Source organism: Muscardinus avellanarius (assembly GCF_963383645.1).
Source record: "Muscardinus avellanarius genome assembly, chromosome: X".
Lineage (NCBI taxonomy): Eukaryota > Metazoa > Chordata > Mammalia > Rodentia > Gliridae > Muscardinus > Muscardinus avellanarius.
In genome coordinates, this window is record NC_137792.1 from 130,192,814 (window position 1) to 130,264,902 (window position 72,089).

Genomic DNA, 72,089 nt, shown 5'->3' on the forward strand with positions numbered 1-72,089 from the left:
GCAGAGCATTTTCATCATCCTAGAAAGGTTAATTTTTCCACTTTCCAATTAACTCCTATTATACTTATTATATTACTAGATAATAACTTTCTGATTTGGATCTCCATAGATTTTTTTTGTGTGCTCTCGAGTTTCATGAAAATAGAATCCTGCGATATTCCTAGACTCTGCTGTGTCTGGCTTCTTTCATTCAGCACATGGTATTTAAGATTTATCTGTTGTTTCATGTATCAGTACTTCGTTGCTTTTTATTGTTGAGTAGTATTTGATTTTATGTATGACAATTTGTCTACATATTTGTCTGTTAGTTTTGGATTTAGGCCATTATGGTTTTTTTTTTTTTTTTTTTTTTTTTTTGGTCCTGGTGAATTGAACCCAGAGACATTCTACCTCTAAGCTATACCCCCACACTAATTTTTTGTGTGTAATTAACAGTATAGCTGAGCTGAGACCAGGGGATCGCAGTTTGAGGATAGCCTCAACAATATGAGACTCATAGCAATCTAGGGAGACCCTACTTAAAAAACAAAACAAAACATAAAACGGGCTGGAAGTGTATCTCAAAGGTAGAATGCCCCTGGGTTCAACCCCTAGTACCACCTAAAAACATACATTTACATATAATTTAAGATATATGTATATATTAAAGATAGGTGATACAAAATATGATATAAAATCATCCCTTAGTATCCTCAGAAGACTCTATGAAGATACCAAAATCCACAAATGCTCAAGTCTCTTATAGAAAACGGCATGGTATTTGCACATAAGCTATACACATTTCAGTACACTTTAAATCATCTCTAGATCACTATATAATTGAAAGGATTAATATATTTGCAATCCGTGGGCCGGTCATGGTGGCACACGCTTGTAATCCCCGCGCTTGGGAGGTGGAGACAGGAGGATTGCGCAGGTTCGAAGCCAGCCGCGCTGGCTTAAGAGACCCTGTTTCCAAATAAAACTATAGGTCTGGGAGTGTAGTCCAGAGGTAGAAGGGCTTCTAGGAACTCCGGTACCATGAAAAATAAAACACATAAAAATATATATATTAGAGACTTCCGGGAAGATGGCGACCGAGAAAAGCGGGGCTTAAGAGCCCCGCTAACAACAAATCTCCATTACCACAAAATCAGCGCCTTTCAAAGCCAGAAAACAACATCACCAGAGAAACAAAAAAAATCACCAGGCTCCAGAGAGAAAGCGAACTGAGAACAGAGCCACAGAGGAGATCCTCACGCCCGAGGACGCGGCTTCACGCCCGAGGACGCGGCAGCAGCGCCATACTGCCGGCGGCACCGGCGAATTCACGGGACGGCCACAGCAAGCCAAGGGGAGCCGCTGCGGAACAGCCAGGCGGGATTTCTCGGCGCAGAGGGCATCTAAAGCTCCCAGTGGCTGAGCTCAGCACACGCTGCAGGGATTCAGAGTGGAAATCAAAACCAAGAAAAAAAAAAAAAACGCCAGCCCCACAGCCGAGGGCGTAGCAGCGGCGCCATATTGCCACCGGCGGCAACAGCACCGAATTCACCAAATTCAGTACAGCTACATCTGCGTACTCAAGAACAGTGAGTCAAATTGTGGGCCACAGTGGAGAAATCCCAGTACTGTACTCACTGGGACTTGACCCAGTGGGAGAGGGGCGGTGGCAGTGATATCACACCATAGGAGAACGTGCAACCTGGCACCCCCCACAGTCTAAAGCAGCCTCTATCGACTCTCTGGGTCTGAGACTCTGTGATACAACCCAGTAAAGGAGTAGTGGGGTCTGAGATACTACTGACTCGAGATCCAGAACACCTTAAGTGAAGTCATAGTGACCCAAGGGAAGAAACCAGAGAAGGCACATACTTCCGAAATCATGGGAAAGAGGAATAATACTGGAGCAATGAATGCCCACAACCCCACAACATCAGAACCCGGTAAAACAGAAAATCAGAGATTTCTGGAAGATCAAATCAGGAAAATAACTGTAGAAATAATAGAGGTGCTTCGAAAAGAACTCAGAGCCAAAAAGAGATAAAGGATGCAATTAATGAAGTAAAGGCCTCAATTCAAAGCACAAACAACCGATTAGACCACATGGAGAACAGAATCTCGCTCTTAGAAGATGATCATTCAAAAAATGAACGCATAGTTTCTAATCTAGAAAAAAATATCCGACAGCAGGAATCTGACATTGAAGAAATATGGGCCCATTTTAAGAGAGCTAACCTAAGAATAATTGGAATAGAGGAGGGAAAAGAAAGTGAAACCAAAGGGATCAACAATCTCTTCAAGGAAGTAATAGCAGAAAATTTTCCAGACATAGAGCAAGAGGTCGATACGCAGGTCCAGGAAACTTATAGAACTCCCTTTAGACAGGATCGGAGAAGAGGATCCCCACGCCACATAATTGTCAAAATGACCAATGTGGAAGCCAAGCAGAGAATCTTAAAGGCAACAAAAGCAAAGGGCCAAGTGACATTCAGAGGCAAACCAATTAGAATCACTCCAGACTTCCCAAACCAAGTTATGAGAGCCAGAAGGGCTTGGAGTAACATATTCCCAATTTTGAAAGAAAACAACTTCCAGCCAAAAATTTCCTACCCAGCAAAACTTTCTATCAAATTAGATGGAGAAATAAGAAGCTTCCATGACAAACAGAAACTGAAGGAATTTATGTCTTCAAAACCAGCACTAGAGAAAATACTCAAAGAGATTAACTACAAAGAAGAAATAGGTAACACACATCAGAACTAGAGAAACAAGATTTTCCATCCAACAGACAACTAAGACTGGTTATCTATGGAGATTCATTATTTATGTTAGTCTTTTACCTATCTGTAAAGGGTATTGTTTGCCTTTATTGTTGTTAATTTTTAGGATTTCTAGTTGGAATATTAATATACCTTCAGATATAGCACTTGGAAATATTTTATCCCATTCTATTAGTAATTGTTAACTCTGTTTACATTGTCTTTGGATATACAATATTTTTTTTATTTTTTAGGGAGTTTGTGTACTCTTCTGTTGCCTGTGCCATTGAAATCATAACCAAGAAATCACCGCCAATTTCAATGTTGTGAGGTTTTATGACCCAGATTTTCTTCTAAAAGTTTATAGTCTTAAGATTTATACTTAGGTCTTTTATCTATTTTGAGTTGATACTTGTATATGGGATTAGGTAAGGGTCCAATTTTATTCTTTTCCATGTAATTATTATGTTTCAACAATATTTAGTTAAAAGATTATTATTTCCACCACCAAATGTTCGTGGAAACCTTGTCAAAAATAACTTGACAATATAGGGAAGAATTTAGCTCTAGGCTTTTATTTAACTCCAATGGTTTATATATCTGCCTTTAGAATAGTACTACACTGTTTCAATTATTGTAGCTTTATATGGTTTGAAATCAGAAACTATACATCTTCTAGCTTTGTTCTTTTTCAAGATTGTTGTGGGTACCTAGAGTCCATATTCCATATTAGGATAGATTTTTTTCTGAAAAATAAATATATAAATATATGATAGTTTCACCTAAAAAAATAGAAAAAAATAGATTCTCTGGTAAGAAAGAAAGCAAAAAGAAATATTGAAATGTTATCTTTAAGTCATCAAAAGCTTGGTATCAGACAAATGAAACTGTTATGTGAGATTATCATTTTTAATTTTGGATAAAGTGCTATTATACTAGATGTCAATCACTAAGCCAAGCATGGGAGGGAGGGATAGGGAGAGAATGGGGTGGAGATCGGGTGGGGACTGACTGGGCAATGTATGCATGTATGTCTACAAAAGTATGTATCCCACTATGATGTATGAATACAGTGCACCAATTAAAAATAAAAAAAGAAATTAAAAAAAAGAAATCACCAAGAGAACTATATATATATATATATATATATATATATATATATATATATATATATTAGCAATCCATAAGTTAGCAAGTACATAGATTACTAGACTGCTCTAATTTAAACAACTATGTACACAGCAGAGAATAACATTCTTTTCAAGTGCACTTGGTTTAAAGACCTTGCCTATTAGTGGACCTGGTGGTAAAAGTCTGTAATCCTAGGACTTGGAAGGCTGAGACAGGAAGATTACAGGTTTGAAGCCAGCTTCAGCAACTTAGCAAGGCCCTCGGCAACCTAGCAAAGCCTTATTTCTAAACAAAAAATAAAATCAAGCTGGGGGTGTAGCTGAGAGGTAGAATGCCTCTGGGTTCAGTTCCCAGCAATACACACACACACACACACACACACACACACACACATGTAAAATAAGTAAGCGATAAATCTTGTAATAGAAATAAAACCAAGTAACACCATAGAGACTGGAGGGATATTTTAAGTTGCATGATTAAGAAAGGCCTTGAAGAGACACTGACATAATATGACGTATAAAATTAGATGCTAATGTAAAAAAAATCCCACTCAATCCAAAATGGAAAAAAATGACCCTGCTAAATGACACTTGGGTTAAAGAGGAAATAAAAATGATCATTTTTATATCATGTAGACAAGAATGAGAAATGCGAACGTCAGATGTAGGACCTGTGAAACGAGGTTAGAATTCTCAAGAGGGTAATGTATACACTTGTATATTTGAAAACAAGCAAGATTTGTAAATACAAATGATCTAAGCACTCACAATAAATTGAATCCCAAGAAAAAAGACAGAAGGAAAAATAAAGAGAAAGAGAATTTAAAAAATCAAATGAGATAAGAAACAAAAAAGATCACAGTACAATTGACTGATACAAATTAAACTTGTTATTTGAGAAGAAGGTTTGGAAACTTTGGTCAAGAAAAAAAAAATTAAAAAAGAAAAAAGAAAAGATAATAATACTAGAGTTATAATTAGAACTGTAGAAGGCAGTTGGAAAGGCAAGAAAATATGAATCACAATTGTGATTTCAACTGGAAATTCCAAAGTGAATAATATACTAAGAAATATATGTGATTGAAATCAGCTCAAGAAGTAGAAAACCTAAAAAACTATAACCAATAAAGAATCTCAAAAATAAAGATCTCGAGCAGCAGCGAATTCAACGAGTCCAGTACAGCTACACCTGCGAACTCAAGAACAGTGAGTCAAATTGCAGGCCCCAGAGGAGAAATCCCAGTACTGTACTCCCTGGGACTTGACCCAGTGGAGGAGGGGCGGTGGCAGAGATATCACACCATAGGAAAATGCCCAACCTGGCACCCCCCATAGTCTAAAGCAGCCTCTATCAACTCCTTGGGTCTGAGACTCTGTGATACAACCCAGTAAAGGAGTAGTGGGGTCTGAGATACTACTGACTCGAGATCCAGAACACCTTAAGTGAAGTCATAGTGACCCAAGGGAAGAACCCAGAGAAGGCACAAACTTCTGAAATCATGGGAAAGAGGAATAACACTGGAGCAATGAATGCCCACAACCCCACAACATCAGAACCCGATAAAACAGAAATTCAGAGATTTCTGGAAGATCAAATCAGGAAAATAACTGTAGAAATAATAGAGGTGCTTCGAAAAGAACTCAGAGAGAGCCAAAAAGAGATAAAGGATGCAATTAATGAAGTAAAGGCCTCAATTCAAAGCACAAACAACCGATTAGACCACATGGAGAACAGAATCTCGCTCTTAGAAGATGATCATTCAAAAAATGAACGCATAGTTTCTAATCTAGAAAAAAATATCCGACAGCAGGAATCTGACATTGAAGAAATATGGGCCCATTTTAAGAGAGCTAACCTAAGAATAATTGGAATAGAGGAGGGAAAAGAAAGTGAAACCAAAGGGATCAACAATCTCTTCAAGGAAGTAATAGCAGAAAATTTTCCAGACATAGAGCAAGAGGTCGATACGCAGGTCCAGGAAACTTATAGAACCCCCTTTAGACAGGATTGGAGAAGAGGATCCCCACACCACATAACTGTCAAAATGACCAATGTGGAAGCCAAGCAGAGAATCTTAAAGGCAACAAAAAGAAAGGGCCAAGTGACCTTCAGAGGCAAACCAATTAGATCACTCCAGACTTCCCAAACCAAGTTATGAGAGCCAGAAGGGCTTGGAGTAATATATTCCAAACTCTGAAAGAAAACAACTTCCAGCCAAAAATTTCCTACCCAGCAAAACTTTCTATCAAATTAGATGGAGAAATAAGAAGCTTCCATGACAAACAGAAACTGAAGGAATTTATGTCTTCAAAACCAGCGCTAGAGAAAACACTCAAAGAGATTAACTACAAAGAAGGAATAGGTAACACACACCAGAACCAGAGAAACAAGATTTTCTATCCAACAGACAACTAAGATTGGTTATCTGTGGAGATTCATTATTTATGTTAGTCTTTTACCTATCTGTAAAGGGTATTGTTTGCCTTTATTGTTGTTAATTTTTAGGATTTCTAGTTGGAATATTAATATACCTTCAGATATAGCACTTGGAAATATTTTATCCCATTCTATTAGTAATTGTTAACTCTGTTTACATTGTCTTTGGATATACAATATTTTTTTTTATTTTTTAGGGAGTTTGTATACTCTTCTGTTGCCTGTGCCACTGAAATCATATCCAAGAAATCACTGCCAATTTCAATGTTGTGAGGTTTTATGACCTTGATTTTCTTCTAAAAGTTTATAGTCTTAAGATTTATATTTAGGTCTTTTATCTATTTTGAGTTAATACTTGTATATGGGATTAGGTAAGGGTCCAATTTTATTTTTTTCCATGTAATTATTATGTTTCAACAATATTTAGTTAAAAGATTATTATTTCCCCCACCAAATGTTCGTGGAAACCTTGTCAAAAATAACTTGATAATATAGGGAAGAATTTAGCTCTAGGCTTGTATTTAACTCCAATGGTTTATATATCTGCCTTTAGAACAGTACTACACTGTTTCAATTATTGTAGCTTTATATGGTTTGAAATCAGAAAATATATATCTTCTAGCTTAGTTTTTTTTCAAGATCGTTTTGGGTATCTAAAATCCATATTCCATATTAGGGTAGATTTTTTTCTGAAAAATAAATACATAAATATATGATATTTTCACCTAAAAATAGAAAAAAAATATTCTCTGGTAAGAAAGAAAGCAAAAAGAAATATTGAAATGTTATCTTTAAGTCATCAAAAGCTTGGTATCAGACAAATGAAACTGTTATGTGAGATTATCATTTTTAATTTTGGATAAATTGCTATAATACTAGATGTCAACCACTAAGCCAAGCATGGGAAGGAGGGATGCGGAGGGAATGGGGTGGGGATCTGGTGGGGGGCTGACTGGGAAAAGTGTGCATGTATGTCTACAAAAGTTTTTTGTATCCCTCTATGATATATGAATACAGTGCACCAATAAAAATAAGATTAAAAAAAAATAAAGATCTCGTACTTAAAGACCAATGAAAATGAAAGATACAATTACCTTGCTCGTGAGTTTTTTTTTAAAGAAAAGATCTTCTAGATTTCAAGGCTATGAAATTCTCGTTTCATGAAATATTTCCAGAACACAGCAATTTTCCATTTTAATTATGGAATAGGGCTAATAAAAAATTTTCAATACTGGGAATTGAGCCAGGAGCATTCTACCTCCAAGCAACAACACCCCCAGCCCTGTTTTATGTTTTCTTTTGAAATAGGGTCTCACTAAGTTACGGAGGGCCTTGGTAAGTTGCTGAGGATGTCTTCAAACCTGCAGTCTTCCTGTCTCAGCCTCCCAAGTACTGGGATTACAAGTGTCTGCCACCATGCCCGGCTGCTAATATAATTCTAATACCCCAAATGAGAAAATAATAATCATGCACAATAAAGAAAACTAAAATCTGATTTTTATCAATGAACACCTGAGAAAATATGAAATCAACTATTAGCACACTAAAATAGTGTTTTAAAATAGTCATTACTATCTGAATTTATCCCAATAATTCAAACATTTCAAGATTTGAACACTTACAATGCACAATGTTAAAGCTATATTGAAAATATGACCGTCTCTCTGGGAGTGGCGGTGCATGCCTGCAATTCCAGTATTATTTTGGGGGCTGAGAAGGAGGATCTCAGGTTCCAGATCAGCCTCAGCCACTTCGTGGGGCCCTGTTCCAAAATCGAAAAGTAAAAAGGGCTGGGCATGTAGCTAGGAGTTAGAATGCCTCTGAGCTCAATCCCCAGTACCACACAAAGCAATGACCAGCTCAATAAGTATAAGATTATTTGTTGAAATTAAATATCTGTTCCTGATAACAGCTTATAGCATTCTAAGAATAGAAGAAGTTTCCTTAACTAGGTAAGGGGTTCATGTAGGAGATGTCTAGAGACATTGTCCTTAATGATGAGCCATGAAAAGTATTCCCTATTTGGTCAGGAGCTGGGCTGACTACAGGAATACTTGGAGGCACCTTTACTGCTCACCATTATTCTGGAGTTCTCGTTCTGCGTAATAAGATGGAACGCAGAAGTGAAGAGTAAAGATACCGAAAAGGCTGAGCTCAGTCCTAAGCACTATTAAATAAGGAAACAAACAAACATACCAAGAAGGAGAACATACCGAGCAGTCAGTCCTTTATAGACAACACAGTTGCCTCTCTAGAAAATCAAAGAGAATCAGATCACATGATAAACATTTGTTAGGGTGGTTTGATGCAAGACCAATATTCACAAATGAAAGCTTTATCTTATTTCAGCAATAAGCAACTAGAAAACAGATTCAAATAAACGCCTGCCTTAGAATAGAGGAGAGACTCCACCCCACAGAATTTCTCCTTACTATTGAGCAAAAGGGAGGGGAAAAATGCAGGCGAAAACCCCAGTGGGAGTGGAGAGGAGATTAGTAACAGCAACCAAACCTGGACAGAAGCACATTCTGAGAACATAAACTCTGAGCAGTGACAGCTACGAATCTTAACAGCAGAGTCCTGAGCTGAAAATAGCAAAGATCAGCAGCTCTATTAGATTCAACATATGAAAGACAAAAAGCGCAATGTTTTTCCAAACTTTATCTGAGTTTGGTTGAAGCCAATATGCTAAACCAGTGCATACAGAGGTCTGACTGTATATCTACATTTGTGTGATCTGTGTGTGTGTGTGTGTGTGTGTGTGTGTGTGTGTGTGTGCACGTGCGCACTACTGGAGATAAACCCAGGGGCATTCTACTTCTGAACTGCACCTTGATCCCTCTTCATTTATTATTATTTATTTATTTATTTGTGTACTTATTTTGTGTGTTACTGGGATTGAAACCAAGGGCCATTCTGCCTCTGAGCTCCACTCTCAGCCTGAATTTCTTATTTTTTATGCTGAAAGATGGTCTCACTAGGTTGCAGAGGGTCTCACAAGTTGCTGAGGCCAGCTGTGAACCTGTGATCCTCCTGTCTCAGCCTCTCACTTACTGGAATTACAGGCGTGCACCACCACGCTCTTCAGGTTTTAGTTTGAAATAGGTTCTGACTGAGTCCAGACTTGTCTATCTACGTTCAAAAGAAAGAATGAAGTATTTCCATTTAAAAATATCATGCATGCTCCAGGGAGGGTGTGTGTGTGTGTGTGTGTGTGTGTGTGTGTGTGTGTGTGTGTTTTACTCTCCAGTAAACCTAAAAACCTAGGGGCATTCTACCTCCAAGCTACATCCCCAGTCCTATTTTTTAAATTTTGAAACAGGGTCTTGCTAGGTTGATGAGGGTCTCACTACTCGTGTAGGCAATCCTTGAACCTCTGCTCCTGCTGTCTCAGCCTCCCAAGTACTGGGATTACAGGCACGTGCCACCATGCCTGGTCGAGGAGATTGAATGTTGTTTGAAGTTTGGTTATTTCATGGTGTTGGAATCTGAGTTAATATTTGAACTTTCATCTTGGCACATTATTGCATTGCTTTTTCATAAGTGAGCATACAGAATTTTTATAAAACTAGTGAGATTATTTTCCTATACAAGGAAGAGGGACTATATTGAACAAAATAGCATAATTCACAAATACTATGATATATCTGGAAATCGAGCTAGTAAAATGTGTCAAATCCATATGAAGAAAACTATATCATTTTCCTAAAGGACACAAAAGAGGATATGAATACATTTTAGAAATACTTCATGACTAGGAATGAAAATAATTTATTACTAAGATTGAATTATTCTCTGACTTAATGCATAATTCATTGAAATAGAGCAGCCCAACAGGATTTTTAAATCATATTTTTGTTATTGAGTTCCTTATAGATGTCAATCCTTTGTCAGATATATAATTCACAAATATCTTCTCTCATTCTGTAGGTTGTCTCTTTTGTGGGGGGTTTAGTTTGATGTAATCATATTTATTTTTGCTTTTGTTGCTCGTGATTTTAAGGTCTTGTCTAAACAATCCTGTTCAGACTGATGTTATGTGGCATTCCCCTATGTTTTCTTCTAGTAGTTTCATATTTTCAGGTTTTATACTTAGTTAAGTCCCTAATTCATTTTGTGTTGATGTTGATATATGGTGAGAGATGAATCTAATTTTATTCCCCTTCATGTGGATATTTAGCTTCCCCAATAATATTTATTAAAGAGACTGTCTTTTCCCTGTTGAGTGTCCGTAAAACCTTTGTAGGGAATTGATTCACTGTAAACACTTGCATAGATTTATTTGGGGGCTCTCTAGTCTGTTCCATTGGGCTCTGTTTTTGTATGCCAGTATCATGATATTTTGGTTACTATAGCTACCTAGAATGTTATGAACAGTAGAAGTATAATGTCTACAGCTTTGTGCTTTTTTTGCTCATGATTGCTTTGGCCATTCAGGGATTTTGTGGTTCCAGTGGGTAAAAGACCTGAATAGACACTTTTCCAGAGAAGAATACAAGTGGGCAATCGGGATATGAAAATATGCTTAACATCACTAACCATTAGGGAAATGCAAATCAAAGCCACAATGATCACCCCACCCCAGTTAGAATGGCTGTTATAAGAAGACAAAAAATAACAAATGCTGGAGAGGATGCAGAGAAAAGGGAATTCTTATACTTACACTATTGGTGGCAATGTGAATTGGTCCATCCATTATGGAAAACACTGTACAGACTCCTGAAAAAATTAGAAATAGAACTACCATACGATCCAGCAGTTTTACTATTGGGTATATGTCCAAAGGAAATAAAATTGATATGTCAAGTGATGTTGACCCTCTCGTGTTTATTGTTCCACTATTCATAATAACCAAGATATGGAATCAACCTACATACCGTCAGTGGGCAAATGAATAAAGTGTGGCATATACACACAGTGGACTATTATTCAGCAAAAAAGGATTAAGTGCTGTCCTTTGGGACAGTATGGATAAGACTGGCAGACGTGATGTTAAGTGAAATAAGGCAGGCACAGAAAAACCAAATACGGTATGATCTTGCCCATATGTGAAATTTTAAAACGTTAATCTTTCGAAGTTGAGAATAAAATAGTGTTTACATGAGGCTGTGGAGAACAGAGGGGAGGGAGATATAGGGAAAGGTTGATCAAGGGCTACAGTGCTACAGAGAGACAGAAGAAGTCAATTCTGGTGCTCTTTTGCACAGGTAACAATAATGCATTGCATATTTCAAGTAACTAGAAGAAAGGATTTTGAAAGTTCTAATGATAGATATTTAAGATGATAAAATGCTAATTACTCTGATTTGATTGTAAACTAATGTGTACTTGCATCAAAACATAAAGTGTAGCTCATAAATATATATAATTATATGTACAATAAATACTTAGATAAAAATAAAATTATGCTTTTTATTAAAATCTACTAAATAAAGAAAAGAATGAAAATCAGAAGTTCACTTGAAAGGCCCAAGCATATAAACTTTTTTTTGTGGTGCTAAAGCTTGAACCCAGAGGGATTCTATCTCCAAGCTATATTCCCGGCCCTATTTTTTAAAAAATTATTTTGAAACAGAATCTTGCTAAATTGCCGAAGCTGGTCTTGAACCTGTGATCCTCCTGTCTCAGGCTTTCAAGTACCAAAATTACAGGCATGTCCACCATGCCCATCCCAAAATATTTTGAAAAAGCAAAGCAATGAATAGTTTCTTCCAGATACAAAAACTTGCTAAAAAGCTACACTAATTTAGAGTGTGATATTAAGGTAATAATATATACATACATCAATGGAAGAAAAACGTCTATGAAATATATCTGAGTATAAACAAGAATTTAACTTATGGCAAGCCAGCTTTTTAAGATAACTGGGGAGTAATGAACTGTTATATGAATGGTGCTGAGACTTGGCTATCCAGTTGAGATTGATAAATAGGTAGAGATAGAAGAACCATATATAAATTGATCTTTTTGGTCATCAAACTGCAAAATTCTGAATACTAAAGAATATCATAAAATTAAGATGGTATTGACAGACTGGGAGAATATATGTGCAACCTATTTAGCAGAAAAATAACCAACATACAGAGATACATAATGAACTATACATCAGTGAGAGAAACACCGCTGAATCGGACAATGCTGAAAGGATATGAGTAATTCTCGGAGAGTACCATAGTGAGACATGAACACTATGTTTATTGGAGCACAATTCACAATAGCCAAATTGTAGAACAAACCTAGGTGTCCATCAATAAGCGAATGGATAAAGAAAATGTGGTTTATACACACAATGGAGTTTTACTCAGCCATAAAGAGGAACAGAATTATGTCATTTGCAGGAAAATGGATGGAACTAGAGAAGATTATGCTAAGTGAGATCAGCCAGAGACAGAAAGTCAAGGGTCAGATGTCAGCTCTTCTATGAGAGAGCAAGACAGAAAAATAGGAAACAGAAGGGGCTTCAGATACATGAGAGAACAGGTATGATAGAGCCAAGTAAAACAGTGGAAGGACACTGGAGGAGGGAGGGAGGGAAGGGGCAAAGGAGTCTTGAGGACGGAAACAGAGAAAATAATTTTATGTCATTCTATGGTGTATCACTACCAATCTCACTACAATGGTGAGGAATGGAAGGAAATACACCAAATAATGTGTGCATATAGGTTTCTATAACTTTGAACATCACTATGACGTATAATTGTAGAGCATCAATAAACATTAAAAACAAATGCAAGTTGACAATAAACATGAAATTATGGTTAAGATAATATACTTAGGAAATGTAAGTTAACAAAGCGTCATATGATACTCTTTTGCTTTTTCTTTCTTTTTTTTTGTGGTACTGGGAGTGGAATCCAGAGGCTTTTCTACCCCTGGGCTACACTCCCAGACCTATTTTATACTTTATTTGGAAACAAGGTCTCACTAAGTTGCTGAGAGCCTCACTAAGTAGCTGAGGCTGGCTTCGAACCTGCCCGATCCTCCTGTCTCAGCCTCCCAAGCGCGGGGATTACAAGTGTGCGCCATCACGCCCGGCTCCTCTTTTGCTTTTTCTATAGGCACAAATTACCAATATGCAGTGTGCACAAGAATCTGGGGAACAGGTCCTGGCATACACTTGATGGGGGTGTAACTTGGCTACTTTTTGGAGGAGAGTTTGGCACTGTACTCATTAACCGTGTAAAATCCCGTATCCTTCTTTTTTCCAATAAATCTTCCTGAGTAAATGATGTATTATAATCAACAACATAGTGTGCCATATCCTTCTTTTGACAGTATCAAATGTATAAATTCTCATTCCTTTAACCAAACAAGTTTATTTATAGTAGGACATCCCTAAAAATTCTCCCAAAGTTGTATGCACCAGATTGTTCATTGAATCCTTGTTTTTTATTAGACCTAGACCCAGACAATCTTATGCTCATTGTCAGGGACATGTATTTAAATAATCAGTAGCATAATCCAACCACCTAATACCACATGCAAGAGCTAAAAATAATGAGGCATCTTTAAGTATACTGACATATCAAACTCATTGCTGCCTAATTTTAGGTGGAAAGTAAACCAGATTTCAAAACCCAATACTAAATATCATTGTATTCATGTGCTTTAGTAAGACATGCATGTGTATATAATGTGTAGAGAAGAATTTAACGCTCCGAACTTATAACAATGGTAGATAACTGTGATTTGGATGAGGGCTGTGGAGTTAAAAGGGTGCTACTGCTTTTTTCTGAATTTGAATCTTATAGTAAAATATATTCTCAGAAGATCCTAAAAGCCCCAAAAGAAAATTTCTAGAGCTGATAAATTCAGCAAAGCATCAGAATCCAAAATCAATAGCTTTTCTGTATGTTAATAATGAATACACTGAAAAAATCAGGAGAACAATTCCATTCACAATAGTCTCAACATTAAAATACTTAGTAATAAATATAAGACCTCTCTAACAAAAATTAAAGGACACTGAAAAAAGAAATAGAATAAGGCATTAGAAGATGCAAATAACTACTATGTTCATGGATGGGCAGAATTAACATTTTTAAATGGTCATATTACAAAAAAGCTACAAATTTAGTGCAATCCTCACCAAAATACCAATGACAAATGCGCTAAGGTTAGAAAGAATACCAATGACATTCTTCACAGAACTAGAAAAAACAGTCCTAAAATTCATGTGAAGAATAAAAGACTCAGAATAGCTCAAACAATCCTGGGCAAAAAGAGCAATGTTGGAGACATGACAATCTCAACTTCAAATTATACTACAGAGCTCTAGTACTGGCATAAAAACAGATATGTAGACCAATGAAATAGAACAGAAGACACAGAGACAAACCCACACAGATAAAGTCATCTGGTCTTTGACATAGGTGCCAAAATCATTTTGGAGAAAAAACAGCTGTTTTAACAAATGGTGCTGGGAAAACTGAATATCCCTATATAGGAGAATGAAGTTAGGTCCCTCTTTCTCACCCTACACAAAAGTCAACTTAACTGTACCTACACCTAGGAATTAGACCAGAATCTTGGAACTGCTAGAAGAGAACCTAAAGGCAGCACTCCAACATACAGATACAGAAAACGACTTCCTCAATAGGACTGTTAAAACTCAGGAAATAATACTAAGAATTACAAACTAGGAATAGCATCAAATTTAAAATTTTCCTTCTGCACCACAAAGGAAACAAGATCAGGAAGAGAGAGCTTACGGAATGGGAGATCTTTGTCAGCTACTCTTCCAACAGAGGATTAATTTCCAGAATATATAAAGAACTTACAATATGTAGCACCTGTGAAATAACCCAATCGATAAATGGGCAAATGAATGAAACAGATACTCATCAAAAAAGGTGTACAAATGGCCAATACATTTATGAAAAGTTCAGTATTTTTAGCACAGGAGAATGCAAATCAAAACTGAGATTACATTTCTACTGAGATTTCATTTCAGTCAAATTAGATTGGCAATCATCAATAATGCAACTGATAAGCCACGCGTGGTGGTGCAGGCTTGTAATCCCAGCGCTTGTGAGGATGGGGAGAATTCTTACACACTGTTGGTAGGAAGGTAAATGAATACGATCACTACGAAAATCAGCATGGGCGTTTCCCAAAGACTAAGAATGGAACCGCTCTATGATCAGCTATGCCGCTCCTTGGCTACCCATGTAGAATTCGGTACAATTCCTAATAGCCGAGCTATGGAACCAGTCTAGGTGTCTGTCAAGAGATTAATGCACAAGGAAAATGTGGTATATATACACAGTGGAGTCTTATTCTGCCATAAAGATACAAATTATGTCATCTGCTAGCAAATGGATGGAAGTGGAGAGCACCATAAGTAAAATAAGGTAGAACTTCGAGTCCGGGGTCATATGTACCCTTGCATGAAGTCAGAGGGAAACACGGCCGTCCAAGGGGTTCCATCAAATAGCAGGGCAGAGGGAGGAGATCGGATGGAGAAAGTGGTGAGGGAAAAGATCTTGAGGAATCAAACTGAACAAATTATGTTATGGGAATCTATAAGTGTCCCAATGAATCCTACTGTTATGTATGACAATTTTTAATGTATTATGGAATTTGTAGGTAATTACTGAAAATAAAAAGAATGAAATACCTCAATTGTACTCCAGTCAGGGCTTAACTCTTTTTATCTGCCACATTGTATAAATATAACAGAATTTAATCTCTCCCCTATTTTTATGGTGGCAGGGAGGAAACCCAGAGGTATTCTACCTTCAAGCAACACCCCTATCTTTCCCTAAGTTGCCGAGAGCCTCACTAAGTTATTGAGGCTGGCTTCGAACCTGTGATTCTCTTGTCTCAGCTGCCCGAGCACTGGGCATGCACCAATATACCTGGCTAATCTCTGCCTTACTGATGGTTGTTGCATGTTGTTTCAAGTTTTTTGTTTGACTTTACTAGCACTACAATAAACATCCTTATATATATAAAAGCTTTGTGAAACTGTGTAAGTATACAAGTTAGCCAAATACCAGGGAATGGAGTTGCTGGGTCAAAGAATTTTGGTAGGTTATTATGTTTATCATTAAATAATTTTGGTAAATTGCCCTCCACAAAAGGTTGAATCAACAGAGTATGGAAGTGTCCAGTTCTCCACAAATCAATCAATATTATTAAATTTCTAATATTGACAAACTTGTAGCTGAAACAGAGTGAGGCATTGTGAGTTGTTTTGATTTGCATATCTTCGAAGCTGAGCATCTTCTCATGTGTTTATCAGCCATTTGTATTTTTCTATGTGTACAAATCTGTTTGTGACTTTGGCATATTTTTCTATTGGGTTATCAATTTATTAATGATTTTAACAGTTTTTCAATAAAAACGGAGCCCTTTGACATTCAATGCCTATGTGTTTTTTAACTACCAAAGTTTTCAGATGCTATGCAGTCAATTTACTAATGTTTTCCCTTGGCAGAGAAAGTAAATTTGAGTTCTGAAAAGCCCTTTGGTCCTTTGTCATTATGGGTTCCCAGGCTAACCTCCGGAAAGGGCCTCCTGCACAGGGGGCCCTCACCAGGAGGGCCTCTGCTAGCCCGGGTGTCATATTTCAACATTCTAAGAGAGAAGGCTGCCCGCAGGGTCTATATTTAGAGTGTGACTCCCCAGCGACAGGTGGGTGCCTGGGGAGCAACCTCTGCATATTTGGTCCCGAGTCCTGGGATTATCCCGAGGGGCTGGTGCAGGGCGATTGCAAGAAGTGAAAAGGCGCCTTTCTCCAGGTGACTGTTGGAGCTCCGGTTCCTTGTCCTTCAGATTTTGAGGGGAAGAGGCCGGGGCATCGTGGCCGTTCCAGACCCTGGCCGCCACTGCCACTTGGGACATGCAGAACAGCCATCGCTATGGTGACACGCCCTGCACGGGGGTTGGGGGGCAGACGCCAGAGAGCTCTGGCCAGAGTCATGATGAATGTCAATCCCACCTGTCGAGCCCTCTTTCCATCCACGGGATAGCAGTTGGTCCTTTAATGGGTGCAGTAAGACAGATTTGATTACAAGCTTATGTAAAATCCAAATAAAAGCCCTTGAATAGAAAACCGATTATAGTTATAATGCACAAGTAAATAATTTTAAAAGAAGAAGAAAGAAAGCTGGTTAATCTGTGATGCCACTGGCTTGTAAGGCATTGAGTTCATCAGGATTTGGGTCTTCATTAAATCAGACAGGAGTCACCTTTTAAGCCTGTCCTCCCTGACAGGACAGCATCCATTCTGCCAGAGCTTCAAAATGTTAGAGTTTTTTAATTGCCAAGATTAGAAATCAAATGTCTGTCCAAATAGTGTTTAATAGATCACGCCGAAAACCGTGTTGGTTTTGTTTAGAAAAATTTTGTATTCAAATGTGAATAATTACTAGTGTGTTGTGAAAGCTGTGGAATAGTTTACAGCAACTAGAAAACATTTTTTTAAATCGCAGGTTCAAGGCCAGCCTCAACGAGTCAGTGGGACCCTTGGCAAGCTAGGAGACCCTGTTTCGCAACAAAAAATCAAAAGGGCTGGGGGTGGAGCTTGGAGGTAGAGTGCCCTGGGTTCCAACCCCTGTACCCAGTGAAACAAAGCCAAGCGAAACAAAGCCAACCCCACATCTTAAAAGCAGCACACGAGAGTAAAAAGCAACGATTTCGGCTTTTGTAATTTTCACAACCTGAACATCTAATGCGGAATGCGAATGGCTTTAGTGCGTTTCCCATGACGAAGTGCTGCTGAAGGCACGATGAGCGTGGCGAGGGGAGTTGAGGCTGCTCTCCTTCCACACCTCCTCCTCCGCAGCCAACCTGGTGCTGGCGCTGTGGGCGCCGCGGGAAGGCGGGTGCGTGGAAGGCGTGGGGCGCGGGGATCCGGCAGCTCCCGAGGCAAAGAAAGGATTCCTCGCGGCGCGGCGGCGGCGCCCTCGAGCCCCGAGAGTGGAGCGCGGCGGGGGCGCGGGGGGGGAGGGCGCTGACGCGGCCCACGTGACCCGGAGCTGCAGAGCGACGCAGCCCTCCGCGCCGTCGTCACTCGCGTCTGGCCGGCGGCGGGCGAGGCCGGTGAGGGCCGGCGGGCAGGGCGGCGGCGGCCGGGGAGGCGGCCGGGGAGGCGGCCGCGGACGCCCATCCTCCCTCCGTCCGCACGACCGCGCGGCTTCCTGCTCCTTGCCGAGGACGGGACGCGCCACGGTGGCGCCGGCCGAGAAAATGGTGGGCCTGTCGTGACTGGCCGGCGAGGTGGGTAGGGGTGGTGTCTCCGCACAGGGGAGGGGCGTCTGGCCACCGGGTTCCCGCATCCGGAGAGGCGGCCGGCCCCGGGCCTGGGCGCCCGAGCGCTCCTTCTTTCTCTCGCCTCTCCCTGACAATAGTCCGGCGTGGCAGTGCGTGTGGCGAGGCGAGGCAGGAAGGCGAGGACAGAAGCGCACACGTCCATGGAGGTTAGTGGAGCGCGGCCACCGGGCGCGCCGCGCCGGAGCGCCCCGTGAGCTCCTGACAGGCGTGCGGACGTGCTGTCTGACTCGGACGTGGGGTGGGCTAGCTAGGGAACTTTCCCTAAACTGAGTTGCTTACCGACGCTCCGGGCTTCCAGCCTCGACTGGATGTTGAAAACCGATAAAGATAGCAACCTTTGTGCCGGATGCTTTGATTCGTATCGCAGAGAATACCGAGAAAATCCCAATTGTTTTAGCCAACGATATTACTGTGTGCGAGAGAGCCTCGCAATAGGGTAGGGGATAATGCTTTCGCAGAAGCAAAAGCCCTCCCCCACAACTTGTATTTTCTGCTGGAGACCAGGAGATGGGTTTCAGGGGCAGCAGATGGCAGCAGGCCATGATTCTAGAATCACTGGAGCCGGAGGCCTCTGGCTCTTCTACCACATTCTCCTTTCCCAGATACCCCTGCCTACCAGACCATCTTGATGAGGAAAATGGTGGACTTTGGGGAGAAGCCATAGAACCCTACAGGTGGTTTTAAAATAATTTGCCTTGCCAGGCGTGGCGGCCCATGCCTGTAATGCCAGTCCCTGGGAGGCTGAGACAAGAGGATAGCTGTTTTGAGACCCACTTCAGCAATTGAGTGAGCTCCTCGGCAACTTAGCGAGACCCTGTTTCAGGATACAAATAATAGAAGCCGGGCGTGGTGGCGCACGCTTGGAATCCCCGCGCTTGGGAGGCGGAGACAGGAGGATGGCGCAGGTTCGAAGCCAGCCTCGGCTACTCAGTGAGGCTCTCGGCAACTTAGTGAGGCCCTGTTTCCAAATTTAAAAAAATACAAATAATAGAACATAGGGCGGGGATGTAACTCTGAGGTAGACGCCCCTGGATTCAATTCCTGGGACCAAAATAAATAAATTACATTCAATAATTTGCCTCATCAGGCATGATACTCCATGCCTCTAATCCTAGTGCTTGAGAGGCTAAGATAGGACTGCTGTTTCAAAGCCAGTCTCAGCAATTTAGTGAGACCATCTAAAACTAACCAAGACCCTATTTCCAAAATAATAATAATAATGATGGCTGGGACTGTAGTTCAGAGGTAGAATGAATGACCCTGAGTTCAATCTGCAGTCTATAATAATAATAATAATATGAATTTTAACAGTAATACTAGTTCGTGTTTAGCCCTCCCCTTTTACTTTCCCTGTTTCCCGTTTCCACACTGCCTACCCATTTCAGCACTTGGAAACCCTGGGTCCTCCTTCTAGGGAATGATTCTGAACACACAAAGGCACCAACTCTGTGTTAGATCCCGAGATGTCACAGTGCTCAATGGTTACTCTCCCTCTTTTCTCTGTCTGTTCCTAGATCTTCTCATAGACTTGCAGTAGGGCTGTGTACCACCAGAAACAGGGGAAAGAGGGGCAGACTGGCCCGGACTATGGAGGTTGGTGTGAAGGTGGACAGTGCTGGGGATGACCAGAGCGGGTGGGCCAAGCGGGCAGCCGAGCCCCGAGAGGGTCTCCTTGGAAAGCAGTTCTGCCTCTTCTACCGTCTGCTGCTCTACTCCTATTGGTTTCAGAGCAGAAAAGTGCAGGAATATCAGGGTTCGGTGTGACTGAGAAGTCTTGAGCAGGGGTGGGGAGACGTCACAAGTGAGACGCATTATTAAGTCGGACCTGGGCCCTGGCAAGGCGGGCATTGGGGTCAAGAGTGAAAGGTGCTTGTGTGTTGCACTAGGTCTCCATTACCTCCTGTGTGTTCACTTGCCTGTAGATCTGCCTGCATGTCTGCTACAGGGCTTGAGATCGCTGGAAGCAAAGAAACAAGGAGAAAAAATATCTCTGAGCAGTCTAGACCGGTAAGAGGGCGGGCACTGCTGGGGTAGACTTCCAGGGTGGGTTATTGGAGACCAGTGTGCATCCAGTAAGGGCCTGCCCCTTTGCCAGCATCCCTGCTGCTTACGTGACATGCTCACCTTAACTCTGGGCCAGAGAAAAGGGTGAGGCAACACCTGGGAGAGTGGAGTGACCTGAGGGAGGGGTCAAGAGGTAGTTTGCTAATCAGATGCCTGTCCATGAAGATCACACTCTCCAGCCGGGCGTGGTGGCGCACACTTGTAATGCCAGTACTTGGGAGGCTGAGACAGGAGGATCATGGTTTACGGACAGCCTCAGCTACTTAGTGAAGCCCTTTACAACTCAGTGACACCCTGTTTCAAAATGAAGAATAAAAACTAGGGTGGGGAGTGTAGCTCAGAGGTCGAATGCCCCTGGGTTCCATCCCCAGTACCGAAAGAAAAAAAAAGATCATACTCTGCTCCCATCCGTCCCTCCCTTTGTCTGTCTGTCTTTAGGTCCGAAGTTCTCGTGAATTTCTATGTCTACCTTAGAGTGTGTCAGCAAGCAAGAGAAGGAAAGGCGGGAACTCCTGGGCTCATTACAGGTTGGTACGCGAGTGGAAGACCAGTGGCCATGGTGACAGAGGAGGACTAGTAAGACATCAAGGTCTGGGGCTTCTCGGTTGGGTTTCTCCTGCTCATCATCAGCCCTCCCACCATCCTTGAACCATAGACTGGCACATGGAAGTGCCTTGGGGAAGAAAGTGGGGAGAGAGTGAAATACAGGGGATGACAAGTTTGCTCACCGTCTTCTTCCACTAAGCACATCACTTCTTCCATTACTTCTTCCTCTGTGTATCCGGCAATATGATGCCACGGAATCTGGAGAGACATTTTAGTTCATTTCCTTCCTCCGCTTCTAGGTCCATCTCCAGTGTCAGCTGCGGTGGCCTTTGGCTGGCCGAAGACCAGCACCCTCCCAAGCCTCCATCCAGACCTGTCACCCTCTTGCCTCAGCCCCAGTGAGCCCCCCTCTACCTTGTCCGTGCCTTCAGCGGGGGTGATTACATGGGCCGCGTTCAGGAAGTAGGCTGGGCAACTGCAGGACTGGTGATCTGGGCTGGCACTTGCTATTACATTTATAGGTTAACCAAGGGAAGAGCTCAGAGTGTGAGGAGTCTCACTAGAAATGGGGCCAGTGTCAAGACAGAGACTGTGGTTGGGGTGCAGAACCAGACCTTGGCCACAAGTGGAGCCATGGCCGGGACAGAGACCGAGGCTAGACGCAAGAGCAAGACCCGCAAAGACACTGGAGCAGGAGGTGGGTCTGGGGATGGAGCTGAGACCGAGGCCACTGCCGTAGCCAGAGCCAAAGCCGACTCTCCGTCGGACACCATGCCTGGGGCGGATCTGGACACTCAGGCTGAGGCCACAGTGGGGCTTGGAGCCGAGGCCCTGACTGAGGCCGAAGCCAGGGAAGTGGCCATGAGAGAGGCAGTGACCCAGACTGAGGTGGAAGCTGAAGCAGTGGGCAGGAGAGAGGCAGTGACCCAGACCAAGGCTAAAGCGTGGGCACTGGCCGCCAGGCCAGAGGCCAGGAAGGATGGCACAACCCACACCAAAGCAGAAGCTCGGGCATTGGCTGCCAAAGAGACAGAGATTAACAGAGTGACGGTGACACAGAGCGAGGTCCTGGCGGTGACCAAGGAAGTGGTCAAGATCGGGACGGTGAGCCATACTGGAATTGTGGCAGAAACCAAGGCCGGAACCCTAGAAGAGGCTGTGAGTGTGGCTAGGACTCAGTCCGAGGCTGAGGAACATCCCAATGGCATGTCCAGGGCAGTGGCCGGAGTGGACATGAAGTCCTGTGTGCAGGCTCAGGCTGCGGCCAAGATCCTGGATGACAAGATGCCTGGTGCTGGGGATGCGGACAAGGGGGCTCTCACAACCATGTCAGGGGGCTGGGTAGACACAAGGGCTTTTGCTCAGCCTCAGATTGTGGCCATGACCCAGGCTGAGTCCGTTCCGGGGACGAGGGCTGATGCCTGGGCTCATACCAATGCCACGTGGCAGCCAGTGGCGGGGGCAGATATGAGATCGTATGTAATACACCCCCAGATCGTGGCCAGGAAGCAGGCTGAGGCAACATCTGGTGCCAGGGTCGATGGCTGGGGAAATCCCCACATGGTGCCTATGGCGATGGCTGGGGTTGACGTACAGGCTGCTGCTCAGGCTCACGCTGCAGCCAGTACTCAGGTTGAGGCCGTGCCCGATGCCAAGGTGAAGGGCAGAGGGAATTCCCATGCCGTGCCTAAAGCAGGAGCCAAGACCAATGCGAGGAGCAATTGTCAGGCCGAGGCCTTGCCTGATGTCATCGCTAAGGCAGGAGCTGGGACCGACATTCTGCCTTGTCCCCAGTCTCAGCCTGCGACCAATGTCCAAGGCGATGCCTTGCTGAACGGCAGAATGAAGGCGAAGGGCCATACCAGCACCGTGCCCAAGGATGAAGCTGAGGCTCCAGCCCCGAGCCAGGGAGAGGCCTTACCTAATGCTAAAGGAAAGGCTAGGGGCAAAGCCAGAGCCAAATGCAAGGCGGGGATGGGGTTGGATGTGAAACCCTGTGCACAGGCTCCGGCCGGGACCAGGACCCAAGCCGAGGCTCTGCCTGATGTCAAGGCTGATGGCAGGGGTGATCCGAATGCCGTTTCTAAAGCAGGGGCTAAGACTGACCAGAGGACCTGTGCTCAACCCCCGACTGCGACCAGTCCCCAGGGCGAGACCCTGCCTGGTGCCAAGACTAAGGTCAAGGGCAGTGCCAATTCTGTGCCCAAGGCTGGAGCTGCAGAAGGTACCGTGGGCTGTGCCCAGCCCCAGGTTGTGGCCAGTTTTCAGAATGAGGCATTGCCTGGTAGCAGGAACAAGGTCAAGGGCAATGCCAGCACCATGCCCAAGGCAGAGGCTGTGGCAGGTACACCAGGCTGTACCCAGCCCCAGGCTGTGGCCAGCTCCCAGGGCGAGAACTTGCCTGGCACCAAGAGTAAGGCCAGAGGCAATCGCAGTGCTGTGTCTAAGACAGGGGCTGGGCCAGATGCCGCAGGCTCTGCTCAGCCCCCTTCTCTAGCCAGTTCCCTGGGGGAGGCCTTGTCCGGTGCCAAGAATAAGGTTAAGTGTCATCCCAGTGCTCCGCTGAAAGTGGAAACTGGGGTGGATACAACAGGCTCTTCCTATTCCCAGGCTGTGGCTGGTCCCCAGGGTGAGGCCTCGACTGGTACCAAGACCAAGGTGAAGGGCAATGCCAATGCTGCATCGAAAGCAGAGGCCGGGGCAGGTACGGTGGGCTCTGGCCATCCCAAAGCTGTTGCCAGTCCCCAGGGTGAGAGCTTGCCTGGCACCAAGAGTAAGACCAGGGGCAGTTCTGGTGCTGTGCCTAAGTCAGGGGCTGGGGCACATACAACAGACTCTGCCCAGCCCCAGGCTGCAGTCAGTTCCCAGACTGAGAACTTGCTTGGTGCCAGGAATAAGGTCAGGGGCAATGCCAGTGCTGTGCCTAAGGCAGAGGTGGGGGCGGGTAGCACGGGCTCGGCCCAGCCCCAGGCTTTGGCCCACTCCCAGAATGAGGCCTTGCTTGGGGCCAGGAATAAAGTAAGGGGCAACTCCAGTGCTGCGTCGAAGGCAGGGTCCAGGTCAGGTACAAAGGGCTCTGCTCAGTCCCAGGCTGTGGCTGCTTCTCAGGCTGTGGCCTTGCTGGGGGCAAGGGACAAGGCCCTGTCCAGTTCTGGGGCACAGGCTGCAGCAGAAGATGGGGTCTATGTCATGCCCGAGGCTGGAACTGTGCCCACTTCTGAGACCCAGGGTGGGACAGATGCTCAGACAGGCAGAAGAACTCAGCCAAACGTTCATGACTACTACTGGAATGGGATTGGTGTTGAGGACTGGATTGCCGCTGAGCGGTGGATCAAATTTAGGTTTCAGGCCATGGATGGAGACTGGGAAAATAGTGTGTCCTGGGCTGATGATGAGAACGGAGCCAGCCTCGCGTCCTGGAGTGGGGCTAGTGATAAGGCTGGTGCTGTTAGTTCTTGGGCCGTGGCTTGTGATGAGACCAGTGCTAAGTCCTGGGCTGGTGCTAGGGTTGAGAATGAGGTTGCTGTTGGGTCCTGGGTGGGAGCCGGGGACCAGGCCAGTGGAGCGGTCTGGGCTGGGGCTCAGGCTAGCCAGGCATCATGGACTGGGGACAAGGCCACTGGGGCTTCCTGGGCAGTGGCCGAAAACAAGGCCATTGGAGCAACGTGGATTGGGGCTGAGAACCAGGCCAGTGCAGGATCGTGGGTGGTCTCTGCGAACCAGGCCATTGCAGGGCCCTGGGTGGTGAGTCAGGTCAGCGATGGGTCTTGGCCTGCGGCCCAGGCGAGTGGAGTGTCCTGGGTTGTGGACCAGGCTACTGGAGGCTCCTGGGCTGTGGCTGAGAACCAGGCTAGTGCAGTGTCTTGGGCTGGAGCCGGGAACATTGTCAGTATTGGGTACTGGACCGGTGCTGTGGACCAGGCCAGTGGAGGCTCCTGGGCTGTGACTAGCAGTCAGCCTGCTCAGGAGCAGGCTAGTGAGAAAGGGGCCTGGGCCGGAGCTGTTGGCCAGCCCAGTGGAGCGTCCAGGTTGGGGCCTGAGGACCAGTCTAGTGCAAGGTCTTGGGCTGATGCTGCAGACCCAGCCAGTGAGGGGTCCAGGCTTGGCACTGTAGACCAGTCTGCTGGCGGGCCTTGGACTGGCACTGGGGACCAGGCTGGTGGGACTTCGACACCAGGCCCTGCAGACCAGTCGGCTGGTGGCTCCTGGGCTGTCACTAGGAACCTGGCCATTGGAGGGTCCTGGTCTGGGACTGGTGATCAGGCCGGAGGTGGATCCAAGCCTACTTTTGAGAACCAGGCCAGCGATGAAGGCGCCTGGGCTGGGACTGTTGGCCAAGCTGCTGGAGAGTCCAAGTCAGGGCCCGAGGATCAGTCCAGCGGACGATCGTGGGCAGATTCGGGGAGTCAAATGAGTGGAGGTTATTTGGTTGGGTCTGTGGACCAGGCCAATGGGCAGTCCCAGGCCGGGGCTGGTGACCTGGCTAGTAGTGGGACCAAGCCTGTATTTGAGGCTCAGGCCAGTGGAGGAGGATGCTGGGCCAATGCTGGGGACCAGTCTGGAGGATCGAGGCTGGTGCCTACCATCCAGTCCAGTGGAGGTGTCTGGCCTGGTACTGGGGATCAGAGTGGTGGATGGTTCTGTGCTTACCCTGGGAGTCAGGCCAGTGGAGGAGGGTCTTGGATTGGAACCATTGGTCAGGAGGTTGGAGGGTCTAGGCCAGGGCCCATGAGCCAGCCGAGTGGTGGGTCCTGGGCTGTCACTGGGAGCCAAGTGAGTAGAGTGTCCTGGGCCATGGCTGGGGATCAATCTGCTAGCTGCTCCAGACCTGGATTTGAGAATCAGGCCATTGTAGCAGGGTTCTGGGCTGGTGCTGGAGACCAGGCCAGTGGAGGGTCCAGACCTGGGCCCGAGGCTCAGGTGAGTGCAGGAGGCTCCTGGGTCGGGACTGGTGGCTATGTCATTGGAGGATCTAGACCAGGTCCCGCAGACCAATCGAGCGCTGGATCCTGGGCTGTTGCTGCGAGCCAGGTGAGCGGAGCGTCCTGGATTGGGCCTGGGAATCAGACTGGTGGCTGCTCCAAACCTGGATTTGAGGAGCAGGCCAGTGGAGGAGGCTCCTGGGCTGGCGCTGGGAGCCAGAGCAGTGGAGATTCTTGGGCTGTGTCCAGGCCTGGGACTGAGGCCGGTGGAGGGTCGAGGCCTAGCCCTGAGGACCAGGCCGGTGGAGGGGCCTGGGCTAGGTCTGAGGACCAGGCCAGTGGAGGGTCGAGGCCTAGCCCTGAGGACCGGGCCAGTGGAAGGTTCTTGGTTAGTGCTGAGGTGGAGGCCAATGAAGGATTCTGGTTTGGGCCTGGGAGCGAGGCCTTCATCGGGTCTTGGTGCTGGACAGCCGAAGGAGCTAGTATTGTGTCCATGCCTGGCAGTAAGAATGAGACCAATAGTGAGTCCCCCTCAGGGAGCAGGGAAGAGACTGCCATTACTTCTGGGTTGGAGGCTGAGAACAAGGCCGGTCCTGGCTCCTCCACCAGATCTGAGGAGGCAGCTTCTCTCGGATCCTGTGGAGGTACTGAGGCTGCGGGTGAGGCTGGGGCTGAGGCTGGAGGTGAAGTTGGAGTAGAGGCTGGCGCTGAGGCTTTGACTGCCCCTGGGGCTGAGGCCAGCGCTGAGGCTGGGGCTGAGACTGGAGTGAAGGCTGTGGATGAGACTGAAGCAGAGGTTGAGACTGAGGCTGGGGCTGGAGCCGAGACCGGAGCCGAGACCGGAGCCGAGGCTGGGGCTGAGGCTGAGGCTGGGGCTGAGGCTGGGGCTGGAGCGGAGGCTGGATGTGATGCTCCGGCCGAGGCTCTGGCTGAAACTGGGGCTGAAACTGGATGTGCGGCTCCAACTGAGGCTGAGGCTGGGGCTGGGGCTGGGGCTCCAGTGGAGACTGGATGTGTGGCTTCTTCTGTGGCTGGCACTGAGGCTAGGACTGAGACTGGAGCTGAGATTTGGCCTAGGGCTTGGCCTGAGGTTCAGGCTGCAGCCGGGGCTGGGGCTTGGTCTGCGGCTGAGGCTGGATGTGCGGCTTCAGCTGTGGCTGGGGCTGAGGCTGGAGCTGAGATTTGGGCTGCTGCTTGGCCTGAGGTTCAGGCTGAGGCTGGGGCTGAGTCTTGGCCTGTGTCAGAGGCTGGAGCTGCGGCTTGGTCTGGGGCTGAGGCTGGAGATGTGCCTTGGTCGGGGGCTCTGGCTGAGGCTGGAGCGACGGCTTGGTCAGGGGCAGAGGCTGGAGTGGCAGCTTGGTCTGGGCCTCAGACTGAGGCTGGAGCTGAGGCTTGGCCTGCAGCGGAGGCTGGGGCGGAGGCTTGGCCTGCAGCGGAGGCTGGGGCGGAGGCTTGGCCTGCAGCAGAGGCTGGGGCGGAGGCTTGGCCTGCCGTGGAGGCTGGGGCTGAGGCCTGGCCTGCCTCGGAGGCTGGGGCGGAGGCTTGGGCTGGGGCTCAGGCTGGAGCCGAGGCTGGAGCTGAGGCTGGGGCAAAGGCCAGGATGTGGTCTTGGCCCTGGGATGGAGATGCAGGCACTAAAGGGGGGGAGGAAGAGGCTAGTGTAGGATCTTGGGCCTTTCTTCGGGATGTAGAGGAGGATGAGCTAAGCGAAGCCTCCAGCCCTGATATTGAGGAGATCAGTTTAAGGTCCTTGTTTTGGGCTGAAAGTGAGAACAGTAATGAGTTCAGATCCCAGAGTGGAAAAGATGGCACCTTAGAGTCGGGGGCTGGGGAGAAGGGCGGCACTGAGGATAAGTCTGATGCTGCTGATGGAGTCGACATCAGGACTTGGTTCTGTACTAGTAACGAAAGGCCAAGTGAGGAGCAAGTCAGAGCCAGAAAGTCCACTGAGTCGAGAATCACATGTCCGTCCATGGTCCCTGGGGCAGGAATGGCACCATGGGATGGAGCCGTGGTCTGGTCGGAAACAAAGTTCTTCCAGCAAGATGATCTCAGCTTCCCAGTTGCAAACGATCAGGCCAGGGCTGGGGAGCGGGCCTGTACCTGCCGCTGTAAGCGTGAAGCTAATCTGGATCCAGAAGACCTGGAGAGGCTCATTTGCATGATTGAGATGACCGAGGATCCTTCTGTCCATGAGATCTCCACGAACGCTCTGTATAACAGCGCTGATTATCCTTATTCCCAAGAGATCGTTCGTAATGTCGGGGGAATCTCAGTTATTGAAGGTTTGCTGACTAATTCCTACCCCAGTGTCAGACAGAAGGCTTTAAATGCACTGAATAATATCTCAGTGGCTGCTGAGAACCACAGAAAGGTGAAAACTTACCTAAACCAAGTTTGTGAAGACACTGTCACCTATCCCTTGAACTCCCATGTGCAGCTGGCTGGACTAAGATTGATAAGACACCTGACTATTACTAGTGAATATCAGCACATGGTGACAAATTATATCTCAGAATTTCTTCGTCTGTTAACTGTGGGAAGTGGAGAGACGAAAGACCATGTTTTGGGAATGCTTGTGAATTTCTCCAAAAACCCATCTATGACCAGAGACTTGCTCATCGCCAGTGCGCCGACAGCGCTGATTAACATCTTTAGCAAGAAAGAGACGAAAGAGAATATTCTTAATGCTCTTTTGCTATTTGAGAATATAAATTATCAATTTAAAAGAAGATCAAAAACATTCACTCAGGACAAGTTCAGTAAAAATTCCCTTTATTTCCTATTCCAACGACCTAAAGCCTGTGCCAAAAAACTTCGAGCCTTAGCAGCAGAATGCAGTGACCCAGAGGTGAAAGAAAAAGTGGAGGTATTAATAAATAAACTTTAACTGGCTTTATGTTCTCATACAAATTTGAGTAATATTTTGATTTCACAGCCTGGAAGTGATGCACATTGTAAATTGCGTTATAACTTTGCAACTGATGTTACCTATGCGGTCTATAGCTGGATTATTTTATGAACGCCAAATGAAGTCAAACTTGTACTGAAGATACATGTGTCGATTTTTTTATCTTGTCTGGACTGAGATATTTTTGGTATGCTTCATGAGCAGAAACTGAGCTGATTCTTCATAAGTAAGGTAATCCTTGGTCCTTTGTGTGGACTTATGTTTATACATTTGAGCCTTTATTTTTATGTCATCAATAAAGTTGTGTGTTTTGAGCAGCAGAAGAAAAAGACATTGTCCTTGTCCTTGAGTTTACGATCTGTTTGGAAAGACGAGATCTATGGAAACAAAACTAGAGGAACAGAACTGGGACCCTTTTGTAGCCAGCTCAGGGAACCTTTCCAGGAGGACCAGAACACCAAGTCAGCTGGGCCGGGAGGATAACTAGAAAAGCTCAGAAGGGCATTCCGGGAGGGAGGGGTGGTGAAAGGCAGGCCTGGAGGTGGGAATCCTGCTCCAGAGAGGAACCCTGGCCTGCCTGGAGTGGACCGTATGGGTTGGGAAGTGGGGGGAGATGGAGTCTAAAGGTTGGGGTGAGTCCAATCCATGGAGCACCCCCGATTTGCTAAGCCAAGGTATCTAAATATTGCCCCACCCACCCCTAGGAGACAAGGCCTCTCGGGACTAGAGAAATGGCAGGATGAAAGGAAAATGTCATGGCAGTGTGTGTGCAGGATGGGTCCCTGCTGGGGCGGGCACAGAAGTGGTGACTGGAGGGCACAAAGCCAGTGAGAAAGTTACCCCCCTGCTAGGCTGAGCACCAGGTGACAAGGGCATGCCCACCATGGCACCTGGAATGACCAGGATGGGATGGGAACAAGAGGTCCTTTGAATGAACAAGTGCTGGGACCTACCGTGGGGACCTGCAGAGGGGCTCGACTTTATTTTACAGTCCCGGGGGCATTGGAGAGGAACATGTCTCCTTTGTTGGCCAACACTCAGGTCTCTGTAAGTGATTCTGAGAGTCACGGCTTTGAAAGAATGAGAAACTATCGTGGAAGGAAGAATACTTTTTAGTGTTTGTATCACAGTTCTTTTATAAGGTAGGTTGGGTGGGGCCTTTATGGAACCCTCGAGAATGCTGTTGGGACCCACAGAGAAGATCTACTTCTCTTCCACCCCATAGTGTGTGTGTGTGTGTGTGTGTGTGTGTGTGTGTGTGTGTGTGTGTGTTGGAGGTGGGCCTGGGGAATGAGCTCTCCCAACTGTGCTGCTGGGAGCACGGGAGGTTGAGGCCCTGGTCCTGGAGACGCATGCTTCAGAAGCCTTGGAGATGTGCATGCCCTTTGACCCAGGAATTCCACTTGCAGAGATCCATCCGTGGGAACTAATCAGATAATTGACTCAAGTGTCTCAGACTATGTCTACACATTAAAATATTTTGCAGCTGTTGAAAAATTTAGTGGACATCTACATTTATCTATATAAAAAGTTCAGCACATAATCTTTTCTCTTTTTTTTTCTTAGTATTGGAGACTGAACTCAGGGGCATTCTACCTCTAAGCTCTACCCTCAGCCCTTATTTTAAATTTTGAAACAGGGTTTTGCTGAGAGTCTCACTAAGTTGCTGAGGCTGGCCTCGAACCTGCTATTCTCCCTTTTTTTGGGAGGGGTACTGGGGATTGAACATAGGGGAATTCTACCTCCAAGCTTCAGACCCCAGATTTTTTAATATTTTGTTTTGGATCAGTTGCTGAGAAGTCTTGCTAAGTTGCTGAAACTGGTCTTGAACCTGCCATCTTCCTATCTCAGCCTCCCAAATACTGGGATTTCAGGCATGTACTGCCATGTCTGGCTAGCTTGTAATAGTAAGTGTGAAAAATACACTGTAAAAGCAATACTTTCTGATGAAGGAAAAGTGTGTATATACCTTTGCATGTTCTGAGAATGTTAATAGTTCTTTATGGGTGTTAGATTGATGGGTGCTTTCACCTGCTTGGGTTTTACTCATCTGTATTTTATGATAATTGTATAATAAATATGAACTTCTTGAATGATGCACCCAATAGGAAAATATGGATTCAGGATCCTGTCAATAATATTTGAGGGGCCTACAGCAAACGTATAAATAGTGTCTCATATACCAGTATCTAAATATTTGGAAGGTATAACACATTTTCAAATACATATTTAATAAAGCTTTACGTAATTAAAATTTTAAATCTTTTAAACTTTTAAAAATAAAAAAGATTCTTAATTCTAACATTTGATGGCCACCGACTTTTTACTGTTGAAACGCTCTATTAGTCGGGTATGGTAGTATACACTATAATTCCAATACCTGTGAGACTAAGACAGGTTACAGTTTCCAGGCCAGCCTCAGCAACTTCGTGAGGCTCTATTTCAAATTAAAAAATAAAAAGTTCTGGAGTGGTAGCCCAGAGGTATTCTACCTCTATGTCCAACCCCCAGTACCAAAATTAAAAAAAAGAAAGAATACATGGTAGTCAATTCTGCTCTCTGCTGACCCGATCCCCCTTCTGGAATAAAGAACTAAGCTTTTGCTCAGAGTGCTGCAGGTAGACAGCCCGCAACTGCTAGGCGTCTTCAGCAATTGCCTCAGCAGAGGAGAGCCCCCACCCGTAAGGTGGTATCCCCTTCCTGGGGGTACTTCTCATCCAATGAATGATGGTCATAGTCTCCTTGTCCCCAATAAGGATAGCTGAACTTCTCCCTCTGTCCAATTCTGCTTCCTTCTTTTCCCTTCCACAGGTGTTGATCCCAAGAGTATTTCCTAAAATAAGCTCTTCATGCTGAATCTGTCTCTTAGTCCGCTCCCCGGGAAGCTACCCTGCAAGAGTTGGCACAAGAAGTGGTTCAAGGAAGGAAACCCTGTGATGAAATGTTGGAGATGGATTGCCTGCCTGCCAGCTGGCAATGAGGACTCCTTCGGCGGTGGTAGGTGGGGTAGACAGGCCTCTGGAATCAGGTGGTAGAGGAGTGGCCAGCTCCTTCACTGATGGAGTGTTGAGGTGCCATACTGGTTGGAGGGAATGTGGATACCGGTATCATCCATCAGACTGGTGAGAAATATGAGGAAGACCAGAAAACTGGGTGGTTATTGCTAAGCTTGATTTGTCTCTAGAAAAATAAGAAGGTGAATTAAATTAACCAATAATTTAAACTACCATTGAACCAGGCGTGGTGGCGCACGCTTGTAATCCCAGCATTTGGGAGGCTGAGACCAGAGGATCGCGGTTCGCGGATAGCCTCAGCTACTTAGTGAGGCCCTCGGCAACTCAGTGAGACCCTGATTCAAAATAAAGAATAAAAAATAGGGCTGGGGTGTAATTCGGAGGTTGAATGTCCCTGGGTTCCATCTCCAGACCCACAAAACAACAACAACAACAACAACAACAACAACAACAACAAAATTTACCATTAAAAGCCAGCAGGCTTTGTGCACAGCATGCAGAGAGCCTTTCTTCTTCTCCAGAGAGACTTTGAGAAATCTGAGGACTGGGCTTCAGACTTGTTGAAAGCAAGCTTAACAAAGAACTGAAAGACCTACCCAGGTGTGGCAGTGCTCACCCAGTACTTGGGAGGCTGAAACAGGAGGATTGCGGGTTTAAGAACAGCCTCAGCAAGTTAGTGAGACCCTGTTTGAAAATGAAATAGGGCTGGGGGTGTAGCTCAGAGGTAGAGCATCCCTGGGTTCAATCCCCAGTACCACACACACACACAATAGTTAAATTGCCAATCAAGACAAGTCTTATATGCCAAGTTCAGGACCCTGGTTAAGAAGTAATAGGATCCTTGACACATGGGTTGGAGACCTCTTGTTTGATGTACCTAAAAATCTTGTACCGTAGATTCTCACCCCCTTGAGTTTTCAGAAGTGTCCCAATCCTCCCTAGATAGAGAGAGGCTGACACTCTATCTTGCCTGAAAATTCAGAGCCCTTCCCCCATAAATATAACAGATTGCCCTTGGAATCGGTCCCCACTTCCTATGCAGGCCACTGGGCCTCTAACTGGATGTGAACCACAGAATAACCGAGATGAGTCCGTGCTGGGTGTGTAAGGAAGGGAAGGGGATGTACCAAGTTGGAGCTGTGGGGCTGAACGTCGCCAGCAAGTACTAGCAGATGCTGAGGCTCAGAAGCGTGAGACTGAATTTTGAGGAGCTTGGGAAGAGGAACTGGAGTATAAAATCGAATTTAGGGGAGTGAGTCAATTTGAGAGTGCTGTCCCATGATAAAATTTAACACCCTGGCAAAAACCCCAAGTGATGACGAACTCAATACTAGGATGGCTCCTCAAAGTATGGAAGAAACAATAGCTCACGTTAAGTGAAGTATAAATGCCAGAGATGCTGTCGCAGGAGGTAAACGGGACTAAAAACAACAATAATAACAAAAAGGAGGGCACTAAAGACTCAGAGAAGTCACACACACACACACACACACACACACACACACACACACGCATGCGCGTGCAGGCACACAGAGTATTGAACCACCCAGGAGCATTCTACCATTGAGCTACACCCCTAGATCTTTTTATTTTATTTATTTATTTTTTTGGTGGTACTGGGGATGGAACCCAGGGGCCCTCTACCTCTGGGCTATACTCCCAGACCTATTTTATATTTTATTTGGAGACAGGGTCTCTTAAGCCATCTGAGGTTGACTTCAAACCTGCGCGATCCTCCTGTCCCAGCCTCCCAAGCGCGGGGATTACAAGTGTGCGCCACCACGCCCAGCCCTTTTTATTTTTTTTTTGAAAAAATTTTTTTTCAGTACTGTAGATGGAACCCAGGGGAACTCTACCTCTGAACTCCACCCCCAGCCCTATTTTTTTTATTCTTTATTTTGAAACAGGGTCTCACTGAGCTGCAAAGGGCCTCACTAAGTAGCTGAGGCTGGCCACGAACCACAGTCCTACTGTCTCAGCCTCCTGAATGCTGGGATTTTAAGTGTGTACCACCATGCCTGACCCCTTTTTTTAAATTTTGAAACAGGGTCTCACTAGGTTGCCGAGAGTCTTGCTAAATTGCTGAGACTGGCCATTAGCCTGCAGTCCTCCTGTCTCGGCCTCCCAAGTACTGGGATTACAGGCACATGCCACCATGCCCAGTGAGAATATGTCTATTATATAAGGCTAGAAAATTCCTCGGAAGACTCACTATATTTTGTGGGAGGACCTAAAGGACACTGTTTCCCGAAGCTGTAAGGAATTGACTCAGGCCAGGGTCCAGAGCCGGAGAGGAAGCGATGAGAGGAGGATTGAGAAGAGAAATGGTGCTAACTCAGAAACAGTGGGGACAGCATGGCTGCGCTGGCCTGTCAGAAGTCATCAGCACTGCAAGGTGAGAGTGGCTGGTGGGCGGGGCGGCCTGACCTGTGGACCACAGGACCCTCAGTACAACTAGCGCCTGGTGCCCTGGCTAAGAGTGCTCGGGGAAACAGGTCGCTAACAGTTTCAATTTAAACTCAGTCTGTACAATTGAAGGAAATCAGAGCTGGCTGGGAGTCTGAGGGGAGTTACTTTAACAAAAATAATTAAAAGAAAAGAACCCTCACCTACCCAGGGTTTTTGTTTTGTTTTGTTTTGTTTTATACTGGGATTGAACTCAGAGGCATTCTACTTCTGAGATACACCACTATTTTGTTTTTTACTTTTTTTTTTTCAATACAGGTCTTCTCAGGGCTTTTTTTATTTTTATTTTTATTTTTTTTATTGGTGCACTGTATTCATACATCATAGTGGGATACAAACTTTTGTAGACATACATGCACACATCGCCCAGTCAGCCCCCACCCGATCCCCACCCCATTCTCTCCCCATCCCTCCCTCCCATGCTTGGCTTAGTGGTTGACATCTAGTATTATAGCAATTTATCCAAAATTAAAAATGATAATCTCACATAACAGTTTCATTTGTCTGATGCCAAGCTTTTGATGACTTAAAGATAACATTTCAATATTTCTTTTTACTTTCTTTCTTACCAGAGAATTTTTTTTTCTATTTTTTTAGGTGAAACTATCATATATTTATATATTTATTTTTCAGAAAAAAAAATCTCTCCTAATATGGAATATGGACTCTAGATACCCAAAACGATCTTGAAAAAGAACAAAGCTAGAAGATATATATTTTCTGATTTCAAACCATATAAAGCTACAATAATTGAAACAGTGTAGTACTATTCTAAAGGCAGATATATAAACCATTGGAGTTAAATACAAGCCTAGAGCTAAATTCTTCCCTATATTGTCAAGTTATTTTTGACAAGGTTTCCACGAACATTTGGTGGTGGAAATAATAATCTTTTAACTAAATATTGTTGAAACATAATAATTACATGGAAAAGAATAAAATTGGACCCTTACCTAATCCCATATACAAATATTAACTCAAAATAGATAAAAGACCTAAATATAAATCTTAAGACTATAAACTTTTAGGAGAAAATCTGGGTCATAAAACCTCACAACATTGAAATTGGCAGTGATTTCTTGGATATGATTTCAATGGCACAGGCAACAGAAGAATATACAAACTCCCTAAAAAAAATATTGTATATCCCAAGACAATGTAACAGAGTTAACAGTTCCTAATAGAATTGGATAAAATATTTCCAAATGCTGTATCTGAAGGTATATTAATATTCCAACTAGAAATCCTAAAAATTAACAACAATAAAGGCAAACAATACCATTTAGAGATAGGTAAAAGACTAACATAAGTAATGAATCTCCACAGATAACCCATCTTAGTTGACTGTTGGATGGAAACTCTTATTTCTCTGGTTCTGGTGTGTGTTACCTATTTTTTCTTTGTAGTTAATTTCTTTGAGTATTTTCTCTAGTGCTGGTTTTGAAGACATAAATTCCTTCAGTTTCTGTTTGTCATGGAAGCTTCTAATTTCTCCATCTAATTTGATAGAAAGTTTTGCTGGGTAGGAAATTTTTTGGCTGGAAGTTGTTTTCTTTCAGAGTTTGGAATATGTTACTCCAAGCCCTTCTGGCTCTCATAACTTGGTTTGGGAAGTCTGGAGTGATTCTAATTGGTTTGCCTCTGAATGTCACTTGGCCCTTTGTTTTTGTTGCCTTTAAGATTCTCTGCTTGGCTTCCACATTGGTCATTTTGACAATTATGTGGCGTGGGGATCCTCTTCTCCAATCCTGTCTAAAGGGAGTTCTATAAGTTTCCTGGACCTGTGTATCGACCTCTTGCTCTATGTTTGGAAAATTTTCTGCTATTACTTCCTTGAAGAGATTGTTGATCCCTTTGGTTTCACTTTCTTTTCCCTCCTCTATTCCAATTATTCTTAGGTTAGCTCTCTTAAAATGGGCCCATATTTCTTCAATGTCAGATTCCTGCTGTCAGATATTTTTTCCAAGATTAGAAACTATGCGTTCATTTTTGGAATTATCATCTTCTAAGAGCGAGATTCTGTTCTCCATGTGGTCTAATCGGTTGTTTGTGCTTTGAATTGAGGCCTTTACTTCATTAATTGCATCCTTTATCTCTTTCTGGCTCTCTCTGAGTTCTTTTCGAAGCACCTCTATTATTTCTACAGTTATTTTCCTGATTTGATCTTCTAGAAATCTCTGATTTTCTGTTTTATCGGGTTCTGATGTTGTGGGGTTGTGGGCATTCATTGCTCCAGTATTATTCCTCTTTCCCATGATTTCAGAAGTTTGTGCCTTCTCTGGGTTCTTCCCTTGGGTCACTATGACTTCACTTAAGGTGTTCTGGATATCGAGTCAGTAGTATCTCAGACCCCACTACTCCTTTACTGGGTTGTATCACAGAGTCTCAGACCCAGAGAGTCGATAGAGGCTGCTTTAGACTGTGGGGGTGCCAGGTTGCACGTTCTCCTATGGTGTGATATCTCTGCCACCGCCCCTCCCCCACTGGGTCAAGTCCCAGGGAGTACAGTACTGGGATTTCTCCTCTGTGGCCCGCAATTTGACTCACTATTCTTGAGTACACAGATGTAGCTGTACTGGATTCGGTGAATTCGGTGCTGTTGCCGCCGGTGGCAATATGGCGCCGCTGCTACGCCCTCGGCCGTGAGGCTGGCGTATTTCTTCTTGATTTTGATTTCCACTCTGAATCCCTGCGGCTTGTGCTGAGCTCAGCCACTGGGAGCTTTAGATTTTACCTGCTGCGAGAAATCCCGCCTGGCTGTTCCACAGCGGCTCACCTCGGCTTGCTGTATCCGACCGGTGAATTTGCCGCTGACGCCGGCAGTATGGCGCTGCTGCCGCATCCTTGGCGTGAGGCCTTTGTATCTCCTTGTGGCTCTGAGCTCTGTTCTCAATCCGCTTTCTCTCTGGAACCTGGTGATTTTTTTGTTTCTCTGGTGATGGTGTTTTCTGGCTATGAAAGGCGCTGATTTTGTGGTAATGGATATTGGTTGTTAGCGGGGCTCTTAAGCCCCGCTTTTCTCGGTCGCCATCTTCCCGGAAGCTGTTTTTTACTTTTGAAACAAGATCTCACTAAGTTGTAGAGTAGAGGGCCTTGCTAAGTTGCTGAGGCTGGTTGTGAGCCTGGGATCCTCCTGTCTCAGCCTCCCAAGTACTGAAATTAGAAGCGTGCACCACCACGCCCTATTCTAACTCAGTTTTTGATCCAGTCTACACTCTATGAAGGAGAGGCTGAGTGCCCGGGAAGAAGGACCCTGCTATTGTCTCATGCAAAGCATTGATTCCTTGGCTCTTGCCGCTGACTCAGGAGATTGTCTGCCAAGGAAAGGGGGAGCTCCTGAGGACAGGCAGACACTAGGTCTGAGTTGATCTTGCCTCCCAGAGACCTACAACATCACCATAGCTAACTATTAAGTGGGATCCTGGCCTAGATCCGGTTCACGGTGGGTCCACTAGATGCAAAGACCACCCACTGGTTGTTTACTTGATTGCTGGATGTATCATTTTAATAGACATAGTTGATACTTGGTTCAAGCACCATTTTAGGTCTTTGGCCTGTGGAATCAGAGCTACTTGTAGAGAAGGGCAAGTAAAGTGTACCACTGTCCCTGACTACAGTAGTAAATGAATCAGCACACCTTGAGGACAGAGGGTGGCACAAATTAATGTCACTTTTTTGTGGTACTGGGGATGGAACCCAGTGGCCTCTAACTATGAGCTACACCCCAGCCCTATTTTTTATTCTTTATTTTGAAACAGGATCTCACTAAGCTGTGGAGGGCCTCACTACGTATCTGAGGCTGGTGACGAACCTGTATCCTGTCTCAGCCTCCCAAGTATTGGCATTACAAGCATGCACCACCATGCCCGGGGGAACCCTGTTTCAAAATAAAGAATAAAAAATAGGGCTGGGTTATATCTTGGAAATAAAATGGTCCTGAATTCAATCCCAGTACGGACAACGCCCCCAAACCATAAAACCCTACAGAATATAGAGGTGTGATCCTGACTACATATATATAGTGGCATTAGGAATTGAACCCAGGGACATTCTAATTTCGAGCTATACCCCTAGCCCTTTTTATTTCTTGTCAATTTCACTAGGTTCGAAGAGTCTAAGTTTCTGAGGCTGGTCTTGAACCTGTGGTCCTCTTGTCTCAGACTCCCATATACTGAGTTTACTGGTGTGTGCCACCATACCCAGCTTAAATTTTCTTTCTTTCTTTCTTTCTTTCTTTCTTTCTTTCTTTCTTTCTTTCTTTCTTTCTTTCTTTCTTTTTGGTGCTACTGGGGTTCCTGGAAGCCCTTCTACCGCCAGGCTACACTCCCAGACTGATTTTATATTTTTTAATTTGGAAACAGGGTCTCTTAAGCCAGTGAGATTGGCTCTGAACCTACAGGATCCTCCTGTCTCTGCCTCCCACGTGTGGGGATTACAAGCGTGCGCCACCACGCCCAGCTTAAATTTTCATTTAATTCACCGTTTGTCCCTCTGTCAAATGTGGCCAGATCTGGTGGATGATATTAGGCTATTTCAGACTCCACTAAGTAGTAAGGAAATTTCAGGTGCCACGCCAGATACGGTATCTTGTTAGAGCAGATTGGCTTGACCTCAGGTACCTAATATTCCACTCTTGTGGTGTTTGTTTTCCTCTCCTTTACCATAATGGGATATGATTCAAAAGCTCAGAAGCACGTAGGATGAACGACAGCGGTACTTATAGTTTTCCCTTGAGGTTCTACTAACTCTCATATCTTCTGTCATGATGTAGTCTGAAGAGGTCTGGATCTCTAAACACCCTTCGGAAGGGCTATCACACTGGATGCGTTGGCAAGGCACTTGCCCTGTGGAGGGCGGGAGATAAAGCCTACCAAGTCCAGGGGCTGCGCATTAATTTGGAGAGGTTAGTGGCAGAGAGGCACACCTCTTTGGTTTCTGAAAGCAGCACATTTCCCACATGAATTCCTATTTCAACTCATTTGCTGGGTGTTGCTGTAGTGAAACGTGGAGGCACATGAGTACAATCCCAGTACTTGGGAGGCTGACGCAGGAGGATCACAAGTTTGAGCCAGCCCCAGCAACTTAGTGAGATCCTGTTTCCAAATACTAAAAAATAAATAAAATCGGGCTGGGGTTGTGGCTTGGAGGTAGAATGCCCCTGGGTTCAATCCCCAGCACACATAATAACAACAGCCCGGCCAGCCTTGAGTGAGGCCTGGAGCAGCAGAAGGCTCTGTGGTCCAGGATGCACTGTCAATCAATCCTGATGCTTGGCTCATTTGGAAGATAGACCCTGCGGTAGCAGAGCTAGCTGTGTTGGTAAAAGATGACAAAAGATGTGTACTTTTTAATTAAGCTTCTGCGGGAAAAAAATCACAACTTAGCTAGGGTTTTGGAGCAAAGCCATCCCACATACAGTGGAGGATAATAAGCCTTTTATTTGGTACTAGGGATTGAACCCAGGGGTATTCTACCTCTGTACTACACCCATAGCCCTTTTGAGTTTTTATTTGGAAGCAGGGTCTCACTAAGTTGCTGAAGCTGACCTTAAACCTGTTATCCTCCTGACTCAGCCTCCCAAGTGTTAGGTTTACACTGTGTCCAGCTTACTAGACTTTTTTTTTTTTTTTTGCGGTACTGGGGATGGAACCCAGGGGCATTCTACCTCTGAGGTACACCCCCAGTCCTACTTTTTATTCATTATTTTGGAACAGGGTCTCACTGAGTTGCAAAGGGCCTCACTAACTAGTAGCTGAGGCTAAACTTGAACCGCGATCCTCCGGTCTCAGCCTCCCAAATGTGCCACCACACCTGGCTCACTAGACCTTTTAAAAGCAGCGTGAGACATGCTCCTGCATGCTGATAGCACTGAGATGCCTGGCTATAGGATATCGAATGGCCATGTAGCCAGAGCTGCTCACCATGAGCTAGTTCATGTCATACCCATCAAGATATAAGGTTTGGCTGAGATGGAAGTTTTCCAAACAGAATCAGTGCCAAGCGGTAGTGGAGGGCAGAAGCAGTGGCACAGTCAGGGAGAGCCAATCTTGCATGCTAGCCACCGTGCTTTGCACTAGTCCATTCCCCTCTCATTGTGCCTAGGGCCTCCTGGAATCCCGTATGACAGCCTGAATGAAGAGGGTCAAAACAAGCATTGCTCATAGACCAGAGGACTTAAGATGCAAGGTATCAAAACTTCTAACAGCAGCAGCCCGAGAGGGCGATGGTGATCAGGAAAGAGTAAACCACTGAGATCCTAAGATGGATGGACATCCATCATTGATAATGGAAGGGAAAGACAAATCATTTACAGTTTTTATTTTTGGGGAAAGTACTGGAGATTGAATCTAGGGGTGTTTTACCTTTGGCTACACCACCAGCCCTTTTTCTTTCTTTCTTTCTTTCTTTCTTTCTTTCTTTCTTTCTTTCTTTCTTTCTTTTCCTTCTTTCTTTCTTTCTTTCTTTCTTTCTTTCTTTCTTTCTTTCTTTATTTATCTATTTTATGTATTACCAGGTATGGAACCCAGGGGCATTCTACTTCTGAGCTACATCCCCAGCCCTATTTTTTATTCTTTGTTTTGAGACAGGGTCTCACTAAGTTGCAGAGGGCCTCACTAAGTAGCTGAGGCTGGCAGCGAACCTGCAATCCTCCTGTCTCAGCCCTCCAAGTACTGGGATTACAAATGTGTGCCACCACACCCAGATCAATTTTTTATTTTGAAACAGAATTTCGCTATATTACTGAGGGTCTCACTAAATTTCTAAGGCTGGCCTCCAACCTGTAATCCTCTTGAATCAGCCTCCCAAGTACTGGGATTACAGACATGTGCCACCATGTCTGGCTTATTTGCAGTTTTGACACAGTGTTGTGGGATGTAGTTTGACTTGTTTCTCCCAGGAAGGGAGGCCTAGCAGATCCCTGGAGGAACTCATCCCAGAACTTCCGTGAAAAAGTGGATCTAGAGCTCTATCACAGGGGAAAGTGTGGAGGATACCATGGTGTCCTACTTGGAACTAACTCCCTTTAGCAATAAAGGCCTTGTTACTTCAGTTGTTAGGAATGTTGGCATCAGAGAGCCCCTGGCTGTCATCTCCCTTCAGAGATGGCCTCAGACGAAGAGAGCTGCCTTACTCAAGCTCACACCCGCTCCTGGGGCGCCCTCAGCCCGACTCGTTGGTGCTGCCCCGGAAGGCCCGGGACTGCTGCTTCAGATTGGGATGCCCCTGAAGCTGCAGGCCTCATCGGGCTTGCCCAGGGCATGCTGAGGCAGAATCAAAATGCGCTTTCTCTCTCCCTTCGTCCCTTCCTTCCTCCCTTCATTCCCACCAATGTTGATCCCAGGAGCATATCCCCAGCACACCTCGTACCTCACTGTCTGCCTTCTGGGACTCTAAAGTGTGGCAGTGATTCACACCTGTTATCTTCTATCCAGCCATCATCCCCAAATCAGGAATAACATGGCTGGTTTCAGAGCGCAAAATGTTCTTTAGATGGCATATGCAAATGTTGCAAATATTGCACTACTTTTGATATTTCTGCAACCCTAACCTGAAAAATTCAGACAAGCAAGAAAATAAGCGCTGGGTAGTCCCGGGAAATGATAGTTCATGAAGCAAAAGTGTATTACATTTCTGTATGTGAAAGGCTAGTTTGTTCCCTTCCTGGACGCCTCCTTCCCTGAAGCTTGAAATGAGGCCTGTCTTATGTCAGCAGTGGCATAATCCACAGATATGGCATCTGAACACAGTTGCCTTTTGTTTAGAGGACACAGAAAGACAAACGTGGAGAAGCATTTTCCTGGAGCTGGAACAGGGTTTGTCAAAGCGCATATGGTTAGAGTTACAAGCTGCACTGTGCCAACAATGAACACCAGATTCAATGTGACACAGGCACCCGGCGGTGTGTGTGTGTGTGTGTGTGTGTGTGTGTGTGTGTGTGTGTGTGTGTGTGTTAGGCAAGACCTTCCAAAGCATGGGATATAAAGGAACTTTCATGTCCTGTTCTCAAGGCGGCAGTGAGACCAGACTAGCTGTGAACAACATTCCTAGATGCTTTGGCGAGTTGAGTGGTCTTATACTCCATTCTGGGTCTGACTCCGGCTTCAGGTCCCCAGATTCTTAGTTTAGTATTATTAGAATAGCAGAATTGGGACTCAGAGGATAGTTTAAAATGTGCTGGATCATCAACATATGAGCAAACATTTGGCATCACAGTGCAATCCTTCTTCTTGGCCAGAAGGTCCATTTCTGGGGATCACATGAACTGACCGGCCCTGCAGGCTGTATAGTGTAAAAAATATATAATCTGCTAGGCGTGGTTGCACGTCTATAATTCTAGTACTTGGGGGGCTGAGACAGAAGAATTGCAGGTTCGCGGCCAGCCTCAGCAACTAACCAAGACCCTCAGCAACTTAGCGAGGACCTGCTTCAAAGTAAAGTATAAAAAAATAGGGCTGGGAGTGTAGCTCAGCGGTAGAATGCCCCTGGGTTCCATCCCCAGTACCAGAAAAATAAAAATAAAAATGAAAGAGTATAATCTGTTGCAGAGAATGAAGGGGGAAGACTACTGAATTTTTTCTTCTCTTTCTATTTTCAAACATGAAAAGAGCCGGGCGTGGTGGTGCACGCTTGTAATCCCCGCGCTTGGGAGGCGGAAACAGGAGGATCGTGCAGGTTCGAAGCCAGACGCTCTGGCTTAAAAGACCCTGTTTCCAAATTAAAAAAAAAAAGTATAAAATAGGTCTGGGAGTGAAGCCCGAAGGTAGAAGGGTTTCCAGAAACCCCAGTACCACCACCAAAAAAAAAAAAAAAAAAAAAAAAAAAAAAAAGAGCAGAGGCAGGTTTGGAAGGGGGGAATGAATCCTGATTAGAACTATTTGAGTGTGAGCTGCCTGTGGGACTTCCAAGTGGAGGTGCTCTGTGTTTATTTAAAAAGTATAGGCTAAGAGCTCAGAAGAGAGGTCTGTACTGAAGACACATATTAGGGGTAATAATACAAGTTGAGGAGTAATTCAGATAGGCCCAGTGAGGTGTGCAGATAGAAAACCTGTGCAGAACACCCACTCATATAGGTAGAGACTTGGAAGGGGGTGTAGAATCGAAAATGAGGATCTAGCTTCCCATAAATATTATAATGCATATCCTTGTGCATTTTTAAAAGTTGTATTTACCATTTACCCTCTTCAGTATATTTAAGCGTAAATTCAGTGACATCTAGCACATTGACATTGTCGTGCAACTACCAGCACCATCCATCCCCAGAACTCTTTCCATTTTCCCAGACTAGAACTCGTATCCATTAAACAATAACTCTCTACTTCCCCAGCTCCTGTCAACTCTCATTTTACTCTCTGTTTCCATGAATTTAACTACTCACGGTATCTCATGGAGTCAGGCACAGTGGCACCTGCCTATAATCCCAGTACTTGGAAGGTTGAGACTGGAAGATCACAGATTTGAGGCCAACCTCAGTATATAGTGAGGCTAGTGAGAACATGTTTCAAAATAAAAAGTTTAAAGGGCTGGTGCGCGAGTAGTTCTGAGGTAGAATGTCCCTGTGCCCAATCCCCAGTACCACCATGAAAAAAAGGCACCTGATGGAAGCGAAATCATATGGCATTGTCTTTTTGTGACTGGTTTCTTTCACTTAGTATAATGTTCTTGTATTAATCTGTTCAGGTGCTATAACAAAATACCACAAACTAGGTGGCTTAAAGAACAGAAATGTATTTTCTAGAGCCTAGGAAGTCCAAGACCAAGGGCTTCTGGTCCATCATTTTCTATGAGGGCTCTTCAAGGCTGTTTTCTCTTATTGTCCTCACATGAACATTCCTTGATGCATTGCCCAAAGTTCCACCCAATCAGAAGTATTGTCCTTCACTACTCTCCCTAAGGGATGTCCCAGAATGGAGATATAAAGACAAAACTGCCCACCTTGGGGTGGCCTCTCTATATTGTGCAGAACCATCTGGAACTATGAGCAGAGTTGCTCTTCCTCAGTCAGCAAATCATAGAGAATGTCCATGAAGCCATAGCACAGGCTAGAAGAAGGCAGCACAGGAGAGAAGAAGGCAGTGTAGCAGAAGTGGAGACTCACAGAACATGTGTCTCCAGGGCTTGCTGTAGCCCAGTCTTATATACATCACACCCATTTGGGGATGGACTGCTGTTTTGTATGCCTGAATGTATGGTTTGGTGGGTCACACAACATCCAGTTCATAATGGTAACTTGGTGGTCCGTGGTTAGGTGTTCAGACTCTACTGAAGCCCAGTGGCAAGTTAAAACCTGTCTCTTTAAAGGAAACTAGCTATCTTCAGAAGATGGCAGGGCTTTGTTTCAATATCCTAGGGCTTTGCACTGTGATTCACCTACAGGGGCCTGCTGCAGCCTCCAAACAGCATCTCTGTCTGCCACCACTGCTGCTACTTCAAGTGCCACTGGATCCATTCACTCACTCCTCAGTCCAAGTAGCAGGGAAACTTACGTGGCAGTCGGAACCTGTTGCAGAGCCTTCTCTTGTTCTGAGACCCACTCAAAACGGGCAGGCTTGGGGGGGCTACTTGGCAAATGAAAACATTGCTTTCCAAATCCCAAGAGACATGCTGGCCATTGTGCCTATTGTTTTGGTTACTGGAAGGGTCAGATCCCACACCTTATCAAGCATAGCTTGATGTGCTCCACACCACTGGACCCCTAGAACTTTTGCTCAGTTGGAAAGCCCCTGGATTGTTTAGTCCTCCTCAACATGAAAATGCGTTGCCAGTAAGCGAGTGGTTGCTAGTTATTTTTTGCTTACTTCATCCAATCAGCATAGTATAATTAATGTAATGGAACAGAGAGGCAACTTGTGGAAGGAAAAGGAGACCGGGGTCCTGTTGGACAAAGTTAGGAGGCAGAGGCGGGGAGTTGCCATACCCTTGAGAAAGGAGAGTCAAGGTCTGTTGTTATTTCCAGTCGAAAGCAATATGCGTCTGGGGTTTTATAGACAATTCTTGAGCAAAGCGGTGCTTGTTGGATCGGTAGCTGCACGCCAGTCTCCTGGTGTGGGAGGCGTCACTCCGTGAAGCTGGTGACCATCCACTGTCACTTCCACCACCTGTTTTCCCCTACAGACAAGTGGAACAGGATGAGGTGGGACTATGGACTTTGAGTATTCATGTTAATATTGGAAATAGTCATTATTGTTTTAAATCCAATCACAGAACTACTTTTCAAACCCTGAAGCTCACACTTAAAATTACATTCCAGCTAGGTGTGGTGCCACATGCCTGTAATTCCAGTATTTGAGAGGCTGGGACATGAGAATCACAGGTTCCACACCAGCCTCTGCAACTTTGCAAGGCCTTCCACAACTTAGTAAGACCTTGTTTCAAAATAAAAATTAAAAAGGCAAGCTGGGCGTGGTGGCACACACTTGTACTCCCAGCATTCAGGAGGCTGAGACAGGAGGATTGTGGTTCGCAGACAGCCTCAGCTACTTAGTGAAGCCCTCCACAACTTAGTGAGACACTGTTTAAAAAAATAGGGCTGGGGCTGTAGCTCAGAGGTAGAGTGCCCGTGGGTTCCATCCCCAGACCCGCAAAAGAGAAAAAAAAAATAGACTAGGGATGTAACTCCAAAGTAGAATGCTGAACCCAGGTTCAGTACCCAGTAAACACACACACACACACACACACACACACACACACACACACACACAGATTTTGTTCCCATCGTTATCACTCTTGGTACCAAAATCCGTATTAATCAGGATTTTCTAGAGAAACAGGACCAAAAGGACACACACGCACACACACGTGTGCATATGCTTTTCTTCTAAGGTCTTAGTTCATGCAATTGTGGAGCTGGCAAGTCTGAAGTCTACCAGGCAAGCAAGAAATTCAGGTAAGTCAATGTTTCAGTTTTCACTCCAAATTCCATAAGCTAGGCCACAGCAGGATGGAACTCAGGTAGAAATTCTAGGTTACAGTTTTAAGGCAGAATTCCTTCTACTCTGGGAAACTTGTTTTTGTGCTTAAGGCTTTCAACTAATGGAATGAGGCTCACCCACATTATGAAGAATAGTCTGCTTTACTCAACCTCAGTTGATTGCTAATATTTGTGACATAAAAATACACCTTCATAGCAACATTTAAATCAATGTTTGATCAAACAACTGGGCACCATATCCTGGCCAAGTTGGTCTATGGAATTAATCATCATATGTTCAGCACACTGTATTTGAGGAACTTCTCCTAAATATGATTTAGGAGTAATTTATCTGTGGCAACAGTAGCGCACAACTGCAATCCCAGTAAGAGGCTGAGGTAGGAGGCTGAGGCCAGGCTTTGTGTTATAGGTAGATGCAGAATGTCCCCTACAAAGCTTATTAATATTCAAGGTTGAGAGCTAAGCCATGAGAATTGTAATTTCTGCAGTGGACTTCTCTGGGTGGTGGCCTGAGCCGGTAGGATGTGGCTGGAGAAGGTAGGTCCCTGGGGCTGCAGCCTTGGGAATTATATATGATTTCTCTCAATCCTGCTTCTGGCCTCCATGGTGTGAGGAGCAAAGCCTTGTTCTCTCTCTCCACTTCTGCTGCCACCATGCTCTGAGATCTGTGGCCCCTGGCCTCACAGAGACTGAATTCCAATATCATCAAGGAAAACTGTGAGCAAATAAATCTTCCTTCCACTATGTTAATTGGTCAGTCTTTAGATTATAATGCTGACGAATAAACCTTGTTTCCAAGTAAATATAAAACAGGACTGCAGTGTAGCTCAGATGTAGAATGACCCTGGGCTCAATCCTCAATGCCAAAAAATAACCTTTCTTTATTCTTCCTCTCTTCTTTTCTCCTCTCCTCCTCCTTCTCTTTTTTCTTCCTCATTCTCCTTCTCTAATATTGAGGATTGAACCCAGGCATGTTCTACCTCTGAGCTACACATCCAGGTCCATTTTATTTTTATTTTGAAACAAGGTTTCACTCAGTTGCTGAGGGCATTGCTAAGTTGCTAAGACTAGCCTTGAACCTGTGATCATCCTATCTCAACCTTTCAAGTAGAAGGATTACAGGCATGCACCACCATGCCTGGCTTATTTTTCTTTTATAAAAATAAATCACATACATTTCAGATGTTTTATAATATATCAATAGGTAAAAATCAAGAATCTTGAATTTACACGCTTGTTCTTTTTTTCCCCCCTGCATTATTTAAAAGTTTATTTACAACAACACATGCTCCTGTTATCTCGGAACACTTTGCTGTGCATTATCTACAGGCAAAGAGATTCTCCTGTGTAGCCAAAATTTGGACTTCAATGACAGGAAATTAACATGGATACATCAAATCCTTAGGCTTCAAGTTTTGCTAGTTGTCCCAGTAACATCCTATATGCACAATAATCCCTTTCAGAATCACATTTCATTTAAATGGGATAGCTCTTTGGTCTCCTTCAATCAGGAACAGTTCCTCAGTTTTTCTGTAGCTTTCATAACCTGGACACTTTTGTAAACACCCAGTAATATTTTTAATTTTTTATTGGTGCACTGTATTCATACATCATAGTGGGATACAAAAAACTTTTGTAGACAAAAATGCACACATCGCCCAGTCAGCTCCCACTCGATCCCCACCCCATTCCCTCCCCATCCCTCCTTCCCATGCTTGGCTTAGTGGTTGACGTCTAGTATTATAGCAATTTATCCAAAATTAAAAATGATAATCTCACATAACAGTTTCATTTGTCTGATACCAAGCTTTTGATGTCTTAAAGATAACATTTCAATATTTCTTTTTGCTCTCTTTCTTACCAGAGAATATTTTTTTCTTTTTTTTAGGTGAAACTATCATATATTTATTTTTCAGAAAAAAACTATCCTAATATGGAATATGGACTCTAGATACCCAAAACGATCTCGAAAAAAAACTAAGCTAGAAGATATATATTTTCTGATTTCAAACCATATAAAGCTACAATAATTGAAACAGTGTAGTACTGTTCTAAAGGCAGATATATAGACCATTGGAGTTAAATAAAAGCCTAGAGCTAAATTCTTCCCTATATTGTCAAGTTATTTTTGACAAGGTTTCCACGAACATTTGGTGGGGGAAATAATAATCTTTTAACTAAATATTGTTGAAAAATAATAATTACATGGAAAAGAATAAAATTGGACCCTTACCTAATCCTATATACAAGTATTAACTCAAAATAGATAAAAGACCTAAATATAAATCTTAAAACTATAAACTTTTAGAAGAAAATCAAGGTCATAAAACCTCACAACATTGAAATTGGCAGTGATTTCTTGGATATGATTTCAGTGGCACAGGCAACAGAAGAGTATACAAACTCCCTAAAAAATAAAAAAATATTGTATATCCAAAAACAATGTAAACAGAGTTAAAAGTTACTAATAGAATGGGATAAAATATTTCCAAATGCTATATCTGAAGGTATATTAATAATCCAACTAGAAATCCTAAAAATTAACAACAATAAAGGCAAACAATACAATTTAGAGATAGGTAAAAGACTAACATAAATAATGAATCTCCACAGATAACCAATCTTAGTTGTCTGTTGGATGGAAACTCTTGTTTCTCTGGTTCTGGTGTGTGTTACCTATTTCTTCTTTGTAGTTAATCTCTTTGAGTATTTTCTCTAGCGCTGGTTTTGAAGACATAAATTCCTTCAATTTCTGTTTGTCATGGAAGCTTCTTATTTCCCCATCTAATTTGATAGAAAGTTTTGCTGGGTAGGAAATTTTTGGCTGGAAATTATTTTCTTTCAGAGTTTGGAATATATTACTCCAAGCCCTTCTGGCTCTCATGACTTGGTTTGGGAAGTCTGGAGTGATTCTAATCGGTTTGCCTCTGAATGTCACTTGGCCCTTTGCTTTTGTTGCCTTTAAGATTCTCTGCTTGGCTTCCACATTGGTCATTTTGACAATTATGTGGCGTGGGGATCCTCTTCTCCGATCCTGTCTGAAGGGAGTTCTATAAGTTTCCTGGACCTGTGTATCAACCTCTTGCTCTATGTTTGGAAACTTTTCTGCTATTACTTCCTTGAAGAGATTGTTGATCCCTTTGGTTTCACCTTCTTTTCCCTCCTCTATTCCAATTATTCTTAGGTTAGCTCTCTTAAAATGGGCCCATTTTCTTCAATGTCAGATTCCTGCTGTCAGATATTTTTTTCTAGATTAGAAACTATGCGTTCATTTTTGGATTGATCATCTTCTAAGAGTGAGATTCTATTCTCCATGTGGTCTAATCAGTTGTTTGTACTTTGAATTGAGGCCTTTACTTCATTAATTGCATCCTTTATCTCTTTTTGGCTCTCTCTGAATTCTTTTTGAAACACTTCTACTATTTCTACAGTTATTTTCCTGATTTGATCTTCTAGAAATCTCTGAATTTCTGTTTTATCAGGTTCTGATGTTGTGGGGTTGTGGGCATTCATTGCTCCATTGTTATTCCTCTTTCCCATGATTTCGGAAGTTTGTGCCTTCTCTGGGTTCTTTGCTGGGTCACTACGACTTCACTTAAGGTGCTCTGGATCTCGAGTCTGTGGTATTTCAGACCCCACTACTCCTTTACTGGGTTGTATCACAGAGTCTCAGACCCAAGGAGTCGATAGAGGCTGCTTTAGACTATGGGGGGTGCCAGGTTGGGCGTTCTCCTATGGTGTGATATCTCTGCCACCGCCCCTCCCCCACTGGGTCAAGTCCCTGGGAGTACAGTACTGGCATTTCTCCCATGTGGCCCGCAATTTGACTCACTGTTGTTGAGTACGCAGATGGAGCTGTAGTGGACTCGGTGAATTCGCTGCTGCTGCCGCCGGTGGCAATATGGCGCTGCTGCCATGCCCTCGGCCGTAAGGCTGGCGTATTTCTTCTCTGGTTTTGAGCTCCATTCTGAGTCCCTTGGCTCGCTGTCTGTCGCTTCTCTCTGGAGCCTGGTGGGCTGTTGAGCGCATTGGTCTCTAGCTGTAGCCGTCTGGTGAAGTCGCTGCTGCCGCCGGCAGTAAGGCGCTGCTGCCGCGTCCTCGGGCGTGAGGCCGGCATATCTCCTCTGTGGCTCTGAGCTCCGTTCTGAGTCCCCCTCCTCTCTGGAGCCTGGTGATTTTTTTGTTTCTCTGGTGATGGGTTTTTTTGGCTATGAAAGGCGCTGATTTTGTGGTAATGGAGATTGGTTGTTAGCGGGGCTCTTAAGCCCCGCTTTTCTTGGTCACCATCTTCCCGGAAGTTTCTTTTTATATTTTATTTGGAAACAGGGTCTCAATACGTTTCTGAGGGCCTCACTAAGTATCGATTTGCATTTCCTTGATGATTAGTGGTGTTCAACATTTTTATATATCTGTTGGGCATTTTTATGTGTTATTTGCAAAACAACTATTCAGATCCTTTGCTTAATTTTTTCAAATTGGGTCATTATTATTACTTGTTGTTTGCTGTTCAGTTCCTTCTATATTTTGGATATTAAGCCTTCATGAAAAACTCCATTTTTTTAAGATGTCAGTTCTCAAATTAAAGCGCAAATTGCTTGCTAGCAGTGCACTAAATGCCAACTCTTTTGTTCTGTATGTTGTCCAACTTGGAACTTGACACGTCTTCATACATTTATTTTTTGTGGTACTGGGAATTGAACCCAGGGGCATTCTACCTCCAAGCTACATCCCCAGACTTTTTAAAATTCTGAAAAAAGATTTTGCTAGGTTGCTGAGAGTCTTACTAAGTTTCTGAGGCTGGCCTTGAACCTGTGATCTTCCTGTCTCAGCCTCCTAAGAACTGGGATTACAGGCATGCACCACCATGCCCAATTTATATACTCTTTATGTTTGCATAAGGGAAGGTAGCTGTTGTTAAAAAGGGGCATTGCAGGGCACTTTCACGTTCTGCTGTACACATTTTTGCAGTATTTGCACATGTTTAAAAGAAATTAAGTTTGTATGATAAAAGAGTGTGTGTCAGCCGGGCGTGGTGACGCACCCTTGTAATCCCTGCACTTGGGAGGCTAAGACAGGAGGATCGCACAGGTTCGAAGCCAGCCTCAGCTACTGAGTGAGGCTCTCAGCAACCTAGTGATTCCCTGTTTTCAAATAAAATATAAGATAGGTCTGGGAGTACACCCTGGAGGTAGAAAGGCCCCTGGGTTCCACCCCCAGTACCACACACAAAAAAGAGTGTTCATCTACTGCAGAGGATATATCTTTTTTTTCTAGTTAGTACTTTTAAATGTTTTTTAATTGGTGCTGGAGTTGAACCCAGGGGTATTGTGTCTTTGAGCTACACCCCCAGATCTATTTTACTTTTTCTTTTGAAATGGCCTCACAAAGGTACAGCCCCAGCCCAATTTTTTTATTCTTTATTTTTTGAAATAGGGTCTCGCTAAGTTGCAGAGGCCTCACTAAGTAGTTGAGGCTGACTGTGAACCTGTGATCCTCCGGTGTCAGCCTCCCAAGTACTGAGATGACAAGCGCGAGCCACCATGCCTGGCTTAGTTTTAAGTTTTTATAAAGCCATATATATATCTGTAAGCATCCAATGAGAGATATGATTTCTCTTCCTACTCAAATTAGCATGTATGTGCACATACTCTAATACAATGTCTGTGATCTGCACGGTTGGTCAGGTGAGAACACCTTTTTCTAGGCTAAGTGTGATCAGTGGGGATTGTTCCCTGTGCCTGGCATTTGACTGAGGGTGTGACCGGCTGGTTAAGCTGACCTTAGATTCCTCCTGGGGGGCCTGGAGTGGAGGAGGCCAGAGATGAGAGGCCCAGCATGCAGTGTCAGGAACACCATGGACAAGGACAGAGAGGTCTTGGGGGACAATGATCCCGTCTGAGCGTTAACTAGTGCCTATGTGGGCCTTTGGGAGAGGGAGTGAAGGAACTGAAAGTGCTTACTGAGGTGGGCCCCTTCATAAGGGTGGTGTTTACTATCTTGGTCATGGCTCCAAGTAGCCATATATCTGGGGGTTGAGCAACAGACAGGTGACAGCACACAGGCAGCGGGAGGCTCTGGAATGTGGGAGGGGCGGCACCACTGTCCTCTTGGCCAGCCGGGACCTCCATCTCTGCATTCCTTGCCCTCAGCTGCCTCAGCCTCCCACGAGGGAATCTGATCTGGGGCAGGTGTTCAGAACAGCCATTAAGTCACACGAAGTTCACAGAGCAGTCAGCCAAGATTTGGAGAACCTAAATAATATGTCTTTCTTTAATAAATCAGGAATGTGCCGTTTTTTCTTTAGCAAATTGCAAGCTGAACCAAAAGTAGGAAAAAATAAATGAGATGAGACAACTATACACTTTCCCTTTTTTTTTTTTTTTTGGTATTGAGGCTGGAACCCAGGGGCCTTCTACCTTCCAGCTCCACGGCCAGCACCATGTTTTATTTATTATTTTGAAACAGGGTCTCACTAAGTTGCAGAGGGACAACTACTCATTTTGTTGTGGACTGACTACATGATCAGTTTTCAGTTTTAAGGCAAGTAAGAGTGTGTCTTGGCTGCAACCCGTAGAAACATTTTTCTTGTGTTACAAATAAATATAATGAAATTAACAAGGCATATTGGATTTCCCTCCCAATTAAATTCTTCTGTACTCAAATGAATATAGCATCATTTTATTTTCTCAATATAAAAGGAACCCATTACTGGCTTTAAAAAAATGAGCAGAAACTGGGCACCAGGGCATACACCTCTCATCCCAGTACTTGGGAGGCTGAGACAGGAGGATCATGGGTTTGAGTACAGGCATCAGCCACTTAGTGAGACCCTGTTTCAAAATAAAAAGAATAAACTGAGGCTGGAGGTGGACCTTGAAGGCGGAGGCTCGTGAGTGCAACTCTAGTACACAGAAAGAGACACAGAACCAGAAACGTTGGAGGAAGACTCTCCTCACTACCTCTCCGTTTTTCTGCGATCTGCGATCTGTTCCCCATTTAGCACAGGGGTGCAAGGGCGCCGTGGGACCTCAGCCGTGGGGATGGGAGGTGACGAGAAAGCAGCAGAGAGATGAACCGATGTCCCTGGAGGCCAGCGGGCGTGGCCGCAGAGACCGCCCTCCCGGTCCACGAGAAGAAACCGCAAATTGCCACCACCAGGAGAAGCAAAGAGGAAGGGCAGCAGGGCCAGGACGTGATGTGGCCGGGAAGGAAGCGGAAGGGCCAGTTTCTGCCTCGCTGCTGGTGGTGATTGGGGTCCTGATCTCACGGGTGACGTGGCCCTCACGTGAGCGGGAGCCGACGTGCGCAGACGTCCCGCTTGTCCTGGTCTTCTGTGGCCCTTGAGCTCTCTCCCTATTTATTGCCCAGAGAGCGCGCAAGCCTGCGGCCCAGGGAAGGTGGGGAAGGAGATAGCTGCCTGGATCCTTGCAGGTCTGTGTGCGCATGGGCGCTGCCTGGGTCCTCTGGGGCCACCTCCTGCATCCTCCAAACCCTCGCACTGTCCCTGACCCTTCCCAGAACACAATTAGTGCAGTTTGGAGGGCCGGCTTCCTGGGGAGACCCAGAGTAGAAGGGGGGAAATCCTTGGCATCCGAGGGCCTTGAGTCGGGAAGGGCAGGTGAGAGGGCTGGTGTCCGGTGTGCTCTTCTACTGTGCCCAAAGCTTGGGGCCGTGCGACTGTCATTCCTCTTATTTTTCACTAGGACGCTGTACCATTCGGAGCCCAGGAGCAATCCGCCCCGAATTACTGCAGGTCAGTGCAATGCCGGGATCGCCCCGCGGCCCCAGAAGGGCGGGGATGTCAGAGGACCTAGACACAACTGAGACCCTCACGGATTCTCCAGCAACCGCCCTGCCATTGCTTTGCAGGAAAGAGGATGTAACTGCCTACAGGAAGCGTGGCTTTTGGGGCTGGGGGTGGGTGAGGAGGGGAGCGGAGAGATCGTGGAGCCTTGCCTATTCCCTCGCCCGCCTCCCTCCCCGCTTTCCTGCGCTTCCAAAGGGGTGTGGTTTTTGCTGGGAAAATGGCCGCCCGCTGGGATGAGGCGGGGGCGCTCCTGCAGCTGCGTGAGCGCGGGCGTCATCCGGGTCCGGAGAAGTGGGGGTAGGGCGAGAGGCCCAAAGGTGAAATCCGTCTGACTGTCAGCACCCTGAATTTGGAAAAGCTAGTATCCAGCCGCGCGCCTCTTTGGCGTCGCCCGCGTCTGCGGATCTTGCACCCGAAATCCTTTGCAGCCCTGGGAGCGGGAAGGAGAGGAGCTCATCGGAAACCGTAGGTCGAGGTCAAAATGGTAGTACTGTGCGGGGTCCCTGCGGTGGAGGATGAGGGCCAAGGCACCCGCTCCGCTTTCTGCTTCTCTGCCCGGAGCTCCTGAAAGAACGCTTCGCTGGTGCAGGACTGGAGAGGCGGTAGTCGGGAGGGGCGGGAGGTGGCGAGGGGAGGACGTTACTCGGAGTCACTTTTGGGGATACGGGGCCCAGGTGTTGGACTGTCCACCAAGCAGTAAGCCCCAGAGCTTTTCTGTCCTAGGTGTGCTGGCCGCGGACACCAAATGAGGGGGAGCAATTGCTCCCGAGCTGGAGGGGGCTCTTCTGCTACCTTTCCTCGAGATCTTTACATATTCGTGGTGCGGCTCCAGGTTCTAGATACTACGGCCACTCCTCCGCGTCCGCTTCCTTGCAGGGAAAGGAGCGAGGCGTCGCGTTCGGAGGGACAGACTGAAAGACTGCCGGGGGCGGGGGCGGGGATGGACACTTGGCGGAAGGGTCCTCTAAGAAGGCAGGGGAGATCATTTCAAAAGCAGCTCGAAGGAGAGCAATGAAAACTGGGAAATCTTGTGCCAAGGAGGGCAAGGACAGGGATTCCGAAGAGGAAAGTGTGTCGTCCTGGGTGATTCCTTCTGTCTTCTAAGCGCCCCCTCCCTTCTCTGCAGGCCTCCGGGACTCCGTGCATTTGCCTGCCGAAGAGAAGACACCTTGCCCGGACTCTGCTGTGTATGTGCTGGGGTCGCGCCCCAGTATATCTGGAAGGGCAGAGCTCAGAGGGAATTCACCAATTTTTTTTTTTGGGTCTGGGGATGGAACCCAGGGGCATTCATTCGACCTCCGAGCTACACCCCCTGCCCTATTCTTTGTTTTGAAACGGTCTCACTGAGTTGCAGAGGGTCTCACTAAGTAGCTGAGGCTGGCCACGAACCACGACCCTCTGGTCTCAGCCTCCCCAGTGCTGGGATGACAAGCGCGCGCCACCACGCCCGGCTTCACCAAACACTTTAAATGCCAAGTTCTGGGGTGGGGCGGTATAGTGTGAGAATGAGATTTGGGCTGTGGGGAAATGTTCCCAAATGGGCCTCCGATGGAGGACGGGAACGAGGGAGGTAGACACTGAGCCCCAAGTCCAGAGTATCCCTATCTGTACTCAGGTAGGCAGGCGGTTGGTTCAGTGTGCCTGTCCACATGCCAAGGCACAAAAGGAGGAGCCCACAGCCTGACATCTGTCCTTCATTTCCAGGTCTCGCTGGACCCGCAGCTGCCACCAAGGGGAGAGTCCTCTGTCCTGCCCTTCGTCCTTCGCAGAGGTATTCCTGCTGTGGATTCACCCAAGCCGCAGCATGGGCCGAACCAGGGAAGCCGGCTGCGTGGCCGCTGGCATGGTCATCGGAGCTGGCGCCTGCTACTGTGTGTACAGACTGACCTGGGGGAAAGATGAGAAAATATGGGACGACGACGACGACGACGACGACGAGGAGGAGGAGGAGGAGGAGGAAGACGATGAGGAGTCTGGTGACACATCAGAAACTGGGAAGACTGAGAAAGGAACTAAGACTAATAGTGGAGTGGGGGCTGGCAGCCAAGCTCAGGGTGACTTGGCCTCAAAGGCCAAGGCCGAGGACAGCTTGGGTCCCCAGAGTGGCCCAGATGTAAAGAAGGAAGCCCGCGTGGCATCCCAGAATGGAGGTGGCCTGGAGGCTAAGGCCAAGGCCCTTTTCAAGATCCTGAAGGAACAGGCAAGTGCGAAGGCTGGCAGAGGCGTCAGGGTTGGTCACAGGACCCTTGCACCCAGTTTGCCCTGCCCAGGAGGCAGGGGTGGAGGCTGCCACCCCCCCAAGAGTGGGGCTAGGAGCAGGGCAAGTGGCAAATCCAAGGGCAAGAGCCGAAGTAAGAGTAGCAAGGCTCCAGCTCCAACATGGCCCGTCCGCAGGGGCAAGTTCAACTTTCCCTATAAAATCGATGATATTCTGAGCGCTCCCGACCTTCAAAAGGTCCTTAACATCCTGGAGAGAACAAATGACCCTTTTATTCAAGAAGTGGCCTTGGTCACGCTGGGGAACAATGCAGCGTATTCGTTTAACCAAAATGCCATACGTGAACTAGGTGGAGTCCCAATTATTGCCAAACTGATCAAAACAAAAGATCCCATCATTAGGGAAAAGACATACAATGCCCTTAACAATCTGAGTGTGAATTCTGAAAACCAGGGTAAGATTAAGACATATATCAGTCAAGTGTGCGATGACACCATGATCTGTCGCTTGGACTCAGCTGTGCAGATGGCTGGACTGAGGCTGCTGACCAACATGACCGTGACCAATCATTACCAACATTTGCTTTCCTATTCTTTCCCAGACTTCTTTGCTCTGTTATTCCTGGGAAATCACTTCACCAAAATACAGATTATGAAACTAATTATAAACTTTACTGAAAATCCAGCCATGACAAGAGAGCTGGTCAGTTGTAAAGTCCCATCCGAACTGATTTCCCTCTTTAATAAAGAGTGGGATAGAGAGATTCTTCTTAATATCCTTACCCTTTTTGAGAATATCAATGACAACATAAAAACTGAGGGGCTTGCATCATCCAGAAAAGAATTCAGCAGAAGTTCACTATTTTTCTTGTTCAAAGAATCTGGGGTATGTGTTAAGAAAATCAAAGCATTAGCCAATCACACTGACCTGGTGGTGAAAGTAAAAGTCCTAAAAGTATTAACCAAACTCTAATTTGGGGTCTAATTTGGGAACACATGTGATTGGTACATTCTGGGCTTTTATGGCAAAGAGATTCTTGCAGCTGCTATTTTGGAATAATGAATATGACAGATTATCGACAGATTGATGCTGGGCTTAGAATAGGCCGTAAGGATGAATACTCGAGCTTGTACAAAGGAAACGTTTATTGATTTCTTATCACTACCCACATTGAGCTATTTTCCTTGTTAGTTACCTAAACTGTGATAGTGAAGTAATTCTATATCCCGAATAAGCTACACTTTTGTATTTGTTGCCATTTGTTAATCTAAGATATGTTTATCAATAAAGTTGTGTGTTTCAAGCAGCAGGAGAAAAAGATATCGTGCTTGTCCTGGGGTTTATAATCTGTTTCTGAAGATAAGATATATGGAAACAAAAACAGAGTAACAAAACCAGGACCCTGCAGTCGGGGCCAGCTGCTGCCCATCAGTGCTCGGGGACACTGAGCAAGATAAGCTAGCAAAGCTCAGAAGGCCTGGCTGTGTTGGTGCAGGACTAATCCCAGTACTTGGCAGGTTGAGCCAGCAGGAGTGAAGGTTCCGGACCAGCCTCGGTAACCTAGCTAGACTTTCGGCAACCTAATGTGCCCTGTTTCAAACCAAAAAATAAAACGCAATAAAAAGAGTTGGGGGTATAGCTCAGAGGTAGAATGCCCTTGAATTCAGGCCCCAGTAACACACACACAGCTCAGAAGGGCATGAGAGCCCTCCAACTGTGCTGCTGGGAGCACCGGAGGTTGAGGTCCTGGTCCTGGAGACGCATGCTTCAGAAGCCTTGGGGATGTGCATGCCCTTTGACCCAGGAATTCCACTTGCAGAGATCCATCCGTGGGAACTAATCAGATAATTGACTTGGACAAACCTGTGCATCTTCTAATAGCTTTGTAAAAAGCTGCTTTAGGAGAGTGAAATCGTAAGTGACCCAACTTAAATCTAAGTAATCCAAATAGGCAGCTGGGCTAAAAAAATAAAAGGCTAAATCTACACATTGAAGTGTTCTACAACAGCTGGAAATGTTAATGCACATCTACATTTATTTACATTAAAGAGGTCAGCAGAGCTAAGCGTGTGTGGTGGCAAAAGCTTGTAATTCCAGCATCGGGGAGGCTGAGACAGGAGGATCAGAGGATCCTGGTTTGTGGCCAGCCTCAGCTACTTAATGAGGCCCTTTGCAACTAACTCAGTGAGACCCTGTTTCAAGATAAAGAATAAAAATAGGGCTGGCAGTGTAGCTCAAAGGTAGAATTCCCCCGGGTTTCATCCCTAGTACCTCAAAAACAAACAAAAGAATTAACAAGCAGACCCAATACTTGATATTTGCTGCTCAGAACATTCTCTCCCTAAGATCAATCAATGCACATCATCATCCAAATTATTCTAGAAGGCTGCTTGTTTAATGTTCAGGGAGCTTAGCCAACTCAGAAGATGGTGCCTTTGAAGTAAAAGAACTTGATGGGTATTTAATTTATTTAGCTCTGTCCATTTTTTCCTTCATAAGCAATTAGTACAGGTGATCAAATCTTACTCATTTTCGCTTTATGGATTATAGGTATTCAGTCATGCTGAAAAATTTCTAGGATATAAAAGTAGATTGCTATTATCTGGGCGTGGTGGCGCACGCTTGTAATCCCAGCATTTGGGAGGCTGAGACAGGAGGATTGTGATTCACAGCCGGCCTCAGCTACTTAGTGAGGGCCTCTGCAACTCAGTGAGACCCTGTTTCAACATAAAGAATAAAACATAGGGCTGGAGGTGTATCTTGGAGGTAGACTGTCCCTGGGTTCCATTCCCAGTACTGCCAAAAAAAAAAAAAAAAGAGATTGCTATTTTCGTTTTTGGGAGTGCTGTAGGGGTATCCTACCTCAGAGCTATGCTCTCAGCCCTATTTTATATTTTGAAACAAGGACTCACTAACTTGTTGAGGGTCTCATTTAGTTACCATGTGCTGGTCTTGAACCTGTGATCCTCTCATCTCAGCCTCCCAAGTACTGGGATTGTGGACCTGTACTATCCCATCCAGCTTCTCCAATCTTTTAATAAATACATTTTAATGTTTTCGTTTTTACAAACTTCTGTGATATACAAATCACTAAAATGGACACCTATTCTAAACACATCTTCCCAGACAAAATACTTGGTGGGAAGACTGTTTGTCTACTCTATTAGTCCTCGCTTAGTTATGAAATGTTCTTCTCCATAAATAGAAGCATTATTTTTATGTTTGGTGCTTTTGAGGCATAGTGCATTAAACTAGCATTCGTGAAATCCTATCCTATGGAGCACCTTTTATTGAAAATAGAATTAATAGTTTGAGTGGTTCTTGGCCCAGGACTAGAAAACAAAGCCTGCTGCTGAGTTTTCCCCTGGCGCCTCTTTGTTGGGATGTGCAGTACAAAGAAGGGTGAGTGAGGAAAGGGGAAGCCGTGCAGGGAAAGATAAACAGCAGACGTCAGGGGCAAGTGAGCAACCTGTACAGAGCGCTTCGACCGGAGCACAACTCCTTATGTGATGTCTTCAGGAAGGACATAAAATGCCAGTCACAGTGGAAAGGAAATCAAAGTTTTTTCCTCTCTCTCTCTCTCTCTCTCTCTCTCTCTCTCTCTCTCTCTCTCTCTCTCTCTCTCTCTCACGTCTACCTCTGAGCTACACCCTCAGCCTTTTTTATTTTGAAACAGGTCTCACTAAGTTGCTGAAGGTCTTCCTATGTTGCTGAGGCGGGCTTCAAACCTGTGATCCTCTGGTCTGTCTTCCTAGAACTGGGATTACAGGTGTGAGCCACCAAGCCTGTTCTCTCTCTTTTTATATGATGTCGGGGATCAAACCCAGGACCTTGCACTATCTAGGCAAGTGCTCCGCCAGGAACTACATCCCCAGTCCTCTGTCAACTGCCACGAGAAGCCAGAATCCGTTGGTCAAAGTCTACTCCACTGGGTATTAGCTCCCTGCACTTGTGTGGCTCTAATCTGGCTAGTTTGCAGCTTCAGTGGTCCCTCTTTGTTAGGTGATAACCATGTTAGGTGACTCTTTAAGCTGTAGCTGGAACCATAATGGCAGTGACAGTGCCCTGGGATCTATGAATGCAGAAAGAATGAGTCATTACTGCGTTCCCTCTGGCAAGAAGTAAAGCAGTTGACAGGTCCCTGGCTTGGGGTGGGGTCAAATGGATCTGTGCTACATAAATGAGTTAAGAAAGGTGATAGTCAGGTTGCATTATGATTCCATTATAAAGATTCTTAAAACACCATGGGGTAGAATACAATATAATTTGGGCTCTAAAAAGTCAACTGTTTTTTTTTTTTTTTTTGAGGTACTGGGGTTGGAACCCAGGGGCATTCTACCTCCCAGCTATACCCCCAGCCCTGATTTTTATTCTTTATTTTGAAACAGGGTCTCACTGAGTTGCAGAGGGCCTCACTAAATAGCTGAGCCTGTCTGCGAACCACCATCCTCCTGTCTCAGCCTCCTGAATGCTGGGATTACAAACATGTGCCACCACGCCCGGCTCAAAAATTCTACAGTTTTTAAAAGGTGGTCATGGGTAAAAAATATTTTGGGGGAAGATATTCATTCCTCAAGTTTATTATGTCATAGGCGGTGATTTGAAGAAAAACAAAACTGATACTTAAATTTTGGAGGTGTTCAATAAGTGTGCATCGGGAGAATGGGTAGTTCGGTGAAAGTAAAAAGGGACATATCTAGTGAGGAAACAATTTCTAGTGAAGCTAATACCTAAAATCCAAAGTGTAATCACAAGAGCATATTCCTGAGAGTGTAATACTAGTAAAATCTTATGAAAGCGGCTGAAGCAATAAACGTGAATCCAAAATTCCGAGCCAGCAATTGAAGTACTCACAATGTATTTTGTCTCAGGGAACATGACAGCCACTGTGCTCGCCAGTGCATCTGAATGTTTCAAATCTGCTGGCTAATCCTATTCTCCCTGCTATGGATTGTCATCTGACCTTGCAAACAAGGGCCAAACAGACAATGGTGTCTGTAAAGCATGCAGTCAAGTCTTAAAGAGAGGGAAAGTCTCTATAGCAAGGTTTCTTTAAGATTAAGTTTTGATGTTAAGGTTGTGTGGCTTGGTTTTTCACTTACACAATGGTCCCTTTGGTAAAGATACAATTGTCAGTGCTCTTTCCTTTTATTTGTTTAAAGAAAATTTCCCATATTGTGACATTATGAAGATTATGTACATTATACCCTAGAAGAATTATTGTTTATTGTTTTTTTCTTTCACACTTAAATTTATAACTCACCTGAAAGTTATTATTGTAAGAGTCAAGATTCCATCTCTTCTCAACTCCATGGCTATCCACTTGAAATCCCTCCCTCCCTCCCTTTCTTCCTTCCTTCCTTCTTTCCTTTCTTTTTTGTGGTACTGGAGATTGAACCCATGAGTATTCTACCTCTGAGCTACACTCCCAACCTTATTTATTTATTTTTATTTATGAAATAGGGTCTCACTAAATTTCTAAGGGTCTTAGTAGTTGCCGAGGCTGGCCTTAAGCCTGCGATCTTCCTCTCCCAGCCTTGCAAGTGCTGGGATTACAGGCATGCTCTACCATACCCGGCCCAACACCATTTCTTGAGAAGACTGTTATTCACCCGCCATACTACAATTTGACCTTGCTCTAATACGCATGGATCTTTTTCAAGACTTTCTGTTCTGTCCATTGACCTATTTGATGATCCTTGTTCCAGTATCATTGCACTCTGTCACAGTTAATGTAGCTTCATAATAGAACTTGGTATTTGTTGGTATAAGTTATCTTTATTATTCTTTTCAAAGATTGTCTTATTCCTGGCCTTTTGCATTCCCATATGAGCTATAAAAATAAGCTTGCCAAATTACACACACACACACACACACACACACACACACACACACGATTACACTGAATCTGTAGCTCAATTTGAGGAGACTTAACACATTAACAATGTTGAGTTTTCTAGTCCAATAACATAATCTGCTCTTTATTTATGTCTTCTTTAATTTCTCTTAGTAATGTCCTGAAGTTTTCAGGTTTTGTGGTTTTGTCAGTGTTATTCTAAATGGCGTGGGCTTTAAGGTTTTATTTTCTTAATGTTTGCTTCTGATAGATTGGAATACAGATGACTTTTAAATTGTTTTTTAAAATATATTATTTTTAAATAATAAAGAATTGATCAATATTTTTTTGCAGTACTAGGGATTGAACCCAGGGGCATTCCACCTCAGAGCTACACCCCCTAGCCCTAATTTTTATTCTTTATTTTGAGACATGGTCTCACTAAGTTGCTGAGAGCATCACTAAGTAGCTGAGGGTGGCAGTGAACCTGCGATCCTCCTGTCTCAGCCTCCCAAGCCCTGGGATTCCAAGTGTGCACCAGCACGCCCGGCCTAATATTTGTTTTTGATATGCTTTTATTCGTGCATTGTAATTATACATCCTAATGAGGTTCAGAGTGACAGGAAGATACACGCACACAGCACTTGGTATGTTTCCCTCCAGATCTTAGCCCGTTCCCACTCCCTCCCTGTCATATTACTGACGTTGGTATTGACAGCTTCCTATGTGGACATAGCATTATTTGAAATGTTTCCTTCATCGAGCTGCCCTTTTCTCCTCCCGATTCCTTCCCCACCCCTCCCACTATTCTACTAGGATCTTCTCTCATTTGTCTGAAGTCCCTTTTGTTTCGCTAGCTTCCACATATGAGAGAAAATAGAGGTTCCTTGGCTCTCTGAGACTGGCTGATCTCACTTAGCATAATAGTCTATTTCCAACCATTTTCCTGCAAATATAATTTTGCATATCTAGAATACGCAAAGAATTTTAAAAACTGAACACTAAAAATCAGTCCAACCAAAAAAAAAAGTGCCTCCGTTTTTAAGAAATTCTTTGCTTCTCTATTACTTTTGAAGGCTAATTTCATTGGCTATAGAATTCTAGCTTCTGGAGGTCTCCCCTTCCCCCCAAAACCCCTTTAAATATTTCCATCGACTCTCTTGCTCTCATGTACTCTGATGAGAAGTCTAATGTAATTGTTATCCCTGGTCCTATGTAGTAGTGACGTGTCTTCCCAACTTTCCTCTTCTTGTTCAGTTTTTGCAGTTTGCACATGATCTCTTGGGATGTAGATGTGTTCCATATTTACCCTGTTTGTTGTTCTCTGAGCCTTTTGGATCTGTGGTTTGGTGTCTGTATGCTAGTAATTTTGGAAAATTATAAGCCGCTACTATGTCAAGTGTTTCTGTCTCATTTTTGGCTATTATAATCATATGTATATTACACCTTTCACATTTGTATTACAATTCTGGATGTTCTGAATGTTTTTAATTCTTTCTCTTTGTATTTCAGTTTGGGAAGTTTATATTGGCATATTTTCAAGCTTTTCCTTAGTGGTGCCCCGCCCCCCGATGAGTTCATCGAAGGCATTCTTTGTTTCTGTCGCAATGTTTTGATTTCTAGCATTTCTCTTTTTTGTGGCATTGGGGGTGGAATCCAGAGGCTTTCTACCTCTGGGCTATACTCCCAGACCTATTTTCTATTTTATTTGGAAATAGGTCTCACTAAGTAGCTGAGGCTGGCTTCGAACCTGCACGATCCTCCTGTCTCAGCCTCCCAAGTGCGGGGATTACAAACGTGCACCACCACGCCGGCTTAGTATTTCATTTTGATCCTTTATTATAGTTTTCATCTATTTATTTATTTTTCCCATTAGAGCCCTTGGTGTATTAATCAGAGTCATTTTAAATCCTCTAAGTGATCATTCTACGGTGTGTGTCACATCTGAGTCTGGTTCTGAGGATTGCATTGGCTCTTTGGACTTTTCTCTTTCCCATTCTTTTTGTCTTTTAGCATGCTTTGTGCTTTTCTGTGGAAAGCTGGGCACTGAGTGTTTGGGAATAGGAAATGAGATAATTCAGCTTTCAGTGTGAGCGTTTATGTTAATCAGCCTAGGAGCAAGGCTGTGATTTGTTTGCTGCACTCTAGATTTTTTATTTTTTATTTTTTGCAGTACTGGAGTTGGAACCCAGGGGTGTTCTACCTCCAAGCCACACCCCCAGCCATATTGGTTGTTCTACATTTTGAAACTGAGTTGCGGAGAGCCTCAGTAAATAGTGGAGGCTGGCTGCGAACTTGTTTCAGTCCTGTCTCCGCCTCCGAGTACTGGGATTGCAAGCGTGCGCCACCACGCCCAAACGTTTCGGTCTCTTCTTGCTTTCTTCTTTGGTCCCTTGTCTTTGGGTTTTTCTAAGGATTCTTTGGCGTCTGTGCCTTCCACTGTTATACTGGGTCACTGGTGATGTGCTGAGGTGATCGGGAAGTGTGTAATCCTGAGATTATTTCTCAGGGGAGGAGAGGAAGGGAGCCCTTGCGAAGTGACATTCAGAAGCACTTCTCTTTGTTCATCGTTGTTTTCGGTAGTGGGGATTGAACCCAGGAGCACTCTACCGCCAAGGTAGACCCTAGTCCCTTTTATTTCTTATTTGGAAACAGGTCTCACTAAGTTCTGAGGCCGGCCTCAATGCTCTGATCTTCCTATCTCAGCCCCCCAAGTACTGAGATTAGGGGTGAGCACCACCATGTCCTGGCTTCAGAAACACTTCTTAACCTATTTTCTTCCATTTATATGAGACAGAAAATCTAGATGACACTGGACCTGGCCTATTGCTCCAGGTCAGGTAAAGTCCTGGTAAAATGGTTTCCCTTCTAGGACAATCTTTTGCTACGGAGAACACTCTAGGCATATTTCAAATGGTTATTTTCCTCTCGCTCTGCCAGAAACATAAGGGGCTCTTGTCCCTTTTCTTCTTAACTTCAATTTGAAAATCTGTTGGGGTTCTTGAGGTAAAAGTGTAATACCTTCCCTGAGAGTGGTTTCCAGGAACTTTTTTTTACTTCATACTCACAATCTAGCAATTTATCAAAATTACTATTTAAACGATTCTACCTGTTCCTGGCTCTAGAGCCTTCTGCTTTAGGCAAGCTGGCCTGGGCTGCAATTCTGGCTGGATCTCCAGCTGTGGAGGTGTTGGCTTATCCCCTGTCTTCAGTGCTCTCTTGATTTTAGGAAACGTGTTGATTTTCCATTTGTCCAGCATTTTTCCAGTTGTGAGGAGGTTCGTGAAGACTTCTGTGATGGTTTGGATAAAAACTGTCTTCCAGGAAAGTGCCTGGCTGGGGGAGGTGCGTGCCTGGGGGCGTGGCCCTGGCCCCCTCTTCTCTCTGGCTCTGCTTCTTGGTGGTCATGAAGCAAGAGTGGCTTGTCCTCAGCTGAGTCCTATAGCCCTGTAGCCGGCAGAGTGTTTCTGCCTCGGCGCCAGCCGACCACAGACTGAAACCTTTGAAACCTCGAAAACTGGGAGCCGATAAATCTTGCCTCCCTGAAATTAGCCTTTTCAGATATTTTGATCACAGCAATGAAAAAGCTGTCTAAAACACCTTCTAGGCTCTATATATGTTGGAACTGAACCTAAACGTCACTACTATATTTTTTAGTCTTCCAATTTCCATTTGGCCCTCCCCCACTTGAGTTCTTGGGTGAAACTGTCATCGCTTTTTCTTGGCCATATTAATTGCAACTACTTTTAACTCTATGTCTAAAACCAGCAATACCTTAATCTCCTAAAAGTCTTTCCACAGTCAGTTTCTTTTCCTGTTTGTGCATTCCTTCTCTGTCTCTGTCTCTCTTTAAATTTTTATCTGTTCCATCTCGTGGCATGCCAGGAACTTTTGTTTGAATGCTGAACATTGTGTAGGACAAACTTCTAAAAACACCCCAAGATTCCATTTCCTTAATTATAATACACCTTAATGCAATCCATAATTGAGCTTATTTGAGATACATTTTAGTCTTTGATAAGACAGGTCACCCTTATTCCTAAGATATAATCCTTTAGGAGTTCTAGCCAATAGCTTGGGGTAATGAGTGAGGCTCCTCCAAACTTGGAAGTTCCCAAATTCCCACTTTATCTTGCACGTGGTATGAAGCTTGTGGCACATTGGCTCATTTTCCCAGTCCCTTCTGCCTCTTCCTGCTTGGCTCCTCTGGCTCTAAGTGTATACCCAAAGAACTGGTGACTACCTGGAAGGACAGAAGCAGCTCGCATGCCCAGCTCCATTCCTAGTGCTTTCCTTTCCTTCACGAACTCGTTCTCAGCTCCTGAATGGCTGTGCTAGTGAGCTTTTCTTTTTGGCCTGAGGATATCACTATTTCGCCTCCATGGTTGAAGGAACTTGTCTCTGAGCATAAAAAGTGAATGTGGCAGTCCTAGCACTTTAAATACATCCTTCTGTGGTTTGGCTTCCATTGTTTTCTGTTTAAGAAGTCAGCTAAGCTGGGCATGGTGGCACGAACCTGTAATTCCAGTACTTGGGAAGCTGAGACTGGAGGACCACAGGTTCGAGGCCAGCCTCAGCATGTAGTGACACCCACAACAATTTGGCAAGACTGAGAATAAAATGTAAAAAGGGGCTGAGGGTATAGCTTGGAGGTAGATGCCCCTGGGTTCAATCCACTACTCCCCCCACAAAAACTCCAGGTGCCAGCTGGTGCAGTGACATGTTCCTATAATCCCAGTACTTGGGAGACTGAGACATGAAGATTGCTGGGTCATGGCCAGCCTCGGCAACTTAGTGACACCCTGCTTCAAAATTAAAAATAAAGGGGGGACACCAAGTACTGTGTGCATATATGCCATTGTCAACATGATCCACAATATGATGTGAGACTATAGTGCACCAATCAAAAATAAAATGAAAATACCGCGCTTGGGAGGCAGAGACAGGAGGATCGCGCAGGTTCCAAGCCAGCTGCGCGCGCTGGGTTAGGAGACCCTGTTTCCAAATAAAAAAGTATAAAAAATAGGTCTGGGAGTGTAGCCCGGAGGTAGAAGGGCTTCCAGGAACCCCAGTACCACCAAAATAAATAAATAAATAAATAAATAAATAAATAAATAAATAAAATGAAAATAAAAAGGGCTACGGGTGTAGCACAGGGGTAGAACGCCCCGGGTTTCAATCTCTAGTACCTACTCCCCTAAAAAAAGAAGAAATTAGCTATCAGTACAGTTGTTGTTCCTTTGAGGGTTTTCTAAGGAGCTGGTTCTTTCTTTTAATTTTCAGCATTTTCCTCTAATGTACATAAGTGTCACTAGGATCTAAAGAGTTTCTTCAATCTGTGGCTTGGTGTTTTAGAAAATTCAGAGCATCCTCAACTGTGCTGTTATTTCTTTAGCTCTCACTTCTGTGTCACTTATCCTCTCCCCTCCTCCTGAATTTCAAGTAGACCCGGACTAACCTTGTTCTTTGTTTTTTCCCTCTGTGACTCTGTAGTTCCTGCTGGATGGTCTCTTCCCATCCGCCTTCCTGTCCAATCATTTTCTATTCCTCCACGCGCTCTCCGCTGTTAAATCTATTTAGTTCGTTCTTCATTTACATTATTCTAGTTTTCACTACTAAAATTCCAATTCTGTGTTTTTAGCCTTCATTTGTCTGCAGAAGTTTGTAATACTGTTTTTTATCTCCTTGAGCAGAGTGAGCATATTTATTTTAACGCTCGGATGACTCTGAGACCCCAGGGAGTCTTTCTCAATTGCCTGTCACTGTGACGGCTTTTGTTACCTTTTCTTGTACTTGGCTATGTGCCAGATTATGTATTTTGCAAAGCTTCAAAGATAGTTTGAAGCTGATGTTATCGTTCTTCAAAGAAGAATTGTGTTTGTGCTTGCTAGGCATCTTGGAGTAGTGCCGCTCTGGAATTAGCTTAATGTGATGTTCAGGGATTGAGAACATTCAAGTTAAACTGAAGTCCTGATTTACCTCTGGCTCACCTTGACTCCGAGGGCCAGTTCAGCACCACAAACCAAAGGTGCTGCGATTCCCCGGGAATGCCACTTGACCAGATTTGAGTTTTAGTCCCGCATGCCAGCCTCACGTCTGCATGACCTCTCAACACTCACTCACTCGCTGCATACGCTCGCTCGCTCGCTCGCTTGTCAGGAAAAGCGGCCCTAGCATCAGGCTACCCCACCCACTCTCGCTGTGCATCGATCATTCTTTACTAGCTTGTCAGCTCCCTGATGCCTTCAGGAGATTTGTAAACATGATGCCACTTGCCGGAAAATGGACAGAACTAGAGATTGTTATGTTAGGTGAGATTAGCCAGTCCCAGAAAGTCAAAGGGTCTAGTTTGCTCTCACATGTGGAAACTAAAGAGAAAAAAGGAAGCAAAAGGATGAGTGAGGAGAGACAGCAGGAGAATGATGGGTGAGGGTCTAGGAGGAAAACAAAGGAGGACTGAGGAAGGAAAGAGTTCCAAGAATGTTCTCTCCGTGTACGAAGGTCTCACTACCAACCTCCCTACTGTGCGGGAAGGCGGGAGGGAGGAGGGGCTAATGCACCAAGTGTTGGGCACATGCGCATCTGTGTCACTCTGCCTCTCACTATGATGTAACTTACAATGCACCAGGAAAAGAAGAAAAATAAAGTACAATTGTAGAACAAAATTATGTTTGTCCAGTCTCCCCAGATCAGCAGGAGGATAGGTTTCATTTACTCATCTTCCATTTTCCTAACTCATTATTGAGGCCTTTAGGTGAACTTTGGTTGAAGTATACATCATATGCAGAAAAGTACCCAAGTACCAGTAAGTGTTCAGCTTAATGATTTTTCAAAAAGCCAGCCAGAAACTATATGCTAACCACACACTGGAAAGCTCCCTTCATGACCCCATCTTGTCATTAATGTATCCCGACGGTAAACACTACTCTGACTTCTAATAACATAGATTAGTTTTGTGGGGTTTTAGACTTTAAATAAACAGAATCCTATAGCATATACATTTATTTTCTGCCTCGTTTCTTGCTAACGCTCTGAGATTAACACATACCGTTACATTATAGTATTCATTGCCATTTATGAATATAAATGTTATTAATTTATTTATTGGCACTGGGGAATGGAATCCAGGGACATTATACCTCGGGGCTACACCCCTAGCCTATTTTTATTCCTTATTATGAAACAGGGGCTCACGGAGTTGCAAAGGAACTCGCTAAGTAGTAGCTAAGGCTGTCTGTGACCCACAATCCTCCTGTCTCAGCCTCCCAAATACTGCGATTACAAGCATGCGCCACCACGCCCAGCTTAAATTTTATTTATGAATATACTGTATCATATCTTTCCATTATGCTGTTGATGGATATTTGTATTGTGCCCAGTTTGCTGCTATTATGAACAATGCTTTATAAGTATTCATATAGATGTGTATTGATGAAGTGTGCATTCATTTCTGTTAGGTATCAGGTCATAACTTATGTATATTTTTAGTCTCAAACGTAAATTTGGAGGCTAGGTGTGATGGTGCACACTTGTAATCCCAGTACTTGGGAGGCTGAGACAAGAGGATCAGGGGTTCCCTGCCAACCCCAGCTACTTAGTGAGGCCTTCCACAACTTAGTGACACCCTATTTCAAAACACTTGGAGGATCATAGTTCGCAGCCAGCCTCAGCTACTTAGTGAGGCCCTCTGTAACTCAGTGAGACCGTGTTTCCAAATAAAGAATAAAAAATAGGGCTGGGGCTGTAGCTCAGAGGTAGAATGGCCCTGGGTTCAATCTCCAGTACTGCACACACACACGCGCGCGCGCGCGCACACACACACACACACACACACACACACACACACACACACAGCTTGGCGCTTGGAATGTACTGAACGCAGCAAAGTAAATGCTACTTTCTGATCTTTTCCAAGAGAGCTGTGTTCATGGCCATGCTCCACCGATCGGAACATTTGATAATACAGCTACAACATATTTCTCCTGAAATCCCTTTCTCAGAAAACCACTGGTGACATTTTAGTAAAAGTCACTGCAGAAAACTCCACTATACATATAAAAGCATAAATAAATCTTTATAAAAGTCAGTATTTCAGCTAGGTGCAGTGATACATGCCTGTAATCCCAGCACTTGGGAGGCTAAGACAGGGGGATCATGGTTCAAGGACAGCCTCAGCTCTTAGTGAGGCCTTCTGCAACTTAGTAAGACCTTGTTTTAAAATAAAGAATAAAACTTAGGGCTGGGAGTGTAGCTTGGAGGTAGGGTGCCCCTGGCTTCCACCCTCAGCACTGTAAAAACAAATCTCTGTTTTACTATGTCCTCTTTCATAAACTCTGCTTTTTCATGGGGTCAGAGGCACTAGTGGCTTGGGGAGGAGAATAAGAGATGGGCTGTCGTCCTGGACTCTGGGAAAAGGTAAAGTAGAAATAGAAAAAGATGGTGGCTCCAAGAGAAGATATATTTTCTCCCTGGAAATCAGGGGAAGGTCAGTTCTAACAAAATGTATATGAACTTTCTTTTGGTCTCTACGACTGGTAAAGGAAAAAAAAAAGAAAAAAAGTTTGGCATCTGGTCTGCTGACGAGGTGGGGAGAGATAGGCTTTTTTAAAGAGTCCCCTCTCTTCCCTCTCCCTCCTCTTCCTCCTCCTCCTCTTCTTCTTCTTCTTCTTCTTCTTCTTCTTCTTCTTCTTCTTCTTCTTCTTCTTCTTCTTCTTCTTTTCTTTTCTCTCTCTCTCCCTCTCTCTCTCTCTCTCTCTCTATCGCTCTCTCTCTCCCTCCCTCTCTCTCTCTATCGCTCTCTCTCTCTCTCTCTCTCTCTCTCTCTCTCTCTCTCTCTCTCTCTCCCTCTCTCCCTCTCTCCCTCTCTCTCTCTCCTCTTTAGCCTTTGGCACTGGCAGTTGAACCCAGGAGTATTCTATCTCTGATCTCTAACCTCAGCTCCTTTTATTTCTGATTTTGAAACAAGGTCTCTCTAGGTTGCGGAGTGTCCCTAAGTTGCTGAGGCTGGCCTCTAAACCTCAGTCCTTCTGTCTCAGCTTCCCAAGAACTGGAATAACAGGTGTTCACCACCATGCCCGGGGAGAAGTGGCTTTTTCGATCCAGCTCACAGCTCTCTGTTGACCTCAGAAAGATGTGTTAGTAGTTGAAAGAGGACGAGGACAAGGAGGAGGGGGAGCACTGCTCTGGTTATGAAGTGGAGATTGGTGTGAGAATGAAGGTTACCTGGGAAGACCTAGGGTCAAGATGCAGGCAGAGTCAGCTTCTCCTACACACCGCTAGCCAAACCGCCAGCTCACCTGAGTACTCTAAAGGATTCACGGGCTGGAAGGAGAGCTGCTATTTGGGATCCAGGAATGAGAGGTGAGAAATGTTCAGAGTCCTCAAACAGAAAAAGGTAGGCAGGCCATGGCCTAGAGCCCAGCACTCAATGTTTGACAAAACGCACAGATGTTGGTTTTTTTCTGCCTCTAGAGGGCAGCACAACCCAAGGGAAAAGTATAGGAAGCCACTGACAGGCTATTTGGCTTAGACTTGAAGCTTGTCAATCAGTCACATGGGGGTGGTAGAAGCGAGCATTAATACCAAAACTTCCCATTCCAGTCCTGTTTCCAGAAAAGCCATGTACATACATATATATGTATATATATATACATATATATGTGTGTTTGTATATCTGGATACATACAAATATATATGTATGTATATGTACATATATGTCTATACATGTGTAAAAATATTAGTACTAGGGATTGAACACAAGGCACTGCACCTCTGAGCTACACTCTCAGC

General features: G+C 44.8%; 2 protein-coding genes across 2 annotated transcripts; both read left to right on the forward strand.

Annotated features, from left to right (window-relative positions):
• Positions 1-21,641: 21,641 nt before the first annotated feature.
• ARMCX4 (armadillo repeat containing X-linked 4) lies at positions 21,642-55,161 on the forward strand (the record flags this gene model as incomplete). Its single annotated transcript, XM_080719034.1, is given in 7 exon segments — positions 21,642-23,312; positions 23,421-26,763; positions 27,751-28,988; positions 53,808-53,836; positions 54,442-54,506; positions 54,605-54,711; positions 55,123-55,161. Coding segments are annotated over 7 exon segments (6,492 nt in total).
• An 889-nt stretch (positions 55,162-56,050) lies between these two features.
• Positions 56,051-57,436, forward strand: ARMCX1 (armadillo repeat containing X-linked 1; the record flags this gene model as incomplete). The annotated part of the gene is made up of 1 exon (XM_080719424.1): positions 56,051-57,436. One exon carries the CDS (start codon positions 56,051-56,053, stop codon positions 57,434-57,436), a length of 1,386 nt encoding a protein of 461 aa, XP_080575550.1.
• Between the last annotated feature and the right edge of the window lie 14,653 nt (positions 57,437-72,089).